The sequence below is a fragment of the Apium graveolens genome, chromosome 9 (assembly GCF_009905375.1).
Source record: "Apium graveolens cultivar Ventura chromosome 9, ASM990537v1, whole genome shotgun sequence".
NCBI classification, from domain to species: domain Eukaryota; kingdom Viridiplantae; phylum Streptophyta; class Magnoliopsida; order Apiales; family Apiaceae; genus Apium; species Apium graveolens.
Window position 1 is genome coordinate 70,956,518 of NC_133655.1, and position 71,729 is coordinate 71,028,246.

Here is a 71,729-nt window from a genome sequence, read left to right on the forward strand (position 1 = left end):
AAAAGCATGGAACATAAAACATTACGATTGAACCCTCTGGAAACCACGAGACTCGCCTTCAACTACATGAATGTGACGTCTCCAATGAACCTTGCCTAACGTCATATCACCAATAAAATTTAAAATTAACATATCCAAACTCAACTGAGCTCACCACGTTCTACGCGCTCTACCTCTATTTTTATTCCCTCTGACCAAAATATGTTCGACCCTTCGGACCGAGACTGATGCACGTCTTCGTCAGACATGTCCATACCAACTTAAACGGCCCTCCCATATTTTCTTGGAAATCGGCTCAACACTTAAAACTCTTTTGTAAGCATCACTCGGAATGTAATTTGACAATGTACCGCCACAAATTCAGCGCAGCATACGCATTTCCGCCGTCTCCAATCTACACGCTTGAGCCTTTTTCAATGGTCAACACTCTTACAATCTATAAAATACACTTTTATCGCATAATAAGCCAGAAGCATCCCACCATATAACACAACATGCCTTAATACGATGTGTAATTTCACTAATTATAACACCGTTACTATGAATAACATACCTAAGATACTCAAAATTATCAGTTTGTGGAACACGATCGTCAGCAATACAAATAGCAACATCATCTCCATGATTCTTCTCACTAAAATTAGTTCAAAGATACTTAGTCTTGGAACGACTTAACCGCAAACCCTCAGCTTCCAATGATGCACGCCACTAAGTGTGTATTAACCTGGCTTGCTATACTCGACTATTAACACAGTATCATTAACAAAAAGTATACAACAAGGTACAAGAGCTTGAATATCACGAGTAAGTACATCCAAAACAACAACGAAAAGTAATGGGATTAACACTGACCCTTGATGGAGTCTTACCTCAACTGGAAAACTGAGTATCTCCTTACGTTGCTCGCAATATATTTTCATGAGACGATGAACAAGATAAATCTCCTCTATCTTTGACCGGCCATGCACGAAACCAAATTGATTTGTTGATATGTCAACAAGTCTTCTATCCATGCACCCAATAACTCATTTTCAGAGTTTCATTGTGTAACTAAGCAACTTAATATCACGATAGTTACTATAACTTTGGACATCACTTTTATTTTTATAGATATGTACAACAACACTCAACTGCCACTAACTCGGCATATTCGATTACCGAAGTTTAACATTAAGAGGTCTTTCAACCAGCTAACACCAGGGCTCAGGGCTCAGTAAAAAATCGAATTAAAACTGAAACCAAAACGAAACGAAAAAACCCGGTAAAAATCGATCTGAATTGAACCTGTCGGAAACTTTGTGAATGAAATATTGAACCCGTATAATTGTTTGATTTCATACAAAAATATTTCATGTTTTATAAATTTAAATCATACTATTTGTCATAAAAAATCATCAAATTATATTTATATCAAAGATGTAGAAAGTTTAGGTAATTGAATATGTTTAAAATTACTTTAATATTTAAAATTAAGATATTTGAATAAAACTTGTAAATTCACTCAATTATATGTTTTTATTTATTCTTTTTTAAATAATTTAAAGAAAAATGATTAAATTATTCACATAGATTATTGTATGAGTTCTTTCATGGAAATATAAAATGATTATAATGTTAAACTAATATTTATGACACTTTAAACAAATTAACAAATTTTTATTTGGAAAAAACTTATATTATTATTATAAAGTTAGTATATGAAAAAAGTTGAAATCGTTCACGAACAAGACTAAACAACGATGTATGACAAAAAAAAGGCTAAACAACGATGTAAATGATGATACATTAGTGCTCATACTAGAACACAATGTATACATACATCACACATAAACGATAAATATACATATATTGTCATCGTGTACTTAACAACATAGTATTGACATTCTAACATGAGAACGTCGAAGTTAAAATGAAATTTTACCGATTCGTATGCTACAGGTTTCAATCACTTTACACCCATATATATCGAAATTACATAAATTACGATTAATATCAACAATCTTTAGCTCAAGATCACATACAACCAAAAAAATTGTCATATTCGGAATCATCAAAGCCTAGAAAAAGAAAAGCGTAAATATTGCATGATATATTATCACTCAACGGGTTAGACAATGATTGAGAATAAGTTGTTCTCACATACATATTTCGTATATTTTATTTAAATTATTAGGCACTATACAATTTACTTTTTAATAACACTGCAAGAAAAAGGTGAAGAGACAACGGCTCGAAATTGATATCTAAAATGTTCAAAACCAATTTCCTCGTGGGTATAGTAAAAATTTCATATTTCTCACATTGGTTTTGATTGATGTGAAAGACAATATAATACATCATTTCTAGAAAAATAGTTGATGTACTATACATACTTAGAAATCTTTTGGTAACCGATGTGAAAAACAAGTAAAGATGTCAATTGACCACATAACAACGCTTTTGTAAATATAAAAAAATGTATTATACATACACAAATACATCAGTCATTGTCTGATATAAAAAACTTATATTACCACCGAAGAATGCGATATAATATTATAAACATATATATGGACTATATGGGCGTGTTTGTGTTTTGGGAGAGTCGAGAGAAAGAAAAAAAAGACGATAAAAGAGATTTGAGAGAGAGAGATAGATAGGGAATAATCGGGAAAATATCGGGAAGGAAATAAAAGAAATTTTTAATGGAAATATTTGTATTATAATGGGGTGAAACTGTCCGCATCGTTTTTTATTTTTTATTTTTTAAATAAAAAAAACCTAATTCCTATATTGTTCCTTACCCAACAATGCCACACCTCAAAATCTCATCAAAACCTAATTCCTCACCTTTGCCTATCATACACATGACCATGCGCACTTCTCATGTAAGATCAACAACAATCCTAATAGGGCATGTTTGGCAGTCACCAAATAAGTAGCTTATTGACTTATAAGCCCTTAAGTACTTATGGACGAGTGTTTGTCGACCTAACTTTTAAGTCGAATTTATAAGGTATAAGCTTATAAGTTGAATGTTAGTAACGACGTATTTTTTCTCAACTTATTTTGTTTTTTCACCTTTTTATTAATTTTTATTTTAAAATATATGTTTGTAAATATTATTTAAATTTTAAATTCACGAATTCAGAAAATTGTATTTAAAAATTATTTATTTTAGTTCATTTAAGTAAAAAAATTATGACTTATAAGTAAATTATCCAAACACTTACATAACTTATAAGTTTTTATTTACTTATCGCTTATAAGTCACTTATGCATTGTAAGTCATAAGTTACTTATTTTAAGATTTCCCAAACGGGCACTGGTCAAATACAAATTCCCTACATCTAGTTGCGTTAAATAACTTATAGAAAGTATATGTACCATCTCGATTTATGAAAATATATGTACCATCATGATTTAATATCAACTAGTATTGGTGCCCGCTCCGCGTGGCATTATGCGAGAAGAAGGTGTTTCGTGAGTAAAGGCAAAAGATTATTTCCTGTCATTATGGTGAAGAAAGATATTCTAATATTTCATTTTTTTCATCATAATTTTTTACTATTACTGGCCTCCACGCTGAGCCTCATGAAGTGAAAATGTAACAGATATATACAACTGAAAATATGAGTTACATCACAGTACAACATAACAAAAGATAAGTTAAGGTACACTTCACAATATAGTGCAAAAGAAAAGGATAATTAGGTCAACACATAGTCTATCAGCAAAAGGTGGTACATATATTGGTATCCAGTCCCTGATTTTTAGAGTTGTCCCGATGTGGATGTGTTAGGGGATTTGAAGTTGAGCTGTGACAGACCATCCAAGTGATATGATGTTATTGAACCCTGCGAGAGGCATATTAATAATTTAAGTTGTGTGTTTTTCTAGAATATTGTACAAACAACACAACAATGTTGTACCCTCTTACCTGAGCAGCTCCTTCATCCGCATTGGATGGCTCTGCATCATCTGGAACATAAAATCCATTGCATATGTTAGTGGCCCAGTAGATTTGTATCTTATTTACGACATTCACTTCTTTGATTGTTAGTTTCAAAGTGTACTTCTTCTTTGATATTGTTTGTTGACTACTTATCAATAGACCTTAATTTGTATAAATATCTTTAAATCTGCCTTCAGTTATAGTAAAAACTGAAATGCTCATTTTCTCTTCTGGTTGGCTATGAAGAAGAAAATGATTATTAAAGATAAATCAGTTATTTATAGAATGAATGCAGACCAAATATGTCCCAGAGCCATAATTCTCACATCTCTTGCATCACAGATCATGATACCAAGAGCTTTCTCTTTCAGCTCGCTCATCTACAACTTGATACTCAAAAAAAGATAGAATTGCTCCACAGCTAAAATGTATGGCTACCCTGTAATTAGGTTTGAGAAATTTTCCGAAACTGCATTTACGATCTCTACTAATAAAAGTAAAAAAAACTGACATTACACAAACTCAACTCACTAACTCTACCAGGACAAATTTTAAATGCTTAAACTTTATCAGCCCTGGAAAACAGGAAAGTTGGTCATACTGCAGTTCTGCAACAAACAATGGACTGCTGTTATTCTCCCATGGGGTAGAAAATATAGATTTGTCTTGTGGATGGAACAAATTTACCTGCAAAAACAAATTTGAGGAAGGAAAAAAACTACAATTTCTTTATGAGGGAAATTTTGTGCTCAAAATTAAAAGGGTCAAATAGCTACAGAAACTTGCCCCTGTGCCTGGACTTTTTAGCAATTACACCTGATTATCATTCATATTTTTAATATCAGTCACTTTGCAGTTTACAATAATGTGAACAAAAAGTTGTCGGATCTGGGGAGGTAAACCACCTTTTACACACTGAGACAATACTTCATGCCACTCATTGTGTCCTCTAGCAAACCACATTCTTCGCAAGTTTTCCGAAAAGTATCAAAATGAACACCATTAACAGTCCTAATGCTTTTAAAAGAAGTTGCACCACGTACTTTAGTAAGTAACAATCTCAAGAACCAAGACTCACCCCTACTATGTCGTGCGTAGCAAATCCTCTCAATTTGAAATCCTTGTTTTCTTCTATTCCACTGCCTTGCACTATCATTCCACACGTAATATTGTGGTATCTCATCACACGTGTATTGATGTGCATTTTCATCAACACCATTAAGCTGGAAAAATGCTTCAAGTTTACTTTGCCTGTACTTCACCTGGGCAGCAACCTTGGCCAGCGACTAGTTGGCACGAAAAGTGCAATTCCTCTGATTTGGAAGGTGAAATGGAAAACGCTTTACAGAAATACTCCTGTGATGAATTGCAAAACCAAATATCTTGTATACAGCTTTAGCCCCACACAAATATCTACCATCAAAATTGTTAGGGATTCGAGCATAAAAACGTAACGGAAAAATAAATTTTTCGAATCCCTACCGCAGGATCTATGTATAATGAACGGATAATTACGGAGAATAGATGTTTTACCTTAAGAAACTTTACGTTAATGGAAAGATTGAGGTCTTTAATAGCGATCCAAGAATGATGAACGGAGATCCCTAGCAGCTGCTCCTCAAGTGTGAAACACTCCACCGGTATCCACCAAGAGTACAATGTGATGGAGGAGGAAGAGGTTGAGAGAATTAGTTGCCTCCCTCTTGTTCTACTTTAGAATTAAGGTTAATTATTTGGGTTGAGGCAAATAGGGTTTATAATAGTATATTTATAGGCAAAATTTTCAGCTGAAAATTTTCCATAAAATATTATTATTATTAAACCTTTGATTGATTATTCTTATTAACCAATTAACTAATAATTATAACACCTTTTAATCATTATTCCCTTTTCTAAACACTTTAGAAAAATAATTCTCTCACTTGATTTAATTTCCAAAATTAAATTCTTAATTAATAATATTAAGAATTAATTAAATCCCATTTAATCAATTATTAAATCTGCTAATTATTTATTTATTTCACAAATAAATAATTACCAGCCATTATTAATTAATTCCTTTGTCATTAAATCATTCTCTTTTATGGTGTGACCCTGTAGGTTCAATATTAAGTAACCGCAGGCACGTAAAAACAGTTATCTAGTTCTAAAACAAGCCCAGTGGGTAATGATAAACGATAAGTCCCTACAGCTAAAGCAGCAACCTTTGCTCCATTGCCAACTCATAGGTCGACTTCTCCCTTCGTCAATGTCCTACTTCCCTGCAAATCCTGCACATTTATATAAATGTGAGAACCACATCCAATATCTAATACCCAAGATGTAGAATTATACAAATTGAATTTTATAACATAAATACCTGAATCAGAAGCAGCAACCTTCTTCTTCTTCAGATCCTCCAAATAAGCATGACAGTTCCTCTTCCAATGACCTGGTTTCTTGCAATAGTGATAATCACCAACCTTTGGAACACCACCTTTAGGCTTCAAAGCCTTGGTCGGATCAGGTTTCAAATTGGCATTCAATTTAGATCCCATCTTCCTCTTGCCTTTCCATATACCCTTTCTTTTGGCATTCCCCTTATTCACCATCAACATGGGAGCAGGGGATGCCTTCTAAACACTGGTCTCAATAGTTTTCAACATAGCCAACAGTTCGGTGGGGTTCTTATCTATCTCATTCATATTATAATTCATCACAAATTGAGAATAGCTGTTGTTTAAAAATTGCCAAATTAGGTCAAGTTGGTGCTCCAAAGTAATCGGGGCACCCAACTTGGCAAGGTACTCAATATACCAAGTCATCCTTAAAACATGCGGTCCAACCGGATCACATTTTCCCTGCTTACATGCATGCAACAATTTGAAAGTATCAAGCCTCTCCTGATGAGCCTGTCCTTCATACATACGTTTAAGGTGCTCAATCATATCATAAGAATCCATAGTCTCATGTTGTTTCTGAAGTTCAGCACGCATGGTCGCTAACATGAGACATTGAACATCCGTGTCATCATCGATATATTTCTGATAAACATTATGTTGAGCACGGGATGATCCTTCAGGGAGAGATGCAGGGTGAGGGATATCTATGACATAGAGTTTGCGCTCTTGTTTGGGGACAATCCTCAAGTTCCTCTGCCAGTCAAGGAAGTTTGTTCCTGTCAGCTTGTCATTGTCAAGGACTTATCGCACAGTGAATTGTTTGAATTGATTGTCATTTGATATCTACAATATTTAAAATGCATAAGATAAATTAGTCTACATATGATTATTAAATTATGTTCAAGTGCTTTTCTAGTGAGCCAATATCCAATTTTTCACAACGTTTTAGTTCAACTTTGGCATTACTCCTAAAATATGATTCAATAAGGTAGACAACATTTGTTAATTATATCAACTATATAACTCTTGGATAGTTTAGTGGAACAATATTTATTCTTATTTATCCAATAAATCTCACCAAACTCTATGCCTCTAAGTTCACAATCCTATTGTGGTAACTTAGTTAAGTCAAAACCCAAAGGTCTAAAAAGTATCATATACTTTAACACGCCGTCCCACGATAGATGAGAGTACTTCGCTCTGGCGAACCCACTCCTTATCGATCTAGGGGTTAACGCGTTGGACATATTGGAAGGCATCTAAATAACTTAAAATAAACATTAAGGTTTTGTTAGTATTATAACGATCATGATCCCACCATAAATAGATTCCCAATTTTTTCTTGAATAAAATACTTCAAATCAATACTCGTCAATGGTTTGATTTCCAGGTAGTGGAAGAGTCACACCGGTCTCGCTTAAAACCCACAGCCTTACAAGTTTTATGAACCCGTTGTTGATAAAATCGCTCCATGTCGGAAATAAAGAAGACTCATATTTCATTTCGTGTTTCATAAACACGAGAATCTCATAATCGTTTATAAATTTTAAAATCTTGAGTCGTTATAAATTTTATCTTGTTTAGGTATGGCATGGGTGACGTATCTAATACATACATTCATGCATGATTAATCTAATTAAAGCATGCATCATTAACTATTCTATACATATATTCATACATCAATATGTAAAGTGCGGTATGTAAACGTGCTTGGTTATGGCCTTTATCCTATGTGATCTTTTCAAGCTAATGAAAGGATCAAGGTCAATTTATGGTGAATAATATAAATACAATTACAATTACATGTCTTCATTCTTCTTGTCTCGATTGTTGCTTCTCCTCTGGGATCATTCCTTCTTGATGTACATTACATAAAAACAACCTATACTAATGTACTTACATAAGAAAACTCGAGTTACATTCGAGGTAATATAGTTACAAGAATAATGAAAACGACATGCAAGTCGTATTTATAAAACCAAAACCATAAACTTTAATCTAAAGGTCTGAAGGCCATAACCAGCACCATGCTCAAGTAAACAAATAAAGTACTTTGAGAAAAAAAGTAATAAAACAAAGCGGGGGTCCGGGGCGGCAGCCCCCGGGCGGGGTTCGGGGGTGGCAACCCCCGGGAGAGGTTCGGAAAACCAGTCTTGTACAGACATCTCAATTTCGGAATAACAGATGATATCTGAACCAGTCTCTGCCTCTACTGCATCATATGCAGTTCCAGAAGCATGTATCATATACATAATGAACATACCCCGTTTCACAGATCATGTCAACACACCATATGTCCAACAGATTAGATCACTATCTATAAACCTGACATCATACATAACATACAAATCACATACTGATCAGTCATGACAAATTTATTACGTGCTCATATCATTATATGCATAAAAATTACGTGAATATCCAGAAAGCTCTACATAATTAACTCGATCATAAATTAACATAACAACATGCATATTAAATCTCACATATAAATCGTATCACATACATACATGGTAGATCTGATTCATGCTTAATATATTGAAAAACTGTAAAACACGTAACCAAATTATCTCATTATACACATAGCTCTGATGCCAATGTTAGGGATTCGAGCATAAAAACGCAACGGAAAAATAAAATTTTTGAATCCCTACCGTAGGATCTATGTATAATGAATGGATAATTAAGAAGCTTTACCTTAATGGAAAGATGGAGGTCTTGAATGATCACCACGTAGCCCGTCGCTGGAACGATCTATGCCTTGAAGGTATCCGCACGAATGATCGCCCGAAGGATGGGTGTGTACTAGCACGTTCTTGAGGCCGCCTTCTTACTCTGTCTATCTCTCTTCAAGCTGCTAGGGTTTATGTTTTATCAAATAAAACGTGTAACCCTAATTCTATTAGAAAGAGATATTATATAGGTAAGAGTTAATTGGCCTCCAACCCTAAACTGAATTTTAGAGTTATTATTATTATTAAATTCGAAATTCTAATTATTGTATTATTAAGTCTCACTTAATCATCCAATAACTTAATTTTGGATTTAATATTTAATTCAAATTTCCTATTTATTTAATTAATTAAGTCACATCGATTATGTGGCACGACCCATCGATTGTCCAATTCACTCTTACGAACATGAACTGAAATATCTTGTTGGCGACGCCGGTATATAGGAAACCCACTATCACCAAAAGTGGTATTATCACAATACCTAGATAAAATTATTTATAAATCAATACGATTTTCTAAAGCAACGAATTTATGAAAAATCAAGAATGAATACCTCTTGGGAAAATGCCTAATACAGCGCATATCTTTCATACATGCACATTTTGGATTTTGCAATCCACACGGACCATGAATCATGAATTCTTTCACAGCTGCATAACCAACCGGATCTAAATCAGGGTCCAGAATCTATGTACTTACAAACCTGTCAACATTCTGCCTTCGATTTTTTTTCTGAAGCACTGTCAAGCCAAATCAACATGTGCACATGCGGAAGACCTCGCTTTTGAAACTCAACAACGTACATAACTGGTACAAATCACAGAAATATGAATAGTATGTACTACATAAGAAGTAATATTTAATCCACAAATATAAAGTAAATTTCACACGCACCTCCGCTACAAACACCAAAGTAGCCATTTTTCTCTATATCTTCCAAAAGTTGATCAAGCTTTAACCTAAACACACGAGTAATAATGTCCGGACAATTTGCTGAATCGCAGCCTGGAAGATACTCCATCATCTGCAAAATTTTATCCCATAGCGGATTGCACGTCATCGTAAAAAAGATGTCAAGATGACCCACATAACGACACACATCCAACGCATCCTGAAAATTATGTTGCATGTAGCGCTTTGAACCAACAAACCCAGCAGGAAGAATGATGCCTTTCAATGTTGGACGAATCAGAGTCACATTTGCGCTGAGAGTCACAAATATGGCTATACAACTCATTGTGTAGTATAGTCTGATGTTCCCGGAACCACCACAGTCGAGTTTGTTCTATTGACGAAAATGCATCAACTAAATATTGCTGAAATAGTCAGCCACCGAGGCGCGGTGTCATACCTGTAAATTGAAATATGGACATTGGTCAGAATATAAATTTAATGCTACAAACCAGGAAAATAATTAGCTAAATAAAATTACCAATATCAACCTCAACTACAAACTTTCATTGCTCATAACATGCAACGTATATTGATAATAATCCTTCATTGAAAAATAACCTCGAGACCGAGTTACATTTCCAGCACCCTTAATGAACTTAATTCTGGGGTGAACGTCGTCTTCTCCTCTCGGGAAAAGTAAAGGATATTGCAGAGCCATCAATTTTGGGTGAACGTATGATGCACACACCAACCTTTTAATTTTATCATCAATAATTATATCCCGAAAACCACAGGTATCCTCCGTATCACCAACAATTATACCTGCTACCTCGTCATTTGGGCCAACATGATTCTCACGGCCGCTTTCTGCCCTAGAAACTTTAAGTGTAATCTCAAGATCAACAATTTCACCACTCTCAAATCTATCACGCTACTGCCGGAACTTGTGAACCAGTTCATTGGTTTCATCCAACATGGTGATAAGCCCCTGAACAACATCACTATCAACAGATGTCTGATCACCAAGATTAACCCACCGTAACCGATTACTCACCTCATTCGCAGTATTGTAAATGTAAAGCTGATAGAATTTTGGCGTTTCACTATCATCTGGAATCAAAGAACCAAAAATATGATGATCTTGACCATTCAATCTATAAATATAAGGAACCATTCCCTTATTTATCGAATGATCTATGTTACCACCAGTAGAGGTAAAGCTAAACATCAATTGTAAGGCCTTATCATACATCGAAAGATTGGACCTCGGACCGAGTCATTATACAATTCCAAAAGGTACTGCGGAGTAAGATACACCTCCGACAATTTAACGGTCCCATTCATACAAAAAAGTGAAAATATAGAAGGACCCTTAGTCACATTTTTATTCACCCTTTCTTGTTTCCACGTTCGAGCACTGCACTTTGAGCATATTTCAGAAGGAGCCCCCAAGCTGGAATACTCTTCCGGAATAAAGCGCTTGGAACGTCTCTTATTCCTGCATGGGTTCAACTGAATCACATCTTCTTCTGCAATTGACATGCATAACAAAAACTGATTAAACGGAAACTCGGTGATACATGCATTAGTAAAATATATTGTGTCTTCGGGCAATAAATACCAAGGCCTTTGTTAATTTCATCAGACTCTTCACGTGAAGAATAATCTTCGCTGTCACTGAAATCCTCTGCATTACCATTGAAGTACCCAGAATCTTCAAAGTCAGAACTAAAGAGAGGAGGCACCTCAACATTTGAACCTGCAAAGTGAAGAGGAATTTATTTTATAACACCCGGCTCCCAATTGATAGCTGATGTGGTGTAAACATAGAATGTTACCTTCCAGGAAGTCATCAGCAGGCTCATTGTTTTCTGTTATACGAGATCCAAATAAAGTTCGACCAAAGTCACCGGGAAATTTACTTTTTTCCCTCTTCACAGATGAAGAATGCATATCAGACGGTAGTTGACATTCCTCTGTAATATTTGAACTCCAATATGCACCTGCTTGATTGCAACAACATTTCAACAATGCAAAATTTAATAAACTGAAATAGAGCCTGCAACACATTGAGGCAGGTAAACTCACCACTACCAGGAGTGTGCAAGGGCGCCTCTCCACCAAACAAAGCTCTAGACGATTTTGATGAAGGAGTTCCCAATATATTTCGATCAAATGTGACTGGCAAAGAAGCTTTAGTCATCCTCTCTTTGCCCTTGGATTGTACACTGCTACTGGTAATACGAGAGAGACGATCACGTACATAACTTGCGGGCAAATTTTTGTAATATTTCTTCTTCGGTTTTACCTCTTTCTTCCGAGCATAACCCCAATCATATCCTTCGACGAAAACAGATGCCATGATTTTGGTTTAGTACCTGCCTATTACATTCAGAAAGAGTTATAAGACAACGGATGATAATGAATTTACGAAGCACAGGACTCGAACATACCATTTTAGGAGGAATCGCTACGAAATATAGGACATACGGGATGATCAGTTCTCCTCCTCAAGAAATTCCTCTCCAATAGATAGCCTGTATATCTGTATTTGACTAAATTGTTTGGCCCGAACAATCAATAAAATTATTTTAACACTTCACTAATTGGGAAAGGTTACAGAAAAAGCTTTATCAAGATTTACCGTTTAAAAGAGGCAGTATAAACTATTATTTAAGGAGATATCCTGTAGTAAAAGACCATAATCCCCATCCTTAATATATTGAACCGAATTAATATATTGTTTCATTCCTATTACGGGTTTTGCTAGTTTAAAAATATCAGTCATCCCTTAATCTTAAGACACCTAAGACACCGTACATTTATTCATAGACCTGAATTTACATTTCTTTCTTGTAAAACAACATATAATTAGTATATCATTTTTCCATTTTATAGCTCAAAATATACATATTTCAAAAAAAATTTAACAAGAGCCACGTAATATTATCAACATTATTGATTACATACATTTTCAAAATTAAACTCAATATTTTATTTTATGAAATGGTAAAAATAAAATAAAAATTATAAAAAAACAATTCCTGTACTTGAAAAGAAATAGCCAAATAGGTGGGGTCAAAATCCAAAGAAAAAGGAAACAAATCTCCAACCAAATATACGCAAGTGTGAAAGAAAGAAAAGATAAAAGAAAAACAAACGTATGGGTCCCATATAAGTCAAAGGGATTACTCTGCATAATCAAGGTAAAACACGAATCAGCAATGACAAGTGATGATCACAGAACAAGGTAAAAACTTGATAAGAACAAGATTCTCCTTTGATATTATATTTGACTTTATTTTTACTAGGTGTTACAAATTTCAGAAATCAAAATTATTCGGTTGAGCTACCGATTTGTGATTTATCGGACAAATTTTTAAAATCGAATAATTTATCAACGATTTATCAAAAATCGGTCAAATCAGACAAATAATTTTAACTTATTTTTAAGCGATTTATCATTCATTTTTAAAAAACCAGTCATTTCTTATAAAGGAGCTTATTATCACTACTCCCTTGATAATAATAACCAATCAATCACTACTTACTAGTTACCTGTTACCCTCTTCATATATATACTTACATTTGTTTCCTGTATGTATATATATATATCTTTTTTTCACGAGATCTCCGTTTTCTTTTACATCTTCCCCCTCCTTATACTTTTTCATATTTTATACATACACTATACACACAGCTTTGTTTTGAGTTATTACATGAAAAATGGACAGACAAGATGTGTTTGATTCAGAACACAACAAGCCTGATTTCAGACAACTTGATCTCAACTCAAATAGTAGTGCATCTAAGAAGAGTGGAACTGTTTGTCCGAAAATTCCAGTTGGTAATGTGGGTCCGAGGAATCTTTCCGGGGAGCTTGGCAAGACCCGATCCGGAGTAATGGGTCATCGGAGATCCAGTTCTACTGGTGCCCCGTTGATTTATTCGGGTCGGAGTCCGAGTTCGAGTAACACGAGTAATAGTACTAGTAGTAGTAGTATTAGTACTAATGGTAGTGGCGGTGGTGGTGGTGGTAATGGTGGGAATTTTGTGAGTAGTGTGAGCTGTGTGAGTAGCGGATGTAGTAATTTGTATCCGAGTGGGAATATTTGTCCGTCTGGGAAGATATCGAAATCGAATATGGTTTCGAGAGGGACTAAGAGTGATAAGTTGGGGTCTGGCAGTGTAAACTACGGGCATGGGAATATAGTGAAAGGAGGAGGAGGAGGGAAAGTGGAGAATGTGCGGGGGAATGTGCAATGTGATTCGGAGGAGGTGAAGAATCAGGGGAATGAGTTGTATAAGAGAGGGAAGTTTTTCGAGGCTTTGGGATTGTATGATAAGGCTATTGGGATGGCACCGGAGAATGCTGCGTATAGGAGTAATAAGGCGGCTGCATTGACTATGTTGGGGAGGTTAGGAGAGGCTGTGAGGGAGTGTGAGGAGGCTGTGAGGTTAGATTCGGGGTATGGGAGGGCGCATCAGCGCTTGGCATCCCTTTTTCTCAGGTATACTTTTGTGCATAATTCTTGATTTTGCTATATTGGAGATGATTTAATTTTATCTTTTTTTCGGTTGTTATGTAGCTAGTTTGTATTAATGTAATTTGCAATAGGTGATCTTCCTTTTTTTTAGAATTGCCAACGATTTCTTGATTTGGTTTAATCGGATTGTGAATTGCTCAAGGCTTCCTTGTGTTGACTGGGATTGGAGTTCTGATCGATATCATAGTTGTTCCTAACTTTATTAATTAATTATTTTGCTCTTTCTATGAACTCTGAATGTTGAATCTGTTTAAGAGTAATAATTGTTTGTGGGGTCTCTTTTATTTTATTTCTGCGTGTTGAGTGTTATATTGTATGAGCTTGCTGTAGTTTTGGCTTGTTGCTGTCCGTAGCTGTTACATATAACATTTCTAATTGTTGGTTGATTGCCTGATTGGTTTTGCCATCAGCATTGAGCTTGAGGATGGACTCCTCACCTACCAGTGCTGATGATGACACCACAATTTGATCATAACTTATATTTTGGAATATGCTAGTCATTTCAATGATTTTTATACAACTCAGAGAAACCCTATGTTTTATTATTTGGTTCTTTCCATTTCTGGTATCTAATATTGACTTAAAGATTAAAAGAAAATACTGGATTTCTCACAGTGAAAGTAAGTTTTTTACTTTTGACCTTTATATGGCTTTTGGAGATCCAAGAGGAAATTCCTTTGGTTGCTGTAAAATTCAAGATATGAAGAATGTCTGTTTATTTAAGACCATTTACATTATTACTATATAAATGCCAGGTTACGAGCTTTAGGTTCATGGGTTTTGCTTTAGTCGTGTTTTACAATTCAGTAAGTATGTGCAGTATTACAAATGATTTTCCATTGACCCTGTGTCATTTACAGGTTAGGACAAGTCGAAAATGCCAGGCATCACCTTTGTTTGCAAGGGCAACCTCCTGATACAACTGAATTGCAGAAACTGCAGCTGTTGGAAAAGCATATGAGTCGATGCACAGATGCTCGAAAGGCAAGTGACTGGAAGGGAGTACTACAGGAATGTGACGCAATAATGGTAGCTGGAGCTGTGTCTTCACCCCAGGTAAAGATTAGCACGAAGTGTACTTTTTCTACGTCTTGTTAGAAAGATTGGATTGCTAAACAGGTAATTCTATAGATAATTGCTTGCAAAGCGGAGGCGTACTTGAAGCTTCAGCAATATGAAGATGCCGACTCTAGCTTATCCAACCTTCCAAAGTTAGAACCTTATCCTGCTTCATGTTCCCAAAATAAAATTTTCGGAATTCTCTTGGAAGCCTATGTTTTGTATGTCCGGGCGAAGGTGGACATTGCATTTGGAAGGTTAGTTTTCAATATCGCCCTATATTGTTTAGGTTGATTCTGGAGTCTGGTGTGACCGGAAATATTAATTTCTTTGCAGGTTTGAAAATGCAGCTGCTGCAGCAGAGAAGTCTGTTAAAATTGATTTCAGTAACATGGAAGTTGCAATGCTGTTGAACAATGTGAATCTGGTAACTAGGGCTCGTTCGCAGGGTAGAGATCTTTTCGGTGCTGGAAAATTCACCGAAGCATGTGCAGCCTACGGGGAAGGCCTGAAATACAATCTTTGCAATTCCATACTCTACTGCAATAGGGCTGTTTGTTGGTCTAGACTTGGTCTGTGGCAGCAATCTGTGGAGGACTGCAATTACGCCCTCAAGATCCAGCCAAATTACACAAAAGCTCTTCTCAGGAGAGCTGTATCAAATGCAAAGGTAAATAGAATATGCTTATGTATGTGTACATGTCTTATATGCAGTAATAGTAACACAGTATTTAACTTTTCATATTCTGGGATAAAATATGTATTGAATCTTTTAGCTCATATGGGAATATATTTTTTGGCAACTCCTTTTGTGGTTTTCACAGCTCGAAGAATGGGCAGAAGCAGTAAGAGATTATGAGATCTTGAGGAAAGAGCTCCCAGGGGACAGCGAAATTGCTGAATCTCTATCTCGGGCACAGGATGCACTTATGAAATTACGCCGGGGTGATGCTTATGTGAAACCAGGTGAATCAAGTGGATTTTCCGGTTCTGACCACTTCAAAGCTGTGATGCATTCACCTGGTAAACTTTTCGTCCTTAATAGATGTTTTTTTTCAATAATAAATGTTTCCACTGTCTTGGATTTTTGCAATTAGTATTTTGACTGTTTTGTAACCTTGGCGCCAGTTGCTTAATTTGGAATGCAATTTATTCAGTGTAGCATAGCAGTTCTTGTAATTGACCTAAATCTTTTAACTTTCACCTTAGCCTTTCCCGAGACTAAATTACGATACCTTATGTATATTCTTTTTCATGAAGGTGGATCAGGACCAGATGCCAGCAGAAACCATAAGAAATACCCGGAGCTATAACATATACTGGTCAGTGTCAGATTGAAGAAAATGATCTGCCCTTGCCGCCACATTACTATTACCAAGCTCAATGGTGCTTCAAAGCTCCCGTGCTATATATTCTTACCTCAATTTTGGCAGGAAATAGCAGATTGAGTAGCTACATATAAATTATTTTATAGTACTTCCATTCTTTAATAGGACAACATTATATAAATAAGTTCACCACTTCTCATTTTTTTTCATTGTATAACATACAAATTGTTTTCGTGTATACTGCCATTTGTTATTATTTCATCCCCCTTATTCAAATTCATTGTCACCTCCATTCGTAGCTCTAAAATGTAAAGCAACGAGACAAAATGTGCACTTTGTTGATTATATTGAATCACATGAAAGCCATTATATGCAGCACTGTTTTATTATATTTCTGATTTTTGTTGGGACATGAGAATAATTTTTGATCTAACACATTATTTGTAATATTGTTCGTATCGAGCTATTCTCGTATAGTCGTATATGTAGAACTAATCTCGTCCCCCGTATTGTATTGTTAGAACTTATCTCGTATCGTCGTATGTGTACGAAAGCACAATCAGAAGCAGTAAAATACAAATGTGATGAACAAAAAACATTAAACATAAAAATGTGAGTGCGTGTACATATGCAAATAAGGGGAAACAGAAGGAATAATATTAGGACAGTATAGCAAGTGAGGTGGGAACACAGCTAATGAATGCATGTCTATGCCAGTACTAGTATTGAATTCACATGTGAAAAGTTCCATTCTATTATATATTTTAAAAAGTTTTTCAAAATTATAATTATTAATACAAGGTCCATTAAAAATATCTGTTTAGGAAAATATGAGTAATTCATAGACCAAGTTGGAAGATTCCTTATCTTAATCATGGAGTAGATAATTCTATTCAGACATGCTTGTTTAGTTGGAACATCCGGCCTTTTAGCCTAAATTTAGAACTATTTCGGTTCAAATTTATTCAACAGTAGTCTATTTTACTGTTACAATTTAGGCCAGTGAATAGTCAGGGGCCTAAATTTTTTTAATAATAAAATATTAACTTTTACTAGCTTAAAACCCGTGCGATGTACGAATGCCCAAATCTTTTTTAATATTATATAATATTTTAAACAAAAATATCTTGAATTGAATTTTTTAAATTTGTTCATTAATTTTTTTATTTCTACATTTTTAAATGATATGACTACGTGATGATTATATTAATACACATATATGTTCATAGTTTTTTAAAAATATTATTATAGCGATTTTATAGTTTTTTGAGAATAAAAATATAATGTTTCTCATGTTGGAACTTTAACAAAAATATTATTTTATAGAGGTTATTACTTAATCGATAAATTATAATAGCTATCTGAAAAAGATAATAGTACTGATTGAATGATATAGTTTTATTGATCATTTTATGTGTGTTTTAAAAATAATAATTATTATGTTTAGTTAAAAGTTAATTTTTGGTTAATATCAATAGGATACGAATTATGTTTAATATGATATTAATTTGATTTATTCTGTATTAGTGGTTTACTTAATTTTATTTTAGCACGGGGCCCCTTAATATGACCAATTCAACTAATTAAATTAAATTTAGTTTAATTTTAATTTTTTATATCCGGATCAATAAAATAGTTTTGTTTTAACCCGAATAATTAATATATGTGATTTTATTTTAGTTGGTTGAATTATATTTTAATTATTTTTGGATGACTAATATATATTATTTCGTTTATCCTAGTTCAATAGTATAATTTTTTAGACAGATCGGTAGTATTTGTCATTTTTTCTTAACCCGATGCACATTATATCAACTAAATTCAACAAGGGCATGTTTGTGTGCGGACTTATAAGTTACTTATAGCTTATAAGCGCGTAAGTACTTATTTCACACTCTTTGTCGACCCAACTTATAAGTCGAATTTACAACTTATAAGCTGATAAGTTGAATGTTGGTAACCACGTATTTTTTCTAAACTTATTTTGATTTTTCACTTTTTTATTAATTTTAGTTTTTAAATATATTTTTTTAAATGCTAAGTTAATTTAAAAGTCATGAATTAAGATAATCATATTTAAAAATTATTTATTTTAGTTCATTTAAGTTAAAAAAAATTGACTTATACGTAAAATTAACCAAACACTTACATAACTCAAAAATATTCATTTACTTATCATTTTTAAGTCACTTATTAATTTTAAGTCATAAGTAACTTATTTTAAGATTTCCCAAACGGGCACTAATTATATTTATTTTGCTTAAATCTATTTTAGTCTAAATTATCAATTAGAATAATATAGAAGTAAATATGAATTAGAAATTAAAATTGGTAGAAGAAGTTGATTTTTAATATTAATTAATAATAATATAAAGTTGAATATGAAATAGAATTTAAATTAATAGAGGAAGTTGACTCCAATATCAATAAGAATAGGAATTGACCGATTAACTAACTGACCAATTAGATATAGAATAAATAATTAAGGGTAATTAAGTAATTTCAGCAAGTACCGATCGACCAACTACCAAACTTTTAATGTTTCGTCTATTATAATATAGTATAGATGTTTTATATATTTGTTAATTTGTTGATTGAATGTTATTATATATATATATATATATGTAATAAGTAGTTTTTAATTATATTTTGTAATTTTCACTTATTTATATAATAGTTATTTAACAAAAATATATTAAACACCATGATTTTTTTCTTTTTGAAAATAATAGTACATTAAATATAAAATAAAGATTACACTTGATAAAAATTAATTGAAAATACAACTTATACAAAAGTATAATATGAACTTAAACATCGATTTAATCAAATAAATTATTTCTTAATCCTCCAAGATAATCATAATATTGATTATAATTATGATTATTTTGTGATCCTTACCTTCATCTTCCGAGCCAAATAAAATATTTCAGGTCTAATTGAATTAATAGGTTTGTGAATTAGTATCAACTCATTAAAATAATAATATATTAATAATTGAAAAAATAAAATATTAATATTTGAATTTGGGCCAAATTTGAGACCGAACGGTTAGAATAGAGAGTTGTATAGTCCAAATTGCCGGTCTTGGACTTGCCCTAGAGAATTTTTGTCCAGCTTAATTAAATAGCGTGTGTAAGAATTAATGGGCCTTAGAGTAAGCCCAAGTTGCGCCAACGTGTCTGGAATCATTTTTCGTACACTGTTTTTTTATTTAAACACCTGGCGCCAAATAGCAATCACAAATTTCACAATTCAAAATTCAAACAAGAGAGAGAGAGATGGAGTTGCAGTGCTGTGGAGAATTTGAAGCAGGAGGAAGCAGTAAGTTCAAGAACAAAAATCTGACGGTACACAAGTACCTCGAATTTTGTGAGAGCCACAATCATTCCGATCTCACCGTCCATCAACTCAAAAAGGTAGATTCATATTCACCTCTCTCAATATGTGTGTTTATGTTGCGTGTTTGTGTGTGTGTTTGTGTCTGTGAGAGAGAGAGAGGAAGGGAGAGAGAGAGAGCTTAATGATCTGTTTTGTGATATATGTTGTGTGTTTGTCTCTGTGTGTGTGTGTGTGTGTGAGAGAGAGAGAGAGAGAGAGCTTAATGATTTTATGTGTTTGATTCCGGATTTTAGGTTTTGTTGATTTAGATACTCGAATTCTATATTTGTTACTTGTAGGTTATTGCTAGTCAAAATTATGTATATACTCTGGCGATGCTACAAAAAAATGCTCTGATTATTTATATTTGTTAGTGTATACATTGGTACAACGCTTGCGTTTCGAAGTTTTGAATCATTGTAGTGTTGATTTGATAATTTTGACAGGTTATCTCCATCCATGGATTCAAAACAACTCCGCCGAAAGGTCGAAAGGCAAGACGTTTGTTGATTATACACAAAACTTATCAGTTCCTTGTTTTTATGTTGATAGTTTATCTGTAATCTATATATTAGATCTGTGCAAGCTTAAGATTAGTAAGTAGCAGTACTGTACTGAATTTGTTCACAGGAGGTACTGATTGATGCGATAGACTCGATTGAACTGATGGATCTGACTCGATCCACTATCAATGATGATGATGTATCTTCATATGCATTTATCACATCTGGGGAGGCTGTTAAGGACCTAATGTGCCTTAACTGGATTAACTGTTCCGTCACTTCCTTCAAAACGTTCAATTCAGTGAACTATGACTTGATCAGTCCTCAAAATGCTAATGAAGTTGCTATGAAATCAAAGACAATGAAAAAGAAGAAGCCAAAAGTGAGCAGATTAAAGGATGCAGTTGAACCGGCTTGCTCTTTAGCTTCTGGTGACCAATGTTCTGCTAAGGGGAATACAGGTGCTTGTGCAGCTGCTGAATTTTTCAGTTCATCTTCTCTATTGGTAATTACTTGCATCTTGACCTATTATCAGACTTTGAATTTTTGTTTTAGAAGAATTTGCATGTAATATTGATGATCTATGTGACTTGATTTCATTAGTGTCTTGTTACTCCATAAGCCTACAATAGTTTTAGCATGAATCAGTTTCCGCTTTTAGTTTTAGTTGGTGAATAATAGTAACAGAACTTTTTTTAATATCGAATAGCAGTAAGCATACAATAATATGTAAATTTGCTCCATAGTAGAGATTGAGCGGATGCTTTATATATAATGAGACAAAATGCTCTACTACTGTTTCCTTCTATTGACATTCACCCGTGATTGAAATTTTGGCTAATTTATACTGTGATGTAACTCTGGAATCAAAGACTTTGAAAGATAAGCTGCTAAAGTTGAGGAGATTCCAGGATATAGTTGAACACACTTGCTCTTTAGCCTCTGGTGACCAATGTTCAGCCAAGGGGAATATCAGCGATTCTGTAGCTGCTGAAGACAACAGTTCATCTTCTTTATTGGTAATTACTTGCACCTTTACCAATTTTGTCAGTCTTTAATTTTTTGCTTTAAAGATTTATATTTGATACTGATGATCTACGTCACTTGATTTCGTTAGTCCTTTAACCCCATAGGCTTGCTATAGTTCAGCATGAATCGGTTTCTGCTTTTAGCCTTTTGTTGGTGGATAATGGTGATAGAATACTGAATATGCATAGTAGAGATTGAGTGGATGTTTTATTTTCCCGGAAACTTTATTATTGTTTCCTTTCATGGACATTCACTTGTTATTCAAATTTTGGCTAATTTATACCATGATTTTGCTTTGAAATCAAAGACCATGAAAACGAAGCCACCAAAGTTGAGGAGATTAGAAGATAGTTGAACTGACTTGCTCTTTAGCCTCTGGTGACCAATGTTCTGCTAGAGGAATATCAGCGAGCTGCAGCTTCTAATTACCTTAGTTCATCTTCTTCTTTTGGAAATTACTCGCATGTTAGCTGATTCAGTAGAATTTTAGTTTTTTTTTTGTTTGGAGAATTTATATTGGATTTTGATGATGCATGTCACTTGATTTCCTTAGTCTAGTGTTAGTCCATTGATTAGCTACCATTCTGGCATGAAGTAGATTTCCTCTATCATAGAGAATTAGAGATTGACTGGATTGATGTTTTAATTTCATGAATCAAATCCCCTGCTATACTATTTTGTTGCATTGACATAATGAAATTCACCCTTTTTTCTCTTTTTTGCCTAATTTAAATGCCCCCCCCCCCCAAAAAAAAACCCTTTTGTGTTTCACAGTTGGATGGTTTCTAAATGTCTTTAATTGTGATATGACAACAGCCAGAGGCAGGTGAAGAACAACCCAGACACAAAAGACAGGCATCGACGCATTTGGAAGATTATATTAGACTTTGATGCTTTGGATTTTGAAAGAAAAAGAAAAACAACTGTCAGCCAAGTAGTAAAGATTTTAGATGCTCTCCATACGCTTTTTTTGCAGTATTATGTTTCTCAATGTTGAGAACATGGACGTTAATAGAACTCCAGTCAACTTTCATACCTATCAAATGAAGTTATTTTCTTTCCTATTATTCCACCCAATTTCCAGGGAGATTTCTCAAACAAGTCTTCCCTATAGTTTCTATATCTTCTTACAATAAGTCATCAATACTACTAACTGCTGTCTAACTTTCTTTAAAATATTTTCACATATTGCCTTGTACAAGCCCCAATGTTCTTTAAGTTGAGAATTAAATTAGATTGGAAGGACTTCATGAAAACACACAAACTCAAGTTAGAAGCTAGAGCATCAAGGACACGAGTTTACGCGATTATGAACACGCGGACAACCTTGCTCTTTTTCTAGTTTTCACAGCTTCACCTTTTAGCACATTTTCTGCATGACTTTCCTGAGATGGATAAGGCTTAAAGGAATACTGCTAGAAGGAAGAAGGCAGAAGGAACTGCATTTTCTGTTGTAGAAGCTGCAGAGAGAGTCGGCATACCTTCTGGGATGTTTACCTTGTCATTTCAGAAAAACTGGGCTTTCTATGCAGTGCCAATGCAAAATAACCATTTGGTATCGCCAACATTAATACCAAAATTCTTGATTTCTATTAGTTTCGGGATCATAAGAATCTGGCTCGATATTATGCAATGGCATTTTAACTTGACCATCCTTTCTAAAACCTAATGTCCTCAAATTCTGTGAAATTTTAACAGTACATAACTTAGTCCATGACTCTGTAATTCCATACTCTTTCATAACCCATTGGATTGATAAACAGGTCCTCCAAAAATTTTATGGCATACAGCAAAAAAATCGTAGAGCTGGGTAATGGACAGCCTAAGCTTACGCATATTAGCTAATGAATTCAGAAACAGCATAATGGAATGTTTCAGGACAGAGAAATTGGGACGGAGGGAGTATTACACAGGTATTTCATATAGCTCCTCTACTGGTGCTTCCAGATCTGTTAAGTGATTGTCGACTCGTATTCTGCTCTAGCTTAAATGCGCTTAATCCTCTTTCCAAGAGAGTGAACCAAAGATAAACACCGTGTGCTTACAATTAGTAAATAAGAAACAATAGTAATTGCATAAAATTGCCAAAGCTAACAACGAGCTACAAATGTTTTCAATTAAAGAAGAGATTGTCCACAAAAACACTCAATAAGAAAACTTGAGTTGTGCAAACACATAAACACAATCTTGAACAATAAGATGGTAAACTCATCAACTCGAATACATTAACTATAAGCAAATTCAATATTTTATGTTCTTGAAATTTACCTAACAAGTTCACACAACAGCTGTTGCTTTGCATACGGGACAATTGTTCATCTGCTGCAACCATTTCTTTATGCATTGCACATGATACTTATGTCCACAGTGAAGACCTCCGATGGATTCACCATCTTCAAACTCACCCTGGCATATAACACATATATCACGTTCTTCAGTCATGCTTAACGTAGTAGTAGTAGGAGTATAATTTTTTATTTGAACGTGTCTCATTATTGTTTCCTCTGACAATCTGCTATCAACTTGTTCCGTTTGTTCTTCAAGCTGAAGACCTCCCTGCATTATATAAAGATAATTAAGCATTAAACAGCATGAAATCTATATAAGCATTTAATCAAACATATATATTTAAATATTACCTCAAAAAGAGTAAAATCATCATCGTAATCTAAATTGAAGATACTGTTTGGCATGGATTCAAGTGTTCCCATATTCATATCCACTTCCTCCTACAATAATTCCCATGCAGATCGAACCTTATTAGATACAATGACAGCGGATCAATAAATCAAATAAAGCTAATTACTTTGGGCACAATACATTTCTTAGAACTGTATTGCAGTATTGACACATTATAAATAACAAAGGGAAGAAGGACCGACAGAGAAGAACTCACTTCAGGGTAGTGAACAACGGAAGGATGGTTATTTTCCGGTACCTGCATCACATTATGATCCGTTTGTTGCTCATCATCTTCTTCGTCCATAGGTGGCACCCTTACAGTGACTCCAAAAAGAGTAATGGACGTCGCTCTAGAGACACCAGGAGATTCATCATCATCTTCTTCCTCCATAAGTGACTCACTGATATCAATTCCAAAAACCATACAGGGGGTTGTAGAGATATCACGAGATTCATCACCTACCTCATAAGGATTAGGTATCTCATTATAAACATGCTCCAAAAGAACCTCTCTATCTTCACAATAAGAATTCTCCATATCTGATATTCTGTTGTCATCTCTTCTCGCTTGTTCAACTTCGAGATTTACCTACATTACAATAAATTTTAGCTAATTAACCAACTATGTTAAAACAAAAGTCGTAAAAGCAGTTCAATCTTGTTAAATTGTATAACCCGCATTAGAAGAATAATAATATGATTTTGTATTGTTCAAAAGCTGACCATTCGTCCTTAGATCATAAAAAGTCTCAAACTAAATTGTAAGAAGGTATTAAAATTAACAATTCGAAACATAAATAACAAAGGGAAGACGGAGCATTAAAATATCTTAGAATTGTATTGCAGTATTGACACATTATCAATTACAAAGGGAAGGGGGATCGAAGGAGATGAACTTACTTCATGGTACTGAACAACGGAAGGATGGTTATTTTCTGGTACTTGCATTACTTTGTAATCCACTTGTCGCTCATCATATTCTTCCTCCATCGGTGACACGCTTATTTCAACTTCAAAAACTCTACGGGATGTTGTAGAGATATCACCAGATTCATCACCTACCTCGTAAGGGTTAAAATTCTCATTATAAACATGCTCCAAAAGAACCTCTGTATCTTCACTATAAGAATTCTCCCTGTCTGAAATTATATTATCATCTTTTTCCACTTCAACTTCAGGATTATCATGCATTACGATAAAATTGAGCTAATTAAGCAAACGTGTTAAAACAAAACACGTAAATCATCATAATATGAATGTTTATAATTTGGCGGCTGATCATGTCTTCTTTGAGTCATAGAAATTACCTTCTTTTTTTCTATTTAAACACACCTACACGTCCACCTTATCTTTCACAAGTTTCGAAATCTGAACATACTGTAAATAAACTCACACCCACACTTATCTTTTGACAAGTTTCGAACTCTCACTAAAAAATAGCGAGAGAGATACCAATTTAGCAAAGGGTATGGATAATCTAAAAGGAAAAGTACCATCTAAATTAATTATAATGTCGAATTTTATGTATTCCGGATACACAAATTAAAGAATATAATTTGTCGGAACTTAATTGTTAAAGGGTACTAGAAATAACAATTCGAGACATAATAAAAGAGAAGAGAGGAAGACATATATTAACTTACTGGAGAGCTGTGATCAGAGGAATCCGCCATATATGTGTTTTCGCTGAAAATTGCAGGGTTTTATGGTTTCATATACGGGGGTCTGAGTTCTTTCCTACTTCCGAGCGGAGTATGAGTCTGCTAAAATCATTCGAGCTATCAAGATTCCTACGTTAAATCTCGTGCCATGCATTTCACTATATTTAAATAAATTTTAAATTTTATTTATCCAATCACATATTAATTTTAATATATTTATATAAATATATAATAATTTTAAATTTATTATAAACATAATAAAATAATTAGGAAGGGGCTATGATCGTACTTTAATAGAATAAGTTTTGATCGTAGTTTAGCGAGACAAGGAGACTATATCTAATAATTCAGAAATTTAATAGTTTAGCATGTATATAACACTATTTATTTTTATTTTTAATAACCAAAATAAGAGGATAATTGTTGAACCAAAATATACTCATTCCGGTAATTATATTATATACTAGCTTAAATCACGTGACATGCACGGGGTCTTGTTAATATTTAAAATTTTTATTTATCTCATGATATTATAATTTTAAAATATTTATATAAATAATTATAAATTTATAATAAAAATAATAAGATAACATGTGGTCGTACCTTAGTAGGATAAATAGACTAAATTTAGCAGTTTAATAATTTAGTACTTTAGGAGCACTATTTATTATTTTTTTATTAATATGATAAATTGTGCTCGTAGTTTAGTAGAATAAGTAGACTATGAGCTTGTTTGGGGTACTACTAATAGGTAGTTTATTAACTTATAAGCCCGTAAGTACTTATCGACGAGTGTTTGTCGACCCAGTTTATAAGCCGGATTTATAACTTATAAGCTGATAAGTTAAATGTTAGTAACGACGTACTTTTTCTCAACTTATTTTGATTTTTCGCTTTTTCATTAACTTAAGTTTTAAAATGAATGTTTTTAAATGTTAATACAATTTAAAAATCATAAATTAAGATAATTATATTTAAAAATAATTTATTTTAGTTCATTTAATTTTTAAAAAAAATCTGACTTATAAGTAAAATTATCCAAAAACTTATGTAACTTATAAGAATTCATCTACTTATCACTTATAAGTCACTTATTGATTTTAAGTTATAAGTTATTTATTTTAAAATTTTCCAAACACTATGTGTACTAGTTTAACAATTTAGGGCTCGTTTGTTAAATCTGAACACCATTTTCTAAACCAGTCAAATTCTGAACGAATACAAAATCTGAATACTAATGAACGATGTCATTTGACAAACAAAATGTAAAATTATCTGAATGGTAAAATTTGAAGTAATTTAATATTTATTATTGAGAAAATTGTATTTAGGAGAATTATAAGAGTACATGATGTATATTTAACGATAAAGTTCTAATTTTTTAATCATATTCTATAATTACAAAAATTATCCCTGCATTCACATTAAAAAATTTCTTACTCACCGAGTTCGTACTTAGGAGTATATAGCACTAATTCGATTATAAGAAGAAAAAATTGTATTTAATCTATATGCATCGCAAGTCCTGTTTAATCATCGTAAAGAGAGGGCTGGTATTTATAAAATTCAAAATAAAAATCCAAGTTCCCAGCTTCAAAGCCTTATTTATTTTCAATTTCTTATAATTATTCTTTTATGATTTCAGTTTTTTGCTAATTTTATTTATGATTCTACTTTACTTCATTGTTCAAAAATAAAATTTAGTTCAACCAATATAGTGAACCTTCCCTTTGCATATACTAATAATATTTTTATGCAAAAATGATATTATTTACTTGTGAATTGACATTAGTAGTATTTTTGTCGACAGAAGACATTTATAGAATTTTAAATTATAATAAAATATAATATTATATAAAATATGAATAAGTTACGTGGAGGAATTAATTTTTAAAGAAATTGTGTGCTAATATCAGAGAATACCAACTAGTTTCTGAACGACACAACATAAATATTTGGAAGGACTCGTCCTACTACTTTTTGTGTCGTCCATATTAAAAGAGTAGTGACAAATGATCTTAACCAATAAACAACGCGCTTAACCTGGTTCATTTTCCCGTTAACAAGTGGACCTTTAGTAGTTTAATGAATATATAATACTATTTATTTATTTTTTAATAATCAAAATTAACGAATAACCGTTAAACCAAATTATACCTCATTCCGGTTATTATATTATATTACTGATTATAAATATAAATTAAAACTTTATATATTTTGTATGTATACAATGAAATCTTAGTTTTGGGCCAAACATATAATCCGGACTGCAACAAATTTGTGATTTGGTGAGTGGGCTGATCGCTAGGGATTTTAGGTATTTACTATTTAGTCCTGTACGCCTATTTTTCTTTTATTTTTTGCTTTTCTAATTTTCGGTATTGAATTTTTTACTAATTAAGCGGTTGATCTCTTATCCCCATAATTTATTATTATAAATTTAATTACAATATCAACAAATTATAAATACAAAACTATATAATATATACACGTGATTTAGATAAAAAAAAGGGGGAAGCGTTTTCTCAGTTGAAATGCATGAAAAGATGAAAATATCTTTACATTATTTTTTTGTTCTTTGATGTTATTTGTATGGATAGGTCACATTTGTCATTTTATACTTTATTTGCTCTGTAAAAAAAATTGTCTCGAAAATATTAAGCGGGTCATAAATCAAAATTGATCGTGATTCGGATTAAAATTGATAGGTTTGTGTGTGAATAAAAAGGATCCGGATCCAATTCCTACTTGTTTTGAATTGAATGTACTGTCCGTGATTACTCTAGTTTTGATAAGATCACAAACTTAAATATATATTTTTCATATACATGATTATATCGTATATTCTTTGAAAAAAATTGTATTAAAAAATTTAATTATTATAAATTTAAAAGGTTCTAATAGAAGAATTTTCTATAATGATCTTAAGATACTTTAAAAATTTTCCTATTATAATAATAAATTCATATAATCTATAAATTATAAATGATAAATGAAAAAGAGTACAAGTGGTCAAAGGTGAGGCCATCACTAATAAAAAAACACAGTCCAATAGCTTTCAAATACAACCATCACTATAAACGCCAACTAAGAGCCTCGTGCGGTGATGGAAAAGTAGAAAGCATTAGTACATAATAATTTGTAACCAACACATTCTCTCTTCTTTGTAATCTTTACATATCTCTGTCCTTTTGCATTTGGAGTGTCCTTGTCAACTCTCTGAATAATTGCAGCCGAAACTCTGTGGAGAAGAATATTTTCAGTCCCACTGTATTATAATCCCAAGGATTCATCAATTAATACTAAACATATTATATCAATGGCCAGGTTTAGATTGAAACTAATAGCCTTGTATGTTACATTGTTACTCACTCCCTAAATACTTTTTCAGTTTTATTGGACATACATATTTTTTATTATTAATATCTTTAATTTTGTAATAGTATTAAATATAAAAACTTGATTGTATTAAATATTCATAAATCCAATAAAATCACTTATAATTATATTTGATCTTATAGATTAGACGTAAATTAGTATTAATCATTTATCATAAATAGTGTAAAAAGTTAAAATGAGAAATATTTTTTGAGACGGAGGGCTTAACATATATAAGGTTACAGTATATGTCAGGACTTCTTTCATATGATCAAATCTCAGCTAGACCATTTTGTATATGCTGCATATTTTCTAATGACTATATCATATTTCATGGACGTGATTGTGTAGAGTAAAATTCATATATGAGAATAGTGAAAACAATTGTTGTGAACTATTCTGAAAAGTGCATAATAATTTTTATATTTTCAATGTTGCATTGATCAGTAGTAAAACAATACTATTATCATGCTAAAATATATTATTTATAAAGAGTGAACCATTCTATAATAAACCTCTATTTAACCACTAGTTTTTGTTTGCAATTAATAATTTTTAGTGAGCCCTTCTAATTATTTGTAGTCTTAATTTCTTGTACAAGGTAGACTGTTGATAGTACGTGCACTTGATTTATTAGGAAAGGGAGCTTCATGTGCAAGTACCTATTCCAACTTCTTTTTAAAAACCATTTACTCATAATCTTAAAAGGGTGATCAGGATGACAATGGATTGTTGGCGTTTACTTTCCCGCAATTGTTATCCGCTGAAAGAATAACACATGTTTTATCTGTGCGGTAGCTAAACAAGTTTCTCTTTTTTACTGATAATAAGCGCGATAAAATATGTTACAACATATGTCTTTCGTTACGTGACTCTCCATCTAAGTTAATCACACGATATATATACCGATTCTATGATTATGAGTGACATAAATTTGGATACTTACATAATCTATAATATATCGAGACTCGAACCTCATTGTGGACTTTAGGGGTATACAAGAGAAACTTCCACGGGGCGTTGTTGGCTTGAAGCAACTTTAGGCTCCTGCATTTGCCCCCACTTCAAAGTCTCCATGCGTGTGTATGTACTATTCCATATGTCTCTATACATATCTATCAAATGCTCACCAAGCTGAAATATAAGCATGCTCACATTCCTATTTACAAACCCGCTAATATAAGCCTCTCAAATCTGTTCCATTCCAATTGCAAATGGCTTGCTTAAGAACACCATTCATCTTTATCTATCTCATTTTATTTTGTTTTATCACATCGAGTATCGAATCAAGAAAGACATTAAAATCAACTCTGGAGGATACTATGGTGTCAACTTCACTCCCAAAAATGACTGTTCCACCTTCAGCTCCAAGTTGCAAGACTCACTCTACAAACCTTATTAGTCGAAAACTAATAGCTAGTATCGATCGGATCTTGCAGTCAGCTGTTCCTAGTCCCGGAGTTGGCCATTGATCAGATTTGTTAGTGCAGACTGCAGTTTTCATCTCCATAGCCGGCCGGGCCCTGTGCGAGATGTACCTGATCATGATATTCTCCGTAAAAATTGAGCTGATTACGTAAATCTTTATTTTTTGAAGCCTTTAATATTTGTTTCAGTTTTTTTTCATTCATATATAAAAATGTAAATGAGTGAAACATATTGTAAATGAATAGAGCGAGACACTTATTATGTTCGGTCATATGAACATTGGATCTGATGCAATCTATGCGCTGTGGAAAACCCTTGCTTCGTTTGAGATATCTTATAAGTTATAACTAATATATAAATTAAAAAGTATATGTGTTTGTGATTTATAAGGAGCTTATAAGTTCAGGCCAAGTCACCAAAGATTTCATGTTTATAATAAATTGCAGATTCTCAGCTGTGATGGGGTCTTCAGCAGTACTGCTACATTGTGCTACGTCGTGTACTGTAAATAGTTAGCTTGGCTGTCATATTTTGGATATTGTATGGTAGGGTTGCAGTTTGTAACGTGTAAACTATCTTTGTCGCGAATAAAACTCCGTTCATTTAATCTACCATCCTTGTTGAATTATTAGTCTGTCAGTCTTCGAATAAAGATTTGGTGCAGAAACTTTAGTGGGAAAGGAAGATCAGAGCATAGACTCAAATTATCTGTTGGGTGTGACATGACTCTTTATATTAAATCAATCGAATATCCAAGGTTTTGTTTATCTTTTTCTTTTGAGTAAAATGCAGTATGTATACCTGTACTTTGACGTTTTGCAAGGTGTGTAACTGAGGTTCAACAATGCAATTTGTGTACCTAGTGATAGGGTATAAGAGACCCGGCTAGGAATCAACCTGGATCTAAAGGATACCAGACTCGATCGATAGATCAAGACCCCCCTCTCCCAGGACAATCAAATGGAGAGATCAGGCCGGGTTCATTCCATGACCCGGATCCGGATCCACCTGCCTACCCAGGTTCGGATCAGGGCTAAGACCAACATGAGGGAGGTCCCTGCAAACACATGCGCATCCCACAACCCGCCAAGGAAGGGTACGTGGGCACGTGACTATGACAGCTATCAACAACCAATACACCAGACAAGCACGGCGCGTGTCAGAAGGCCGTTAGGACACTCTGAAGGTGGTCCCCCCTGGACACGTGTAAGCAATCCACCCAAGTCAGGCGTCCTCTGCTCCCAAGATCCAACGACCCTGATTTAGAGGTAACTACCCCTAAACCCTACCTCTGGGCTATATATACCCCCAAGGCTGAAGGGTTTAGGGGTTAGAAAATATTCACACTCTTGCCCACACTCTCTCTCTCTGATATCCGTACACACACACAACAACCTCTCAATTACATACATACGTACATACATCTTCATCTTCTCCAAAACCCTGTTCTTATTCTTACACTGGAGGCGTCGTGGGAGCCAAACCCCCCTTCCGGTGTTGTTTTACAGGCGCCCAACCAGCAGCTACACCTCATCCATACCCAGAAGGTCCAGGAATGGCGTCGGACGGAGCCGCCCGCTCACCGGAGTTATCATTTGGCGCTAGAAGGAGGGGCGCTCCATCCTTGGGTCTCGGTGCCCCTGGATTCATCTTCATCAGCAAACTCTTGAGAGAGTCCACTTTTAAGCCTGTAAGAACACAAACAACCATAACCTTTCTTAAATATGAATGTTAGTTTTAGCCACGTTTGTGTGAGCTCGTTACTTTAGGCCACGTTTGTGTGAGCCCGCTCTTGTTTGTTAAATTTTGGTTGTTTAGGGTTTGATAATTTTGATAGTCTTGAAGCCTGGGGCTTAATAGTCTTGATAATTTTATAACCCAGAACTGTTTTAGCTTGCATATTTTCTTTTGTGTCCTAGAGCCTGTTATTCTTGTTTAGTATTATTGTTAGCAAAGCCCAGAAAGTTTGTTTGCTGTTATTCTGGATTTTTTTTTGTAATCTTCAAAAACGCAACCTCAGATCCACATTTATAGCCTCAAATCTTGGTCAGTTGTTTGTACAATTATAGTAATGGCAAGAGCAGGAAAAAGTACGGCTGGTAGGCCCTCCGCCAGTACCCAGGTCCAGGATCAGGATCACTCTCAGGCTCATGAACCCGGGGGAGATCGAGAGACCCTCCAGGAGCAATCATTGACACAACACACCCCGGTCTTGGAAAGACTAGTGACACCCCGGGATGCCAGAAATGTCATAGAGCTCAATCAGTACAAGTACACCAATGTTCCATTTGCAGAGGAGCACATGGCTAACTTAACAAGCCACGAACTTGCTGAAGCAATCAGGCTCTACAGAGATGAACAAGCCCGACTCCAGATAGAGTATGAGCAAGATGAAGAGCAAGAAGAGTACGGGGATTCTTAGCAATCCAGGAGATCTGTCTTCGACCGAATTGGAGCTAAGGCAAAAAGAGTCAGAAAAAGCCTAGTAAGAAGGAGACGGAAGCAGCCAGAAAGAAAAAGTTGGAAAAAATCAGAGAATAGATAAGAAAGGAAGAAGCAAAGCTGGAGCAAAAAATTCAGAAAAGAATGTAGATGGAGGAGGAGAGGCTTCTAGCTAAAACAAAAGGCAAAAGAACTCGGAGGGACAAACATGATTCAAAGAAATTTTCTCAACAAACATTTTCTTATATACACACGTTACACTCTATTTTTTAAAAATATAAAATATTGGAATTATAACAATCGAGACATTAATTTAGCCACAAAGAATATAAATTCATGCAACTCATCTTCAATAAAATATTGTTAACCGAAATAGTTGAGTATTAGATTAAAAACCCATACATTAGTAACCAATTTGAATTATATCAATTAAGATATCATTGTACTTGCAGAGAATCATGCAACTCATCTTTAATACAAATTGATGTAACAAAACTGTTAAATTTAAAAATTGAAAACTTCATTCATACCTTAGTCGTGGTTAGAGGTGGCCAATTGTCGGGACCGACTCGTACAGAAATCCGGAATTAGTCGGTCCGAACCGGTCCGATTCAAGCCCCACAATTCATTGAAAGCTACGAGCCGGTTACAAATACAGAATTAAAAAAACCGGGAATGGTCTGGCCCGCACGAACCCACGAGCCGCACAACACGCCTAGCCCGCAGACTCTCTCTCTCTCTCTCGCACATACAAAAGAGAGAACAAAAGGATTAAAAAAGCAGGAGAAAGTACAAAACCCAATAATGTTCATACAAAATCATGGCCTTGTTGTCTCTTTTTCTCCTAACCTGAATCATCCTGATGCCAATTTTTTACATCTCCTGCTAAAACTCCTCTTAAACTCCTTTTAAATCCGGTTTAATTTCTGCAAGTTTGCAAAGGTCAGTATTATTGCTTGTTGCTCCCTTGTTCTCATTAGTAACCTCTATGGGTTATGTACTATTCATCCAGCATATTCAGCCCGCACGACTCGCACATGCACGCATGCTCGCGAATTTCAGTGCTGGTTCCGAGTCCTATTTTCTTTATTCGAGTCTGGGCCAGCCCGGTTCGTGAATCCTATGTGCCGGTTCAGTGTTCATGGTTCACGGGTTAAACCCGCGTTTAGCCCGAGCCCGCCCGCACGGGCCAGTTGGGCGGTCCAACTGGCCAGTTGGCCCAGCACTAGTCGCGGTGTCCATTCATACCAACTTACCTTTCGTTTTGGATGAAAATAATTAGAGTTCATGTAAACGGACAAACTCTGCAAATCTTTGACTTACGGTTGTTTTTCATTACATGATATTTATTAAAAAAGACCTGCTACACTTGATTGAAAACATCATAAAAAAATTAAGTTTGTAACCGAAACTGATCAAAAAATTAAGTTTGTAACCGAATCTGAATCAATTGGAAAAGGAAATTGGTTCGATGTAAACGAGGCTCAATTTTTTAATTTTAAGGTTATAAGTTATCCTAACATTGCATGGAAACGATTATAGAAACAATTTCGATGTATCAAAAGAGAACTTTGATTTTCCGGTCGGAGAAATTGGAAATCAGATTTTGGGCAATTTGAATATGAATCATTAGATATGATATGGAGAACAAAGATTTTAAAATTATTATGACTAAAAATGCTGTTATTTGACCGAAACTGAAGAATTAAAAGATTAGATCACCTAAGAGGTCAAATATAAGAATAGATACATTAATTTTTTTTGTTTATTTGAATATTAAGTTCGATAAATTAACCTTGGGTAAAATTTGGTTGGAGTGCGTCAGAATTATCATTTCGGTTCGGTTAATTCGTGGCCGTAATTCAAACCCGCTGCAAAACATGGAAGCGGGCCTTGGAGCAAGTCGGAGCCCAGTAACGTTAAGCCCTGTACAGCCGCGTTGTACTCTCCAGTCTCTGCTCTCTGCTCTCTACTCTCTAGTCTCTACCTTTACATTTCGATATTACATAAATTCACATTCGCCTCCCGCTCTTTCCCCAACTTCAATTTTCCACCCCTCTCTCTCTCTCCAACAACACTATTTTTTTCTCTCTCAATCTCTCCCAGTCTCTCTCACTCTCTCCACACATTTAACCGTATCTCTATTCACTCGAATTGAATTTAAAGATGAGAGAAGAAGATATTGAAAAGCTAAGAGGTGTAATTAGGGACTGTATGAGCAAGCATCTCTACTCCTCCGCTATCTTCTTCGCCGATAAAGTCGCCGCCATCACTTCCGATCCCGCCGATATTTATATGCAAGCTCAAGCTCTTTTCCTCGGCCGTCATTATCGCCGTGCTTTTCATCTCCTCAACGCCTCCAAAATCGTCCTCCGTGATCTTCGTTTTCGATACCTCGCCGCCAAGTGTCTCGTCTGTATCTCTCTCTCTCTCGCACACACTCAATTTAAATTCATGATATAACGTGTTTGTATATATGTAATTGAATTGCTAGTGAATTAGGGGTTTACGATTTGAGATGCTTTGTTAAGTGCTATTTTGGTAGACTATTGGCGTTAGTTATTGTTTTATTGCAAAATGTGTTGATTCTCGTGTAATGCTAGCTGATAACTATGATTTAATTTCGTAATTCCTATAGTTGGATGTTATGAGTTTTTGTAATTGTATTAAATGCACAACATTTGCATTGGAATTTAAGAGAAATGAAAAAAGTAAGGATTGAAAATTGGAATAAAGTTATCACGGTGAGGATACTGTGCAAATAATTCTCAAGTAGTATGAAATTTGGTGAATATGGGGAGATTGTAAGCATACTATATTCTCCACCTCGTTGCTAAAGAATTGCTTTCTATATGTATGGCCAGGAAGAACTGAAGGAGTGGGATCAATGTCTTTTAATGCTTGGCGATGCTAAAGTGGATGAATATGGGAATATCAGCCACACAAAGGATTGCAATCTTATGTATTTTGATAAAGATGCTGAAGATCGTGAAATCAATGTGAGTTTCCTTTAAAATTTTGAATGCGAGCAACTCTGCTGGAAGCTAAGCACCCAATTCTATTCCATTTGGACTATTCCTCTTATATCTAATCATAGGCATAGCAATACAAATTTACTTGTCGATGACAATGAAAAGCCCAATTTTTAATTAAGTAGTATTTTCTCTTTTAATCTTAAAACAGATTTCATCAGCAATATGCTTCCTTAGAGGGAAGGCATATGAAGCCCTAGAGAATCGTACGCAGGCGCGGCAGTGGTCAGTTCATAGTTAATCTACCTACATACACAATCTTCTTAGGCTGTCTGGATATACGATATACTCATATATTGAAAGTTATAACAAATTTGATTCTCTGAATTGTATGAGTGTTTTTTATAAGGAGAATGACGTGATGAGTAAACTCCTACTTCTGTATGCATACACAACAAATTATCCAATGTTACAGATCTTGGTTATGTTTCTATTATAAATTCAAAATTTTATGATTTACTCTTTATCTATGGAACTAAGATGAACGTGTATGACTATGCTAATGTTTTCTTTTCAGTAACAATGTATATACTCATATGCATGATTTTTTGTTAAAAGTGCCACTGTAGCCACTATATGTAGGTTGATTGTTTTCCTTTAAATTATATCTATATATTAGCCTAATCTATTAAACTTAATGTTAGTGCAAAGATCAAAACTGAACATAAACAATTCATAAAAATATTTATTCCAAAATACAGTAATTTTAATCGTAAAAGCTTCTGAGGCTTTATTGAATTGTATAGGTAGCATTCACCTTCCTCCCCTCCCCTTCTGTCCACTTGAGCCCTCAAAATCTGTGCCGTTCCACCACTTAATTAATCCATTAAAACCCCTATTTTTTGTTCACTACTATAGAGGAAAGTACATCTTTTCTGATCACGTAGATGTAGAAGATTTAAACAGCAAGGAATACAATGACTTTCCAGATATATCGTTGTTGTGTTTAAGAAATATTTCTGTTTATTTGTAGTTGGTCAATTTTATGTGCTCATCTGCTTGCACATACTTTTATATTTTTAAAATATATTAACGAAACAAAGTATTCTACGCAATAGTGTTGCAAGGTTCGCGGGTCGGCCCATAGATCTGTGAACTGGTTCGTTCGTACGGGAACACGGGTCAACTTCGACCCGGATCGCCACGGTTCACGCACCGGTCCATCTCCAGAGAACCCCGCCTGATCTATTCTGAATTTCTGATCTATTCTGGAGACTGTAAAGAGCCGAAAAGAAGAAAATGATGGGATTTCTCTTATATAAATGGAAAAATGAAGTGAAGATCGATGAGGACCTGCTTTGTGTATAAATATAAATATATCTACATCTATTGAAGTAAAGAGAAGGAAAAGAAATCGTTGTGTTGTTTAGAAGTCAAGGAGGACAACCTCGATATTGAGATGAGATGGATAAATGTAGTTTTTTATATAGATTCTAGAATCTAAGATGGGTAGTTAGTGACTTGGTTTAACATGGATAAATAACAAATCATATTTTTGTTTTATAAAAAAATCTTGTATTTCCAGTTACTAGTCTATAAAAAAATAATTACGTATATAAAAAAGGGATCCTTGTAGCGAACCCGATTCACTACTCATTGTACCCGATTCTTGCAAACTAAAGTTCCACGTCCATGAACTCGTACCATGTGCCGCCGGATTGACAAACAACCCTTGCAACTCTTTATGCTAATATTGGTCATTAAATACTTTTTTTAATTTCTTTCAGTCGGATATAAAGTTGTAGGAAGATAAATTAATTATCCTATTTTTGCTTATGCTAAAATGATTAAATTGTTAGAATAAACTCGGTTAGGACTAAGATCGCCAGCCGTTTAAGATTTTTTTCCTTATATTAATGTTTTGCTAAGTTTGAATATTTGTTTGATGGAGTACGTCGCTTCCGCCCTGTATTACAAATTTGCTTTTGTGCATATTTTTTTTAAGTTTTTTTTTTAATTTCAATGTGTTCCAGTATGTATCAGTGAAGGATAGATACTATTAATTTTTTTGTATCCATTATGCTAGGTACAAAGCTGCTGTCAAAGCTGATCCTCTATGTTACGAGGTTAGTTCCTCATTTTTAGCCTAAACGCTCTGACCATTTGGTTGTGTTTTTTAAGTCGTGTCACTTATTTTGAACTAATTCTTCATATCATCATAAAAAAGAAAAAAATTAGCAACACCAGGTATTTTATGGGGCTCTGTACCATCAGCAAAAACAGGGCATTGACTTTGCTATCTGGTATGAGTTAAACACAAATTGTGAAACTTCCTCTATCTCCATTTTAATTATATAGCTAAGAGAATGAGATCATTTACGTAATTATGTTGAAAATTGAAAAGTATTTATCATGGGCGGATTTGTTGTCAAATTGCTTCTAATTTCTATAATACATATGTGTTTTAGCAATTCATATCATGTCTAAATGCACCAGTGCTACCACTTATTTGCCCATACAATTATTTTCCTGAATCATGTTCTTTTTTCAGCAATTATTTCCTACTTTTCTGCCCGCATCTCATGCTTGTTCAAGTATTTTTTCCCTTAGTAACTCACCGTCCTTCTCTTTTCCAGGCATTAGAATGCCTTATCGAAAACTATATGCTCACAAGTGAAGAAGGTGAGATATTTTGTTTTCCCTTAGTAATTGATTGGACGCCAGCTGCTATTTGATTTTTATTTAAATGTTAATTTGCATTGTTTGTCCTTTCAGATTAATATTCTTTGTAATTGAAGATCTAATATGTTTCCTTGATTTGTCTTTATATTTTCAGAGGCAACTCTACTATCATCACTACAATTTGCTCCTGAAGATGAGTGGCTCTCTTCCTTTTATTCGTGCTTAGTAAGAAAGGTAAATTATTGCAGATGTTTATATACTGTGAAGAATGTACTCCTAATTATATGCACCTCATCATCAGCTAGACTAGTTAATCTTATCATCTTTATTGACAAATTATTCTTCCGTGTATTGAAATAGTGGTTTTTTTTGTCCAGTATGATAAAGAAAATACAGTGGAAGCAAAATTTATAGAAGTAGAACAAGAAGGCTTTGATACTAAATCTTCTAATCAGTCCTTGTGTACACTGAAAAACAACACTGATCTTCTGGCTTGCAAGGCCGAGTACTATCATCAGCGTGGTGAATACCACAAATGCTTTGAACTAACTTCGAAGTAAGTTTGCAACAGCCAAAATATACTTTTTGTTTGTGTTTCCTTTTCACTCCCCTACATTGAGCATGCCCTAAAATGCTGCATTCTGTTTGTAAACTCTACTTCAGTTTGCTCGAAAAGGATCCTTTTCATCTAAAATGTACCTTGGTGCATTTAGCAGCTGCTATGGAATTGGGACATTCAAATGAGCTCTATCTTATGGCGTGCAACTTGACAAAGGACTATCCTCAAAAGTAAGAATGGTTTGTTGTAGTTAGAAAGGGTTTTGACGTTTCAATGTTTTTTAGTTTTGGCCATGTCTATACATTGGCAAGGATAATTTTCAACCCTTTTATTTGTTAAAAGTTTTTACATTGCCAATCATAGGAAAATAGTAGAGTCTGCTATAAGTTGTGACGTTACTCGAACTGGTAATTAGCTAGAACTCCTATTGCATGTTGTTATACATTCATGTCATAAAATTAAGCAATGATCTTTAGCATTGAGATGAATAATCCCGTCAGCTCTTTGTAGTACTAATAAGTATTTTCCAATCCGTTTCGCAATTTCAGCCACATGAGGTAAGTAAGCTTATGAATTTTAGAATCTCTACTTTCCGGCTTTCTGAATATTAAAATGAATGTCAGCTGTTTTATCTCTATCGGAGCTTCAAAATATAACCTTAAACTCAAACAGTTTTGAAGGAAAATTAAAGTACTAATATCCAGCAGTAGTTATGCTTTTATTAATGCCGTGTTTCTATTTCAGTTTACTTTGTCTTGTTCATTTGAATGTTCATACCATCTGTGTTATTCTGTTTTTCGCCATGTTATATCATACTACCACAATGCAGCTTTTTAAATTTCTTCTAATGTGATTTTGGATGCTTCATGTTGAGCTAACAACCGGCTCCTTTTAATCTTTTCTCCCAGGGCTCTATCTTGGTTTGCTGTTGGTTGCTACTATTATTGTATTAAGAAATATGATCAATCAAGGCGCTATTTCTGGTAACACTGCTAGGTTTTGTAAATCATCCATTTCATCTACCAGTTACTACAGAGCTATGTTGACATAGAATAGAGATCACTGTGGGTTTCCCATATTTTAACTCACTGTGGGTTTCCCATAATTTAACTCTTTAGGTGTCTTGTAGTACATCTTTTTTTTTCCAGTTACACACTCACACACCCACCTTTTCTTCGACAAGGTTCGAACCCTCAACATCCTGTAAAGGGAGCGAGGGAGATTTCGCTACACCAAGAGATGTTGGGTAGTTAGTCGGATGGGAGACATCACAATGAGAGTGCTTCTAAGATGATGTCTCCTCCACCTCCAGTTCATTTGATATGTGGATGATTGTGCATTTATAGGGATTATCCTCAAGTCTTAAACTCGCGATTTAACAATGGCACCTCACCTACCAATAACTTAAAAAATATACTTATCCCAAGCTGCATCATCTGAATTTCTTACTCCGTTCAACTTTTTGATCTTAACATGACAGCAAGGCTACAAGTTTGGATAGAACCTTTCCTCCAGCTTGGATAGGTATTGGGAATGCTTACGCAGCTCAAGAAGAAGGAGATCAAGCAATGTCAGCCTATCGAACTGCTGCTCGTTTATTTCCTGGGTAATTTCTCTGATAATATTTTTTACGCTCAAGGTTATCCTATGATTATGTGTGCTGACACGTACATATCCCTTTTTCTAGTTGAGTTTGATCATCTCTTGTATGCTCAAAATTTAGCATGCAATGGGTTGACTAAGAGCAATTCATGGCTCATGCTCCTTTCTTAAGTAATAGGCTTCATTGATATAATAAGATTTTACCATTTAAGATTTTACAAAGGTTGCAACACCTAAGTTCAAGATCTATTATTAAAAGCTAAAAGACTGTACTGCAATTTGATGACAAGATGTTTACCTATGAAGAAGTGTTTCTAGGTACAAATTTTATTAAAGCTAATGTGAGAAAATGTTGTACTGTTTCTTTAGTTCATTATCATTATAATATTGGACAGTGCACCTTGTTCTACAATAAAGCAACCAGGATATGAAGTATAAATACTGCTATATGTTATACCTCTTCCTTCCAAGACAAACCGGCCTGGTTGGCTTTATTGGTATCATTGATTGTCGTAATATCAATAATTTGTATTATATAGCAAGTGTAAGTTAAAAAATGTTAAAGAAAATACATTCGATCTATTATGAGATTTATTTATTTCGAGTTTGTAAAACTGTAAAGGAATGTATCATTAGTCAAAGGTTGGTCAGTTTAACAAATAGGTCAAACTACCTACTAGGAGTATGTATAATTGACAACCTATAAGATGTCAGATTGCAGCAAAGATCCTAAAACAATCTAAAGGCATTTTTTTTAATGTTTTTAATCCTTACCAAGTTTAATATAGTGTTTAGGAAGCACATCTCCAATTATAGGAGAAGTACCTTAAGGGCTCTTGAAAGGAGTAATTGTTCGCTCAATTGTTGTAATACTGCTTAGTGGGTTAGTTGTTACGCCTACCGGTTCCATTCACATTGTTCTTTCTCTAATTTCAATGTGGAAGTACTGCTTGTAAAAGACGAGGATATTAATGTTAGTCAAGTGTGTCAACAATTCGACATTGGAAGAACTTTTACATTATTTAATTATTATATTTAAGTTTAGAACTTACAAATGACCTAAATATAAGCTTCCAAATCAGTGGGATTCTCATAACTCTAGTAATCTAAATCATATTTTTGATAATCGAAATCACATCCCTAAATTTTAGGAAACTAAACAATATTAAATGATTCTAGGAAAGTCTGTGATACTCCCTCCATCTCATATTACGTGTCACATTTCCTTTTATAAAAGTCAAATTTATCAACTTTTGACTAATGATTAAACATTACTCGTATATTATTTCAAAAAATTAAGGGCCTGTTTGGCAGCGCACTTATAAGTCACTTATGGCTTATAAGCCCGTAACAGCTTATCGACGAGTGTTTGTCGACCCAACTTATAAGTTGAATTTACAACTTATAAGCTGATAAGTTGAATGTTAGTAACGACGTACTTTTTCTCAACTTATTTTGATTTTTGGCTGATTTGTTAACCTCAGTTTTAAAATATATATTTTTAAATGTTAATCTAACTTATAATTCAAGAATTTAGATAATTATATTTAATAATTATTTATTTTAGCTCATTTAAGAATTTTTTTATTTTGACTTATAAGTAAAATTATCCAAATACTTATTTAACTTATAAGTAATTCTTTACTTATCACTTATAATTCACTTATTCATTTTAAGTCGTAAGTTACTTATTTTCAGATTTCCCAAACGGGCACGAAAGTAGATTAAATCTACTTTCCGGTGATGTAATTTTTTTATTTTGTTCAATTATAAATTATTAATAAATTTCAGTCAAACTTAAGTCAATTTGACCAACACAAATCCAAAGAAGACACATAATATGAGATGGAGGGAGTATAATATTATTTTCTATCTATGCTAGTTGTAAATTATTTGTGTATATATTACATTTTTCTACATAACACTTATTGCTTGTGTGTTATAAGTTATCTTTTACAACTTGATTCTATTATTCTAGGTGCCATTTACCAACTCTATACATTGGGATGGAACATATGCGGACTCACAGCTTCAAACTTGCTGACCAGGTAATTTTCCGTTGATATTATACATTTTATGTGACTCATTTTTCCCTTGATATGTGAGATTCAATTTCATCATGATCAAACTTTTTTTAAAGGTACCCAACATCAAAAATTGTACAAGTTTATTTTCCAAAAACATATTTGGGGGGTGGGGGGTTCACACGAGCTACGCACATAGATAACGTATGATCAGTCACTAATTAGGTTATACATGAACTATACGATTAGTCATCAACATATAATTCTTCCTCGCCATGTCTACAATTAGCCCTTATCTAATCTTTGTGAATAAATATGTGATCAGTCACATAATTTTTAAACTAGTGATTCGGTGTTATCACTGTGCCCGACAATAAGGAGGCATTTCTAAATCGAAGTTTGCACTGTGAGAGTTTTGCTGCATTGTAGGTTATACCACATATGAACAAACCACTATACCTATCCACTATGGTACTCTCACTCTTTAATTTTGGTCGCGACACCCATGTTGGACACACTTAAGATACTTATTCCATGCCAGATCCCTTGACCCAAATGTGGACACTTGGACTAACTAAAAGAAAATATATGAAAAGAATTAACGATACAAGAAAATAGATTAGATGAAAGGTCAAAGGAAAATTGATCTTATATTAAAATACAAAAAAATATGTTAAAGTTAACTCAGTGGTCCGATCCGGTCCGAGTTTTACAAGTACAGTCTGGGCCGAGCCGGTCCTAAGACCAAGTAGAACAAGCATGGTCTATAGTGCCCTTATTTAAACAATTTGGGTCTTGACCTTTGTGTAACCTCATATGTGGGTGCTCATTTGAGAAACAACCCTATGGGTGGGTGCTCATTTGAAAAACAACCCTATGGGTGGGTGCTCATTTGAGAATCAACCCTATGGGAATGAGAATTGAGAACTGAGCTTAGCCCCATTTGTTTATTATATTTCTATGAAATTAAATTTGAACCACACATGTCATATGTGAAATCTCTTCCACCTCTCCTCGCCTTTGCCAACATGCCTTACAAGCCTTTGCCAACATGCCTTACACCACCGAGGCATATGCCTCAGGTTGCCTTGCCCTTTGTGGCATGTTGCTTTTACACACCTCATTCATTTTTTTGGCCCTTGATGGATTCGCCTTGTTAAACATTGTCTATGGCCTCGTCTTCTCATGTACGTGTTCTAAACCTAACTTTCTCAACTTTTGAGGCATCTACATTTTGTGTTTGGTGATTGTTATGTTATTTTTTTGTTAATGCTTCTACCTTTGGCGTTTACCATTTTTTTTACAACTAAATACAAATTTACCTATGGTTACCTCGTATCTTATTAGAATACCTCCTTAAACCTTTCCATTGGATCGTATCAATCTTATTGTATGATGTAATCAAGTGTTTACCAGGTTGAAAGTTTTGTGATAATGACTATTAATTAGTAATAGTTATAGTGTAAGTGCATATATCTGTTCTTTTGTTTCCCCTTCTTTTATGTTGTGAAGCAAACAAGTTTTTTTTGATGTTCTAATGTAATTTTTCAATCAGTTTTTGGCACAGGCAAAAACAATCTGTCCATCTGATCCACTTGTACAGAATGAACTTGGAGTTAGTGCATATCATGTAAAGGAGTAAGGATTTGGCTCTTTTATGTTACCTGCATTTTATGATATTTGTATTGAGCTATTTATATTGGAGAGGCTTGATCTGATGTTTATATTTGAAATATCTTAAGTATTTTTAAACTTCTGCTTTCCCGACCCTAGAAGTTGAACATGGTATAATATCTGAAAGCAGTGCACAACTTACATAAGCAAAAAAGAAAAAGGCAGATTTAAATTTTATGGTAGACTACAGACCTGAAAAGAAATACTTCCCTTCTGATAGGACAAGAAATCTTGATAAAGGTGGAATCTGAAATGAAAATAGGGAACTCTCGATTCTTCACTCACCCTCCGCACCGTGCACCCAATTCTTGGGGATTATTGGGGGTGCGGGAATCCTCCAAGTGGTTCATTTAATTGAGTAATTATTTGATCACTGAACCATTCAACTACTTTTAATGATTATTGAGTGATTATTATATAAATGATGAAGGATAATGAAGTTGTTTATGTGACCATTTGGTTTAATATAAATGCTTGCTATTGAAGTTTAAATTATATATAATTATAATATTCTAATATTTTTTGAATCCTTACGCACCCAAATCCCCATATTTTTGAATTTGCCGAATTCCCGTGTTCCCGTATTTCGCACCCCGGCACCCGTATGCACTCTCATGCTTCCTAGGTTCCATACCTTATAATATGCTGGAATATTGCCCTCCTTGCTGCCTAAGCTAATTCGCCAAATATTTTAATAGTCTGGATAATGTGAACCAATTTAGGTAGTTTTTTTTTAAAAGAGAAAACCGAAAGCTACAGTGTTTAACTTTTTCTTAAGTAATCTAAATTGAGTGTATCGAAATAATATGTGGGGTGTAATCGAGCCGAGCCGAGCCGAACACTGTCAGGCTCGGCTTGAGCTCGATTCAAATAGTTCGGGCTTGAGCTCGACCGAGCCTTTAATTTCAAGTTTGAAGCTCGGCTCGTAAAAAGTTCGGTAGGCTCGAGTTCGGCTCGAAAGCTTGAATTAATTTCACTAAATATTAATAAAAACTCGAAATATGATCGGTTCGACTCGAGTTCAGCTCGAGTTCGGCTCGAGTTCGATTCGATAAAAAATATATAATATATAAAAAATATTAAATATTTGTATAAAAATATATTTATAATAAAAAATTAAATATAATAGAGGCTCGATAAGGCTTGCGAACCTTACGAGCCGAGTAAATTGAAGCTCGAGCTCGGCTCGGTTAAAAATTCGAAAAATTCGAGTTCGGCTCGATTATTTCCGAGCCGAATTCGAATTTTTTACGAGCCGAGCTCTAGTAGCTCACGAACAGTTTGGCTCGTGCACACCCCGGTGTTAAAATGTGATCCTCTTCGAGGTCAAAGCAGCATCGTCAAAAGCCTCATGTTTAGTAATTTGGTATAAAATCTTTTAAATACCATATGAATCCACCGGGGACGCTCATTTTTGTCTTGCGACTTGCGTGGTAATGCATTTAGATAGTCCGAGCAACAAAGATTCAAACATGTCATGTGTGGAATTTAAGTGTCCAGCAGCTACATCAAGCTCACTGAAGGGTCATAGTTGTTTAAATGCAAATGACTTCGAAATCCCAGCAAGGATGTATGGGCTTACCTAGTTGGGACATTGTCATATTGGTACATTGTAATTGTTATTAAGGTGCCGGGTCTCTCCTCGATACCTGGATTATGTGCCATTGCTGCAACTTATTACCTTTTATCATTCACTCCCTGCTAACATCTATGTGTAGAAGTTTTTAGTCTACTTTTAGCTTGTAGAAACTGCATGGAGGGATTTTTGAGCCACGTTTTCAAAGACCAAGTTGTTAGCCTGTTTGTTTTAAAGCAAAGATTGCATATCATTCAAAATGGAACATTTTCCCCTTGAACAGATCTTCATTGATTTTGATACCCCTAAAATAAGTTGTAAAATGGAATTGTACTTATGTTATGTTGCTATTGATACTTTCTGCACTGTGATTTGTTATTGATTTATAATCACTTTCTCTATCTCTCTCTGACACACACACACACTCGAAAGCATGACATATTAATATGATATGTATGTGTAACAAAAGGAGCACTTCTTCAGCAATTAGGTCATCTATTTAACCAATATTCCTGATTTGTATTTTAATCAGAATCAGTGGAATTGTGCAGTCACTAAAATCTGTGTGCTGAATGATCTGAATAAGCACCGAAAAGCCAGTAAAATCCATTAGGAAGATCATGAGAACCCTTAAATCACAGATTGAGAAACTTAACAGCAACACAGATTTGAGTTTCTTACGAAAAATTATATCACGTGTAGTGTTAGCTAAGCACACTCTGTTTTGCAATTCTAGATATTGAGCAGTGCATGAGATACTTGCGTTTAAATACTTTTACATTCATATTTCATTAAGTTGTCCTTGTCTGCACGAAACTTATATTTTGCAAAATACTTTCAGGTATGTAACAGCTGCATATTGGTTTAAGAAAACCTTGGATAACATTGCGTCCTCTTTAAGTGTAATGTGGGAGCCAACAGTAGTTAATCTTGCACATGCATTACGAAAACTAAGGTCCGTGTTCTAAACTTTATCTGCTCACTATTTAAAGGGAGTTGAGTTAAGTTATAGTTAATTCTCCTTGTGTTATATTATGAATCAGACTTTTAAATAAACCTTACAGAGTGTAGAAACAATCTCTTATTCTGTCATGTCTGATCTAGGAAGCACTAGGTCGTTAGGGACGCGTGAATTGCACACTTTATACAGGCTGTAAATTGTTGTAAAAAACGTCAGATACCAAATTGCCTAAATGAATCTGTATAAGCTTAGTATATCTGGAGGATGATCTAAAGTTGTGCTGAATTATATTTCCTTGTTGCTTGTTTGGTGGCCATTTGGAAAGTAAATTTAGTAAATAAAATTTTTCAAATTATTTTATAATTTTAATATATAATTTTAAGGGATTGATATATTATCTATAGGTGTTTACTTTTTTTTTTTATATTTAAAATTATTTGTGTTTTATTTTAAGGTTTCGTGTGCTGTTAGTTGTTAATGCACCCACGTCATTTTTAACAAGAGGAGATTAATAGGTACAAGCAATCCTGCATTGCATAATCAAACTCTTGTTCTCGGCTTCTCGCACTTCAGATTATCAAAATATTGAACTAGATATTTTCTTTTTCTTATTTATTTTTCTTTCAAAACAAAATAAAAATACTAAATTAAAAATTTCTGCGAAAAATTGCAAAGTATTAAAAAGATATTGTGAGGTTAGCGAAATACTACTTTTTCCGGACTTTTTTGCAACTGTACAACCTCCCTAATATTTTGCAAAAAAACATCCGCAACCAATAATCAACATTTTTTGCGTTATTTTAAAAATATTGTTGCAGTTGCATTTGGTTGCAATAGTTTATGTTTTTGCTGCATTGGGTTGTAAATTCTTAACTTTTCAAACACTTTCCAAAACATTGTATTTTTGCAAAGCTCCTTTTTTTGTATTTTTACAAAATTGTTTTAAGCTGTGTAAAAGTGAAAAAGCCTCAAAGATACATGTATCGCATCTAGTATTAAACATGCACATTGTTGATATAGTTGAATATCATAATTCATCTTCATGCAGTTACTTGGTATTAGAAAACCCCTCTTATTTTGGGAGAACCATTTACAGAACTGAACAGTTAATATGTTCAAATATGGCAAGTGGGACTCCTTTTGTAGAAGAGAGCAAATGTATTTACTTCTCTCTTTTTATCTAAATGTATAGTTGTATATTCTTTAGAGTCTGTATGCTACCACAATGAAAGTTTACAAACCAATCTTCTACCAGGAGTTACAAGGAGGCAATTTCTTACTACGAAAAAGCACTGACTTTATCAACCAGAAGTTTAAGCACTTATGCAGGTCTTGCGTACACTTATCACTTGCAGGTATTCTGTTTCTCTCGTAAAAATTGTTCAATTTGTATTTGTTTGTTTAACATATGGTGGAGGTATCTATATACTTGTTTCAGCATAAAGAAGGATGTTTTGTAATTTAAAGTTATAGCAATTATATATCGGTTCAGTTCATATACTTGTACGTACTTGAAGTTTTGTGTATCATTCTGGCTCTGGACCATTAACTATCAAAAATTCAAAATCCCAACCTTAATAAACAAAGTATGCAATACAGCAATAGTAAGAGACTTGAGACTAGTAATAATATCAGGGAAAGTGTTCTCTACAAAATTAATTAATTTATTCTCGTCCCCTTTTGAGTAAAAGTTGCGCATTTGATCCACCGATATACATTCTGTTATTAGCACTAGTTTTAGCTTACTGATTATCTATTGTTGATGCTAATGCAGGATAATTACAGCGAGGCAATTACGTATTATCATAAGGTAAGTTGCTCTATCAATTCAATGCTCTCTAGCTAATATGATACCGACAATGCTGCTCAGGACATTGAAGACTTTAATGGAAGACTTGATAATTTTAAAGGCAGTATATGTATACAGACACACACAAGTGTGTGTGTTTATTAACTGTCTGTTAGAAAATCAGATCTGTAGCTTTGTGTTGGTCATTTTGCATTATTTAGTTCTTCACTTACTTCCATTTGCAATTAGGCATTGTGGCTGAAGCCTGATGACCAGTTCTGCACGGAAATGTTAACACTAGCCCTTGCAGATGAAAGCCGCAGTGGCATTGATTCCATAACTAAATCTCGATAAGGTGAACTATTTTTGTAGTAAAAGTAGAACTCAATGTTGTATTTATGTTGTATCATATCTTGGTTATCAACTTTTGTTATGCCATGAGAGTCAAATTAAAATTATGATATGAGTTGGGAATCCATATAGTGGGTACTGGCTTACTGGGAACTTGGGAATAGAGCTTTTAGTGTTACATTTGTATTTAGCGGCAAGGAACATATTGAACTTTCTTTAATGATCCTCAGTTTTCTGTAAATGTGTTTGCTGATTATTGCTGGGAACCTGATGCATATTTTGATTCTAGAAAACCTGGGTAAACCAGAGACTTTTGCAAGATGTTCTTACTCCTTGGATCATCTGATAACCAGCCTCAGTAAATACATACAGTACACAAATATGAGGATACCAGATGGAGTTATATACTTGCGACAAGAACGAACGCGTTGGAATATTTCACTTTAGATGAAGGTTTTGGTCAATAAAATTATTTATTCGATCGTAACTTCATATTTTTTTAAAAAAATAAACAATTTTTTTTGTTAAGGAAAATAGTCAAATATTTTTACTGTTTAAATCTTAAAATAGTTGATATTTAATACATTGCATTTGTGTGTAATGAAGATTTTTTCCTAAACGAGGGTAAGGTATTGTATGTCTGGAAAAAGGCCATTGATTTGCCTATGTATTTTTACAAGATAAATGTTTCTCGAAAATGCTCTCGAATACTAAATGCTGATTTATCAGCATTTAATTGACTGTTTTCTTACAAATGAAGTTGTACTTGGCAAAAAAAAAGGTTAGACCCTTAAATTGGACCGTAACGGATGGGCACGAGGCACTTTGGGGTAGGTGTATATTTCCGTCCCCGATTTTCGAATTTAATATTGATTCCCGTACCGGTCCCAAATCCTTAATGAGGTTTCTTTTCCTCTCCAATTCTCATGAGAATTCAGGGAATTTATTTTTTAATAAAAAAATAATAATGTAAAAATACATATTATTTTTTAATTAAACAATAACCTACTAATTTGTAATATACAATTTATTGATATTATCTCATATTTTTAATATCAAATAATAATAAAATTGATTTATAATACAAATAATTGACATATTTTAAATTATAAAAATATATTATATTCTAATGTAAAAATTGATCAATAAATTATTGATAATTTTTAAATTTTAATAATATTATCGATGCTATCTATTTTTAATAATTAATTTAATAAATTATATATAAATATTTTATTATTTATATATATACACAATCGGGGTTGGGAATCAGGGTGGAGAGCCACTAATTTCCGATTCCTGAAATATTTATAAAAAAATTTCGGTTATCAATCCCGCCTCCGAAAAATTCTCCAAATCCTGAATTTGAATAAAGTCAGGATCGGATCATAATCGGGCCGGGCAAGGTGGATGCCTGGATCCGCAAGTCATTCTACACATAAAGCAGCATTTTCTTACGGTACGTCCTTACCCCGTATCTATAATATTAAAGACGAAATATTTGAAAATTTGATTGTTAGTTTTTAATTATTCAATTTTGAGTCGTTAGATCAAATTGATGAGAATCATTAAATATAGTTTTAAAAATTATTATTCAAGTGATATCAGATCGAATCTTACCGGCAACATATTATTAAAATATAATGAAAAAATGACAAAATACCTCTTTTTTTAGAGTTTGTGACAAAAATACCTCTTTTTAAAATTTTGACCAAAAATATCCGTCTAATACTCATTTTTCAGTTGGGGTATTACTAATACACATTTTAAAAATGGGGTAATTTGTATAAAAAAAAGTTGAAAAAAATTAAAAAAAAATTAAAAGTGAGATACGCATTCACATAATGCGTATCACCCATTTGATTATGGTGATACGCATTTGTGACATGCGTATCACTTGTTTTGCTTATTTTTTCATTATTATTTTTATAATTTTTTATGTAATACCCATTTTCCAGATGCGTAATAGATTTACCCATTTCTAAAATGCGTATTAGAAGGACATTTTTGGCCATAAACTCCAAAAAATGGTATTCTTGTTACAACTTCCAAAAAAAGAGTTATTTTTTGTTATCACCTAAATATAATTTATACTCACTCCGTCCCTAAAAACGTTTCCTATTTGTGTTGAATATATTTGCCAATGCACACTTTTAATTGTTAATATATTTAATTTTGTATTAGTATTAAATATAAAAACTTCATTGTATTAAAATACTTATAAATACGAATCCAACAAAATCACTCATGACTATATTTGATATTATAGATTATACGTAAATTAGTAGTCAATCGCTTACCGTGAACAGTACAAAAAGTAAAAAGGGAAAACATTTAACGGGTCGGAGGGAGTAATATATAATTATAAAAACGACGGTCCATCGCACTGGCATATACAAGTATATAATAAAATACAATGCAAAAAACCTTACAATAGACAATTTATATAACCCTAACAATAAGCCTCTTTTGATCCCTGCACAGCAGTCAGCCCTCCTCTCCTCCCACTTGTTTGATAATCTCAGATCAATGTCCATGGCTTCGACATTTAATGACATACCAGCAGACCTGTTGCTCAAGATTTTCAAACTACAACCCATGAATTCTCTTGTACTTTTGAGAAATGTCTGTAAACTTTGGGATCAAATCATTAGCAGTGAGGATTTCAATGAATTCCATCTTGCACGAGAACGAACCTCCTCCAACACAAACAAATATCTTCTGCTTGAAGGTGCCCATGATTCCAAATCAACAATTCTTGTAGATAGCCAAAAACATATATACCATGATATTCCTATGAAAAATTACGAATGTCATGGAATTTGTGACGGGTTATTGTGCTTGTCATTTGCTAAAGGGTTTTCAAAACAACATTCTACCATTATTTTGTGGAATCCCATTTTCCGGAAAATTCTCCCTCCACTAAAAATCAAGTATTCAGAGCTTACTTACGTGTGTTTCGGGCGCCACGATGATGATTACAAGGTAATCAAGGTTGTTGTTTTTCCACGTATGTACAATGTTTGTACCTATAGTTTGAGCACGAATAGTTGGAAAATTCGGGAATTTAATGGAGCTATTTATCGTAACTATAATTATAACTATAAGTTAGGTTCCTGGTCGTCTCTGCATTGTTCAAAGAGCAGGCTTGTTAATGGCATTGCTTATTTTTTAGACTATTCAGGGAAACATGGTCGTGCAATTATATCTTTCGATATAAATCGTGAGGTATTTCGAGAAATACCTGTACATCGTTGGACCGGTTCTTAGTTTATTATGGAAGAATACAAAGAATCACTGGCTCTTATAGGAATTGATACTCGTTGGTATGGGGAGATTCAAAGTGTTGTGATGCTGGTATTGAGAGGGCGCAATAACTCCTTTTCATGGGAGTTAATGGAACTTTACGAAGAAGAAATCGATGTTCTACTGAAACTAGAGGGTTTTATTAATAAAGATGAACTTCTTATAAGGATTACCCACCCCAATGCCATACCTGCGTATTCATTTTGCTTAATGAGGAATGTAGAAAATCCATTAACACGCCAATTTGAAGCTCCATGGAGATGTGTGCAGTCCCTTATTGATCTTGAATCTTTAATTAGTTCGGGAGTTAATGCTAGAACCAGTAGTTTTGTTGAATTAGGGAAGTATATTAAGCCTATCTCTCCACCTACTCAGCGTCGTCCTAGGCAACCTATTCGGCAATCTGCGATGAAGGAGGTGGCTTCGACTTCAAATAGCTATGCTGCATTAGCTGATTCTGATTCTGGTTAGTATTTGTAGTCTGAATGTTGATGCTTTTAAGAGCCCTAAAATGGTCTTCGTTTCAGATGTTATTTGATTATATTTGGTGATTCTTAGTTTGTGTTCACTTGGATGCAATGCAATGGTGGAATTGAAATTTGTATTCTTTTTCGGAAAAAATTGAGTAAAGTGTTTATAATTTTTATTCCTACATTCCTTTTCGAATAAATTAAACTAAATTTCTAACCATGTGAAGTTATTTTCCGACGAACAAATTAAGAGTGCATTATGATCCTCAGTTTTCTGTAAACCATTTTGCTGATTATTTCTTGGAAGTTGGAACCTAATGCATGTTTTGATTTTCGAAAATCAGGGGTAAATCGGAGATTTTTGTAAGTAAAATATTCTTACTCGATAATCCATCATATATCAGTAAATACGTACAGTACACAAATATGAAAATACCATATGGAGTTGTATACTTGCCACAAGAAAGAATGCCTCGGAGTAATTACTTCAGAGGAAACTTTTGGTCAATGAAACAATGGATTTCATCATTCTTCGTAACTTCGTATTGAAAAAAAACAGGCGGCCTTCACTTAGTGCAGTTGTGCGGGTGCACTAAGCCCACCGGAATCAAGTGATTCAAAACTGAAAAAATACCTAAAATACACAACTTGAATCAAGTGACTCAAAATTGGGCTGCCAAAAAAATTCGAAAAATATGATATATTTTCGAAAAATCCGTATTCGTATCCGAAATAAAACGGATATTATCCGTATTCGGAACAAAATGGATATTATCTGTATTCGAATCCGACTATTGTGGATACAGATACAGATATAGGTATATTCGTATCCAATAATATCTGTATTCGAATAAATATATTTTATATTTAAATATTTAAATAATTTAAAAATATATTATATTAAATTTATAGTGTGTTTATGTGTATATATATACGGATATATTATGTTTGTAAAATTTTATAGATATATAGAAAAAAAATCATTTGAGTTTAACAATTTAAAGATGACGATTATATTGAAAAGATAAATAAAATTAATTTTTTGAAAATTTAAAATATTATTAAATCACTTTATCTCTTATTTTAATTTTTAAAAATGATTTTTTAATTTTTACTATATTTTTTGTTGGAATTGCAGTATCTACAGAAGATATGAATTGATTCAGCATATTAGTATGATTTATTCATATCCCCGAATTACAGGGATCAGATTTGTAGATTTTAGAATAGTCTTATGTATGATTATATATATGTACATTATGTAACCCTCAAGAATAACAATATAGTAATTGTAATTCACTTGTTCTCATGGTATCAGAGCAATCAAATCCCTTAAATAAGTTGGGAAATAATTTTTTAAGATATTAAAAGCTAGGGTGTCCTAGTCGGTAATGCCAAAGCATAATCTGATCTTTATTAGGGATAGAACTGATACTACTGAAACCTCGAGCTTCTTTATTCTTGAAGGCATCTTCAAAATAGTAGAGACCATCTATCAACTTAGCACTGCCAATCATCTTCCTCGAACTCTTCCATATATGTCAACCATATATGTCATAATTGCTAGGAAACCTCTTCCATCTATGGGCGAAGTGTTTTCAGAGGTCCGTCGCGAGGAAAGTCGTCGCCTAGTAATGCTTGGAAAAAGGAATCTCATGAGTACAGTTGAGAAAGTTGAGAATTCTGCTCTTGCAGTTGGTACTAATATTGGACGAGTTGCTTCTAAAAGGTCCGATGAGATTCCTTTTTCCAAGCATTACAAGCATTACTAGGCGACACAATTTTTTAAGATATAAAAAGCTAGGGTATCCTAGTCGGTAATGCCAAAGCATAATCTGATCTTTATAAGGGATATAACTGATACTACTGAAACCTCGAGCTTCTTTATTCTTGAAGGCATCTTCAAAATAGTAGAGACCATCTATCAACTCAGCACTGCCAATCATCTTCCCCGAACTCTGCTCCTGAAATATACAGTGAGTTTCACAAAATATAACACGGCAATTAGAATCTCTGGATAACTTACTAACTGACAAGAGATTACATGCAAGTTTTGGGACATGAAGAACAGATTTAAGGGAAATGGTTTTAGATAGATTAATCAAACCTTTACCAGCTATTGCAGAATATGAGCCATCTGCGATACAAATTTTTTCATGACCAGAACAAGGATTATAAGTATGAAATAAGTAAGAAAAACTGGTCATGTGATCTGAAGCCCCCGAGTCAATGATCCAAGGGGTAGAATGATGAGGAAAATAAGAAGATAAGGCTTTTATTTCATTACCTGTGTGCGCAACAGAAGCATTGGGAGCAGTTAACAAGCCTGGATTAGAGTTTAACAGCTTTAAAAGATTAGTGAAATGCTCTTCTTCATTAAGTGTAACAAATTTTGCCTCGTGTGCAGCGGGAGAACGGTTGAATCGGCCTTCATGAGAACCCTTCCAATTTGTTGGTTTTCCATGAACCTTCCAACAAGTTTCACGTGTATGATGTGGTTTGTTGCAATGATCACACCAAATACGAGGCTTCTCATCAGTCCTTTTGGAAGCAACTCGTCCAAAATTAGTACCAACTACAAGAGCAGAATTCTCAACTTTCTCAACTATACTCATGAGATTCCTTTTTCCAAGCATTACTAGGCGACGACTTTCCTCGCGACGGAACTCTGAAAACACTTCGCCCATAGATGGAAGAGGTTTCCTAGCAATTATCCTGCCTCTAACTTCATCAAACTCAACATTAAGACCAATGAGAAATTTAAAAATACGATTATCCTCCACCGTTTTCTTATAGTGATTACAATCCTCTGGAGATTTCCACTCATAATTACTGTATAGATCTAAATCTTGCCAGAGACATTTTAAGGAATTAAAATACTTGGTAACATTATCCTCACCGTGGCAGATTTCTCCAAGCTTCAAAGTCAGCTCATACACTTGAGACTGATTTTCTAAATCAGAGTACATTTGATTGACGTTATCCCAAAGCTCCTTTGCTGTGTGGTAGCACATAAAGTTAGAACTTATATCCTCCTTCATTGAATTCACCAGCCAAGTCATAACCATAGAATTCTCTACATCCCACGTTGAATATGTGGCATCTTTTGCATCAGGCTCTTTCTTATCCCCTGTCAAGTAACCAATTTTACCCCTGCCACGGATGTACATGCGAACAGACTGAGACCAGCGTTGGAAGTTTTCTCCATTCAGTCGTATAGTAGTGATCTGAATGGAGTGAGATTCTGTTGTAGGGTTTTGAGTCGTAGGGGTCCTTATGGACTGGTCAATGATACTTGCAGAATCAGAAATATTATCGGACATGGTGGCTATATTTAGGTAGAGAGGAGTTAAATAAATATTAGGGTTTAAATAAATATGATACCCACTCCTTTACCTAAAATTGTGGATAATGACATATTATCATATGAAAGGAATATGTCCTAAGTCCAATCATGTATAAGGATTTAAGAATAACTTTTATGTAATCTGTTTTGATTTTATTGATATTAATAAAAGACTTGTTTTATTTTTATTACGGGCTTTATCTATTTAAGTGTTTAAATAAAATATACCATAGTTTAGAGTAAAGCTTTTTATGGATTATGATGAGATCATAATAGTGAGACCTAAAAAGATGATAACTCTAAACTTAAATAGTTCCTGGTCATAGGATTACTAACTGGTAATTAATAATCCGCAAAGATCGGTACATACTATGCTTGCTTCATTATGAAGGATGTCTGTTCTCATAGACATTTGTGTGGTGACACTATAGCTAGTATGTAGGTGCTTATTATAGAATAAGTTCACTGAACATGACTCGCACAGCTGAACAACTGATGGAGTTCACTCACGTGTCAGCAGTTGTTCACATAGTGATAGTTGTACAAGTATCCTTAGACTTGAGGTCATCATAGTCATCTTGTGTACACTGAACTATGCTTTGGTTTAGTTCTTAGTCTCCAGGGACAATTATTAGGGCTCTTCTGGGTATAGGAATTTGTACACGAAGATAGTGTATGATCAATAAAGGATCTACCCCTTCCAGTGAAGGAAGCGAATGTTCAAGGCTGATCCACTTATGCTAGTTCAGGAATCTCTGGCCAGAGTGAATGAAATTAGAAAGGAGTTTCTAATTTGCATAGAACTACGCATAGTAAATGGTAAGCAAGTGATTGAATTAGATAGGCTTGACACGAGATCCATGCCTTGTATTTAATCGGGACATTATAGGGTAGAAGGAGATTATTGTACGGTAACTATTCACTGAATAGGTTCTTGGTATTCTAAGCAGTGAATTCATATTATCCGGATAGTCGCGATATGCTGAGAAGTATCCCTCACGATGTAGAATAAATGTGATTAATTAATTAATCATATTTAATAAATTAGAGAATTTATATAAATAATGATAAAATAGTTTTATTATTATTTATTTCTACTACCGGCTTAATATTGAACCTACAGGGTCACACCATAAAAAGAGAATGATTTAATGGTGGAGGAATTAATTAATAATGGCTAATAATTATTTATTTGTGAAATAGATAATTAATTGGCAAATTTAATAATTGATTAAATGAGATTTAATTGATTATAAATTAATTAAGAAAAGTTCTTAATATTATTAATTAAGAATTTAATTTTTTGGAAATTAAATCAAGAAAGAGAATTATTTCTAAAGTGTTTAGAAAAAGGATTAGTAATTAAAAGGTGTTTTAATTATTAGTGAGAATAATAAATGGGATAATAATAATAATATTTATGGGAAAATTTTGCCTATAAATACACTATTATAGACCCTAATTTTATTCTAACCCCATCGAACCCAAAAACCCAAAAAGTTTGGAAAACCCAATTCTCTCCACCTCCTTCCTTCTCCTTAACATCGTTTTCTTGGTGGATACCGGTGGAGTGCTTCACACTTGAGGAGCAACTGCTAAGGATCTCTGATCGTTGTCTCCTAATTATTTTAAAAGGTTAGATTCGATCCCTCGAATTTTTATTCACGATTTATATGCTTTTATTTGGATTTTGTATGTGTAAAAGTGTTTTGCCATGGCCCCGCTGCGTTAAAAATCCAACATCATATAAAGAGGATGTTGTTATGCCTCTCACTACTGGTAAAACTGGAAATCCTAGCAGTGATATTCCAAGTATAACTGATTCTTTAACAGGGGGAGAAATACTATCTAAGGTTCCTAAGGAACAGAGTACAGAGCTTTTGGTTTATACAAGGAGGAAAAATTATCAAAAAAGTAGAGAACTAGATATCCCTTCTGTACAAGTCCAATCAACAATCCCGGACATTGAATCTGAAAATACAGGTACTTCACATATGCCTTTACCTAGTGTTGTTAACAGTCCAGCTAACCTTTCTCCAACCTCTAATAATTTGTCTGATCCAAATATTGCTTCTGATGATCATAATATTGCTATAACAATTAGGAAAGGAAAGCGTTCATGTACTAATCATCCTTTGTCCAAATATATGTCCTACGGTAAACTCTAAAAAAACATAGTTCTTTTATATCAAAAATTTCTAATCTGTTTGTGCCCAGAAACATTCAGGAAGCACTTAATGATCCAAATTGGAGACTGGCAGTGATGGAAGAAATGAATGCTCTAAGAAAAAGTGGGACTTGGGAAATTGTTGATCCACCTAAAGATCATAAAATAGTTGGATGTAAATGGGTGTTTACGGTAAAATGTAAAGCAGACGGAAGTATAGAGAGATACAAGGCAAGATTGGTTGCAAAAGGGTTTACTCAAACATATGGAGTAGACTATCAAGAGACTTTTGCTCCGGTCGCTAAAATAAACTCTATCCGAATACTATTATCTCTAGCAGCTAATTTCAATTGGCCTTTACATCAGTTAGACGTCAAGAACGCCTTTCTTAACGGAGAATTAGAAGAAAAGGTGTTCATGCGGTTACCTCCTGGATTTGAATATGTATTGGGTCATGATAATGTATTAAGATTAAAAAAGTCCTTGTATGGCCTTAAACAATCTCCGCGTACATGGTTTAAACGCTTTACTAAGGTCATAAAGGGCTATGGTTACTTTCAAAGTCAAGATGACCATACACTATTCTATAAACGGTCTAGGGATGGTAAAATTTCTATTTTAATTGTTTATATGGATGACATAATTATAACAAGTGATGATCTTGAAGGAATAACAAGTTTAAAGAAACGATTATCACAAGATTTTAAGATAAAGGACCTAGGAGAGCTAAAATATTTCCTTAGCATGGAGTTTGCAAGGTCGAGGGAAGGCATCTTTGTCAATCAAAGAAAATACATTCTTGATTTACTCAAGGAGACATGACTACTAGGTTGCAAAGCTGCTGAGACTCCAGTTGAAACTAATATAAAACTTACACCTGCTAAGCCTGAAGATGTAATCAACAGAGAACAATATCAGCGTCTTGTAGGCAGGCTTATCTATCTATCATATACTCGTCCTGATATAACTTTTGTTGTGAGTATGGTGAGTCAATTTATGCACTCACCTGGACAAGAACACTTCACCGCAACCTACTAAATATTAAGATACTCGAAGGGAACGCCTGGAAAAGGTCTTATGTTTAAAAGGCGTGGTAATTTACAGATTGAGGTATACACTGATGCTGATTGGGAAGGAAGTGCCGATGCACGGTCAACATCAGGGTACTGCACCTTTATTGGAGGAAATCTTGTTACCTGGAGAAGCAAAAAACAAAGTGTTGTAGCTCGAAGTAGTGCCGAGGCTGAATTAAGATCTCTTGCAAATGGAATTTGTGAAGCAATATGGATAAAAAGGATACTGGAAGAGTTGAGAATTTCCATTTCAATTCCTATAAAATTCTATTGTGATAATAAAGCTGCCATTTCAATTGCTCATAATCCAGTTCTACATGATAGAACAAAGCATATCGAAGTTGACAAGCATTTCATTAACGAGAAGATTGAAAGTGGCCTGATATGTATTTCATATATTCCAACGACTCAGAATACAACCGACATACTCACCAAGGATTATTAAAAAGACAGTTCGAACTACTTGTTAGCAAGCTAGCTATGGAAGATATCTACAAGCCAGCTTGAGGGGGAGTGTTGGAATTGCAGTAATTACAAAAGATATGAATTGATTCAGCATATCAGTATGATTTATTCATATCCCAGAATTACAGGGATCAAATTTGTAGATTTGTACAGATGCCACCATTCTAGAATAGTCTTATGTATGATTATATATATGTACATTATGTAACCCTCAAGAATAACAATATAGTTTATTGTAATTCACTTGTTCTCATTTTTTTAATATTTTTTCAATTTTTTTAATTTTTAATATAAAATAAAAAATCTGATTGAAAATCGGATTCGGATCCGGATATTATCCGTATCCGGATAGTATCCGTCGGATCCAGATTTAGATATTATTTTTTAAATATTTTCGGATTCGGATACGGATACAGATTTGGATTTTCTGATTCGGATACGGATATAGGCAGATCCGTATCCGAATTATCCGTTTGACAGCCCTAATTCAAAATGAAAAAATGCCCAAAATACACAATTTTTCGCCTTCAACTGATCAAAATGCCCATATACGCGTGAACCGTCCAAAATATTCACGGAATACGCATTTAAGGGATACGTATTCAAACTTCTAAAATTTAATAAAGAATACGCATGTTGAACATGCATCACTTTTGCTTTTACAAAGATTCAAAAGAAAAAACAAAATCCGAACATGCGTATCCTTCGTTAAATTTTAAAAACTGAATCCGCATCCCCCACATGCGTATTCAGTGGGTATTTTGGGCGGAACATCCCGCAAATAGGCATTTTGGGCAAATCTCCCCAAATGGTGGGTATTTTTGCTTTTCACCCTTCCAAAATTTAATAGTTCACTGTGTATATATTATCTACATTCTGATTTGTAATACAGTATGTAAGGCTTTTTTGAAAAATACCCAACTCTAATTTTTTTTTTTGCAAAAATACTGTCATTTTTTTTAATTTTTTTTGCTAAAATACCTTTTAATTTGTGAAAATACTATTTTTCAATTTTTTTTTTGCAAAAATATGATTTTTTGGCAACTGGATACAACTTTAACGAGTTTCTGCAACTACAAATAACCTCATATGCAACCAAAATAACTCCATTCAACTAGTTACATATATGCTTGATTTTGGTGATTCCGTATTTTTGCAAAAAAATTCAAAAGATAGTAACATTGCAAAAAAATTTAGAAAAATTAGTAATTTTAATAATTTCTTTAGTATATACTTAACAATCCAAGACGAAGTTCATAAATCCAAAACATACCCAAGACGTCCCGATGACTTTGATTTTATTTAATCTATTTTTAATATTGATTCAATGATTCTGTTCTTTTTTTTTGTTCTCGTTTAAGTGGAGGCTAACTTATTTTAGGTTATGCTTTATTTAATTTATTTATTAATATTGATTCAATGATTCCGTTCTTGTTTTGTTCTCGTTTAAGTGGATGCTAACTTATTTTAGGTTATGTTGTTAATATTTATTATTCACGGGTTATTTCCCCAACCCATGTTAACTATCATTAAATATATTAGGACATTTATGTCCGCGTTTGCGTGTTCCTATTTATATTTTTCCATATATTAATACTTAATTTTCTTATGAACAAAGAATAAAATTTTAAAATCTTGTTTCAATAATTTTTTTTCGTTACACGTGATGTAACACATAAAACTTTGGAAATAGCGTACCTAAATAAATATACTCAACCATACACAAAATATAACACTTAAAAGACGAAACAAATAAAATTTTTCACATAATTGTATTGTTAAAGATTACTCGACGTCAGCTTACAACGTGTATAACATTTTATTATTAGAAATATTATTGATATTGGAAAAAATTTGAATTAGTTTCCATTAATTTGACTCAATACGCCCGCAAGAGTTGACTCAGTTGGTTAAAGGGGGAATAACTATCCTCTTGGTCACATGTTCGAATCTCACGGGAGCAGAATTTATGATTATGCCTCCTGAGTCAGAGTCTGTCACTTAATTGCGGTTTACCTTGGTTCACATGGTTTGCAGGCTATTGCGCGAGCCCGTAGGGTTTACCTAGTGCTCACCCGAAGGGTAGCGGCTGCAAGTTACCTACGATTAAAAAAAACTGACTTAATACAATTATATAAGATAACGTTTTTCGATGTCGCCTCCCGATTTCGTCTCGCATTTTGCATAAGATATATATTATATTGACCAATAGATGAACGTTATGTTAATAACGTTTCGTTAGTGAGAATTGTGATACGAAGAAATTTGAAAACATGGTAATTTAATTATTTGTGAATAAATTTTTTGACTTTTTTAATAAAATATGTGATTTGATCATATTTATATCAATTATAAATATTAAATTGCACAATAAATTGACATCTTTTTAATAATCATCATAATATTTATTAAATATTAAAATTTGTGTTAATTTTATTAAATTAACTCTATTGTGATTGAAATGAGATCTACAAATTTATCATCAAATAAAATATTCATAAATAAAAAATGATAAAATGAGATTATAGGTTATACTAAAAGATGAATTTTGGAAATTTGTAATTTATTTACCTCTTAATCTAACTCGATAAAAAAATCTAATTATATCATACAACTTTACTCGACGTCGCCTACCGGCGGCGTCTTGAATTTAATGTAATATAAAAAATTATGATAAACGGAATTTTATTAGTGAAGATTTTAATGTGGAGATTTTGGTAACGACACATTTTAAATCTAAATTATTTTTTCATGAATTTGACTTAAAAATTATATGAGGTAACGTTCCTCGATGTCGTCTCACAACATCATCTAGCATTTTTACATTAAATATATTATACTGATCAGTAAGCACCGTTATTTTTGTAGCGCTCGCTTATTGAGGATATGAAGAAATTTTGTATCGGGGCAATTAATTATTTGTGAATTAGATTATTGTATTTATTTGATGGAATTTATGATATTATCATATTTTTCAATTAAAAATATTAAACCGTGCAATAATTTGATATTTTTAATAATCCTCATACTATTTATTAAATATTAAAATTTGTATTAATTTGTTGTAATTAACTATATTATACATGAAATGAGTTCTAAAAATTTATCTTATAATCTAATATTCATCATAAAAAAGATAAAATGAGATTTAAAAGTTATTTAAAGAATGATTTTTGCGAACTTGTAATAATTATATCATATAAATTTACTCAACGTTGCCTCCCGACGTCGTCTCACATTTAATATAAGATATACTTTTTTGATAGAGTGGATTATATTAGTGAAGATTATGATTTGAATGATTTTGGGAACCAGGAAATTTAAATTATCTATGTAATCAAACTATTGATTTTTTGTAAAAAAATAATATTTTATGATCATATTTTATCAAATACAAATTTAAAATCGTATAAGAGTTTTCTTTTTATATTTTTAGCATAATTCTCATAATGTTTAATAATTAGAAAATTCTTCTTTGATGTAAATAACTACATTATGAATGAAATAATGGCATGTTGGGATGGAAGTAATTCATTTGAAATGACGGATTTGGATTAAATATCATGTTTGGATTGATTAGGAATTTGGATTTGTCTCAAATCCTCACTATTTAAATCAATATTGAAATCTGAGAATTTGAAATAATTTTTTTTTTGTGTCATTTGAAGTTACAATCATCCCAAATATCATAACATGTTCTCGATCTACTTCATTATTCTCACCACTCTAAATTTTGAACTACTCCATCATGACGGGGTGGAGATGTCACCATAAACTTCGGCAATAAAACTCCGACGAATATAAGGATAGCAGCTGTATGTATAATGTATGTGTTCTGGCATTTATGCATGTAAAAATGTATATGCGAGCGTCATTGTGTTCATGTGAGAAAGAGAGGCCGAGGTAGAGAAATTGATAGATAGAGAGGAAGAGATTTTTTTATGAAGATGGTTGTGAGACTGTGACAACTTTCAGTTGGTGTCACGGCCTAAGGCCATCTCCAAGAGTGGTCTATTGGCCTAAATTTGGACCGATTTTGATCCAAATCTACCCAATAGTGGTCTATTGCCCTGTTCCAATTTAGGCTAGTGAATAGTGCCGACCTAAATTTAGACCGACACTATTCATCGACCTAAATCTTTTTAATAATAAAATATTATCTTTTTATGTTTTATATATTCATTAATTTGTTGATTGAATGTTATTTTATACATATTAAGTAGTTTTTAATTATATTTTTTAATTTTCACTTATATATAATAGTTTTTTAACAAAAATATATTAAACACCATGAATTATTTTAATATAAATTAATAATACATTAAAAATAAAATAAAGATTATATTTGATAAAAACTAATTGCAAATACAACTTATACAAAAGCATAATATGAACTTAAACATTGATTTAATCAAATAAATTATTTCTTGATCTTTCAAGATAATCATAATATTGATTATAATTATGATCATTTTGTGATCCTTGATCTTCATCTTCCGAGTCTCGACCTTGAGAAGTTGATCTTTGTTGTTGAGCCTTTTTTTCCATAATTCGGGTATGTTCCGTACGAATAAATTCACGTAAATTAGGATCAAATATCTAGTTCAAACCCTTCAACAAAATTTTATTTTCCCCTTTGTATTCCGCGAGAGATAGTTTTCGTTCTGAATCTTGATTCTTTTTTTTTTAAATTAATTTGACAAGAACATTATTTTGTTCGATAATTTTAGAAATGCCTTCATCATGTTTTCGTTTTCCTTTTGCTTTTTTGACTCCCATTGAACGAACGCTCGATATAGCACCATTTTCCTCGTCAGTTGAATTAATATCAAATGCAGATAAATTTGGACGAATATCATCGGTTGAACTTGGACATTGAACATGTGGTGTTGTGTTTGGGGTGGAGAATTTTTCACAATCTTTAAGAATATGCCATACATGATCGAATTTGAACCCTTTTTGATATTTTGGGTCATCTTTCAAAAATAATTTAGCTTTCTTCATCTGCAAAATACAAGTTACTTAGATGAGAAATAAAATATAAGTAACATAGATGAGTACTAAAATTCAAATTTTAATAGTTTACTTACGATATCTTCATTTGAAGCACCACTTGGATGTTGGTTTTCAACTTGGCATACACAACCTTTCAATTTGGATATTGCAGCATTGATGACTTGCATGCGATTGCATAATGATTCTTTGGTTCGATTAAGATGTTAAAATCTTGGATCCGAGTGAAAAGCAGTTGCAACTCGAGACCAAAACTGATCTCCAGATTGGTTGATTCCTATAATAGGATTTTGAGAAATGTCAAGCCAAATTTGGCTTAAGTGTATATCTTGCTCAACTGTGTATGATACACTACGATTTCCTGAACTCATTTTTCTTAATTGTATGAAAGTAGATAAGAGGATGGTGAGATGAGTTGTGTAACAAAACAATTTATAGAAAAAAAGTAAGTCATCCAACGGTAGTGAAATCCATCTAATGGTGAATATGAGATAAAGTAAAATTTTCTTATCTTGTATACATAAGATAAGATTTAGTGTCCCAATATTTTTGTCACTTGTGAAACATGATAAGATTTGATTAGCTTTTTGCAGAAGATAAGTTTTTAGCATCCTACGGTTTTGATAAGAAGCAATCATCCAATGGACTATAGAGAATGAGATAGATTTACCTTATCTTTTACTACCTCCGCCCCCCTCATTTTTTTACAGTTTTTTTCACATGTTTGACACGCATTTTAAGGCAACTATAAAGTATACTTCCGTAATTTATTTTTTAAATTTTCTTTTTTTGTATAAAAGTTTGAACATTATATTTTTATTTAGAAGAAAAAAAATTAAAAAAATAATTTATACAACTACATTTAATAAGAGCATTAAAGTGCATGTCGAGCCCCCGTCCCCCAATGTAAAGAATTGAGGGGGACGGAGGGAGTATCTTATTTTCATTTTATACCTTATCTTTTGTGCTATAAATATTAACTACAATTTGTATAATTTCTAGACACTTATACTACTTATTCAATATATCAAATTGGCTTCTTCTAGTTCTTCGTCAAGTTTTGCTGATGAACAACTTCTCAATAATGCAATGATGCAGATCATTAACAATAACAATTTTATTATCGAGCATTATGAAGATAATGAAAATATAAGATAATTTCAAGGCTCTGTTATTGGGCATCGAGTGCTTAATCATCCACGAGAACTTGCTCATACTACTCTTTTTAATGATTATTTTGCAGAAAATCCTCGTTTACTGATAAAATATTTTGACATCGATTTCGAATGAGTAGTGATTTATTTCTACGTATTATGAATGAAGTAACTACTCATGATGATTATTTTTTGCAGAAAAGAAATACGGCAGGCCAACTTGGATTATCAACTTTGCAAAATATCACAGCGGCATTCCGAATGTATTAAAATCGGTGAATCTACAGCTATTGACTCTCTTAAGCGATTTTGTCGTGTAATTATTGAAGTGTTTGGACAACAATATCTTCGTTCACCAAATGCTAATGATGTTGCAAGGCTTCTTTACATCGGTCAGTGTCGAGGCTTCCTTGAAATGTTGGGTAGCTTAGATTGCATGGATTGGAAATGAAAAAATTGTCCAACGGCTTGGGCAGGACAATATACCGGCCGTAGTGGATCTCCTACTATTATTCTAGAAATCGTGGCTGATTATGATCTATGGATATGGCACGCACACTTTGGCTTGCCAAAATCAAATAATGACATTAACGTGTTGGAGTCATAACATCTTTTTGCAGATCTTACTCAAGGTATTGCTCCTCCGACTCACTACATCATTCAAGGAAAAGTTTATAACACCGGATATTACCTAGCTGATGGTATATATCCAAAATGGTCGACAATGGTACAAACTATTCATGAGTCGCGTGGTCCGAAAAAAATTATTTGCAATAAAACAAGAAACATGCAGAAAAGATGTTGAACATGCATTTGGAGTACTAAAATCACGTTTTACAATTGTTGCAGGGCCAACAAGATTTTGGAATAAAAATGTACTACAAGATATAATGACGATGTGCATTATTATGCATGATATGATAATTGAAGATAAACGTGATTTGAGTGCTCCAATTCAAGAGCCGATCGGAATTCCAGATCCAGAAGTTGAGACGGTTGAAAATGATGAAAATGCTCGATTTCAATAATTTTTTGGACGATATCGTAAAATAAAATATAAAGAAGCTCATATTGCTCTCCGAGATGCATTAATCGAGCATTTGTGGGAACAATATACTAATTTAGAGTAGTTTAATATTTGTTATTTTTATTTTAGTTAATTAAATATAATATTAATTTTTCTTCATTTTTCTTATTTAAGTGTAATGTTTTTCTAATTTAATAAATTTATTAAGTTTGAAATTAAGATGATCTTATTCATTTCGCTTCCAATTGAATTAATAGGTATGCAAATTAATATCAATACATTAAAATAACAATATATTAATAGTTGAAAGAATAAAATATTGATTTATGAATTTGGACCAATATTTAGACCGAACTGTTGGAATAGAGAGTTGTCTCGGTCCAAATTTAGTCCAAAAACAATGGTCACTCTTGGAGTTGCCCTAAGGGTGAGTCTCGGGAGTCGTGACTGTGTGTTACTCCTTTTGTTTTGTTTGAATTTTGAACAATTTTGTTAAAAATTTAAAATATAAAAACGGATCTATTAAAATAAATAGGAATTGGTAAAGTAAATCTTGAAAGTTGGATTTTAACTTTTAAATAAGGCGAGACAAATATTGATAATTAGAAATGATTTAGAAAATAATAAAAAATGTATTTTATCAAAATTAATATTTGAATTCAATTTTCAGATGAAATTGTATTAGTTAACAAACATTGTTGGAATTTAAAATTCTACATTTATAATTCTGATGACTACCAAACAATATCAAGAAATTTAAAATCCTGAATTTCAATTTTTGGAATTGAATTCACGAATTTGAAATGAATTATGCTATTCAAACGCTATGCAAGATATAAATATCAAAATTTATTGTTCAAGATTAGCAAGAACTTGCAAAGTATTTTTTATACAATTGTATAGTTAAATATTAATTGACGTCACCTCACAACGCGTCTAATATTTATTATTAGAATTGTTATTGATATTGGAAAAACTTTGAATTTTTTCAATGAATTTGACTTAATACAATTATATGAGATAACGTTTTTTCATGTCGCCTCCCGGTGTCGTCTCATATTTTGTATAAGATATATATTATACTGACCAGTGGAGGAGCGTTATGTTAGTAGTTTTTCGTTGATGAGAACCCGACCTCAGACTCTTTCTTCTAAAAAAGAAATTTATATATATATATATATCTTTCTTTTTCTTTTTTAAAAAAGCTGCAAGACCAAAACGGGGTGCAAAGAACCGAAAGCCCTTCTTTTAAGTTCCTCCCAGATACATGGCTTACATACCCGACCCAACATTCTTGGAAAACAATCGAATCGAGGGTTCGGAGGAGAATTGGCCATTCAATCTTGTGAACTAATTGAGACCGAAATTGGAGAAAGAGATACAAACAGAGAGGAATAACCAATCGATGGAAGAACATGAAACCATTCTGTTTCAATAGAGGTACAAGAAAGGGTTGGGGGCAATGAAGTAGGTGAAGTGGTTGGATTTTGCGAGTTGTTCCAACCACTGCTGGATGTGATTCCAAGAGCCGAACGAGAATGAATACCACACAGAAGAGTCAAGACCAGGCTCCCTAATGGAATGTTTAACCGATCCATTCCGGATCGACTATGATCCGAAGAAATTTGAAAATAGAGAAATTGAATTAAGAGTCGAAAACCTAAATAACCATTTTTAAATAACAATCGCCCAAAATACCCACCAGAATTTTAAACTATCCAAAATACCCACCAGATACTATAATTTTAGTGGAGTATCGACCCATATACTCCTTTGTCAGTGTAGTATCGACCCATATACTCCTTTGTCAGTGGAGTAACATGTGAGATACTCCTTTGTTAGTGGAGTACCATCTAAAATTTTAAAATTTTATTTTTATTTTTTTTAAAATATTTTTTTTAAAAAAAAGTAAAAGTGATACTCCACTGGGAAAGGAGTATCATGACTGATACTCCACTGACAGAGGAGTATCTGCCATGATAATCTGCTGACAAAGGAGTATCATCCTGATACTCCATTGAAAGTGGCGTATCATCCTGATACTCCAGTATCAGTGGAGTATCTGGTGGGTATTTTGGTCACCTTTTTTCAGAATGGGTATTTTGGGCAAAAAGACATCTAAAAAGAGGTATTTTGGTCATTTTTTCTTGAATTAATTTTGAATGAAATTATTGACTTTTCATTAATAAAATATGTGATATGATCAAATGTTTATCAAATACAAATATTAAATTGTACAACAATTTGATATCTTTTTTAATAATCCTTATACTATTTATTAAATATTAAAATTTGTGTTGATTCAATGTAATTAACTCATGAATGAAATGAGATCTAAAAATTTATCATCAAATATAATATTTATAAATGAAAATGATAAAATGAGATTTATAGGCAACACTAAAATATGGTTTTGCAAATTTGCAATTTAATTTTCTCTCAATCTGACTCGATTTAATAATATATTGATATCATACAATTTTACTCGACGTCACCTACCGCAGCCGTCTTGCATTTAATATAATAATTATTTTTCTGATAAAGGAGATTTGAATAATGAAAAATGTGACGGGGAGGACTTTGGGAATGGAGCATTTTAAATTTAAACTTTTTTCCAATTAATTTAGCTAAATTCAACAATTATAAGAGATAACGTTTCTCGGCGGTGTTTAGCATTTTACATAAAATATATTATACTGACCAGTAGAGGAGCGTTATGTTAGTAGCGTTCAGTTATTGAGGATACGAAGAAATTTGGAAACCGGGCAATTGGATTATTTGTGAATTAAATTATTGACTTTGTTTAATAAAATATGTGATATGATCATATTTCTCAAGTATAAATTTTAAATTGTATAACAATTTATTTTTTATAGTCCCTATGTTATTTATTAAATATTAAAGTTTGTGTCAATTCGATATAATTAACTATATAGTACATGAAATGAGATGTAAAAATTTATCTTTAAATCTAATATTCATCGTAAAAATGATAAAATGAAATTTAAAAGTTTTTCTAAAGGATAATTTTTTCAAATTTGTAATTATTATCCCCCTCAATCTAATTTCGATATAACAAATTAATCATATCATATAATTTTACTTGACGTCACCTCCCGGTGTCGTCTAACATTTAATTTAAGATAATTTTTTGATAGAGAGAATTGTATTAGTGAAGATTATGATCTTAATGGCTTTGGGAACGGAGAAATTTAAATTACTTATATAATCAAGCTATCGAAATTTTTGTAAACAATAATGTTTTATGATCATATTTTTATCAAATATAAATTTCAAATCGTACAACAATATTTTATATTTTCAACGTAATTCTCATAACGGTAAATAATTAATAAATTCGCTGTTATATGAATAATTACACTATGAATGAAATAAGAATAAAAAATAAAATTTATTGTTCAAGATTAGTAAGAACTTACAAAGTATTATTTATTTGTATAAGAAAATATTACTTGGCGTCACCTCATAATGCGGTCTAACATTTTATTATTAGAAATATTATTGATATTGAAAAAAAATTGAATTATTTTTCATGAATTTAACTCAATAGAATTATATGAGATAACGGTCCTCGACGTTGCCTCCCGACGTCGTCTCGTGTTTTGCATAAGATATATGTTATATTGACCAGTGAAGTAGCTTTATGTTAGTAGCTTTATGTTAGTAGCGTTTGGTTAGAGATAATTGTGATGCGAAGAAATTTGAAAACGGGGCAATTGATTTTTTTGTGAATTAAATTATTCACTTTTTTCTAATAAAATATGTGATATGATCACATTTTTATCAAATATAAATATTAAACCATACGACAATTTTATATTTTTAAAATCTTCATACTATTTATTAAATATTAAAATTTATGTTGATTCGAGGTAATTATCTATATTTTAAATGAAATGAGATTTAAAAATTTATCATAAAATCTAATATTCATTTTAAAATAACAAAATGCGATTTAAAATTTATAATAAAATATGATTTTTACGAATTTGTAATTTATTTTCCCCTAAATCTCACACGTTCTAAAAATATAGTTATATCATTCAGTTTTACTCGACGTCGCCTCAGAATGCCGTCTCGTATTTAATATAAGATATATGTTTCTGAACAGACTG

The 71,729-nt window shown here is 33.1% G+C and overlaps 8 protein-coding genes across 10 annotated transcripts; 5 read left to right on the forward strand and 3 right to left on the reverse strand.

Moving 5' to 3' along the window:
- Positions 1-13,542: 13,542 nt before the first annotated feature.
- On the forward strand, positions 13,543-17,269 carry LOC141686929 (inactive TPR repeat-containing thioredoxin TTL3-like). The gene is made up of 6 exons (XM_074492041.1): positions 13,543-14,455; positions 15,352-15,547; positions 15,623-15,807; positions 15,887-16,220; positions 16,375-16,573; positions 16,811-17,269. Exons 1-6 carry the CDS (start codon positions 13,671-13,673, stop codon positions 16,861-16,863), a joined length of 1,752 nt encoding a protein of 583 aa, XP_074348142.1. The 5' UTR covers positions 13,543-13,670; the 3' UTR covers positions 16,864-17,269.
- A 2,870-nt stretch (positions 17,270-20,139) lies between these two features.
- On the forward strand, positions 20,140-22,863 carry LOC141685127 (uncharacterized). 2 transcript variants are annotated; one of them, XM_074490249.1, is made up of 5 exons: positions 20,140-20,297; positions 20,706-20,753; positions 20,890-21,267; positions 21,635-21,781; positions 22,608-22,863. In XM_074490249.1, exons 1-5 carry the CDS (start codon positions 20,160-20,162, stop codon positions 22,680-22,682), a joined length of 786 nt encoding a protein of 261 aa, XP_074346350.1. In that variant the 5' UTR covers positions 20,140-20,159; the 3' UTR covers positions 22,683-22,863. The 2 variants fall into 2 exon arrangements, with proteins under 2 accessions (XP_074346350.1, XP_074346351.1); XM_074490250.1 differs by having other exon boundaries at positions 21,674-21,781.
- Positions 22,864-23,935: 1,072 nt separating this feature from the next.
- On the reverse strand, positions 23,936-25,825 carry LOC141687471 (uncharacterized). The gene is made up of 4 exons (XM_074492764.1): positions 25,374-25,825; positions 24,688-25,062; positions 24,431-24,520; positions 23,936-24,347 (listed from the first exon to the last, which is right to left on the reverse strand). The coding sequence occupies exons 1-4, from the start codon at positions 25,662-25,664 to the stop codon at positions 24,069-24,071; spliced, it is 1,035 nt and encodes a 344-aa protein (XP_074348865.1). The 5' UTR covers positions 25,665-25,825; the 3' UTR covers positions 23,936-24,068.
- Positions 25,826-35,215: 9,390 nt separating this feature from the next.
- Positions 35,216-50,198, forward strand: LOC141684539 (anaphase-promoting complex subunit 6). Of its 2 annotated transcripts, XM_074489564.1 has the most exons (17): positions 35,216-35,794; positions 36,247-36,381; positions 36,566-36,639; positions 38,441-38,480; positions 38,991-39,036; positions 39,191-39,270; positions 39,414-39,592; positions 39,700-39,825; positions 40,504-40,578; positions 41,076-41,201; positions 43,176-43,245; positions 44,777-44,859; positions 47,313-47,426; positions 48,688-48,787; positions 49,207-49,242; positions 49,471-49,576; positions 49,862-50,198. In XM_074489564.1, the coding sequence occupies exons 1-16, from the start codon at positions 35,549-35,551 to the stop codon at positions 49,573-49,575; spliced, it is 1,635 nt and encodes a 544-aa protein (XP_074345665.1). In that variant the 5' UTR covers positions 35,216-35,548; the 3' UTR covers position 49,576; positions 49,862-50,198. The 2 variants fall into 2 exon arrangements, with proteins under 2 accessions (XP_074345665.1, XP_074345664.1); XM_074489563.1 differs by lacking the exon at positions 49,862-50,198 and having other exon boundaries at positions 35,219-35,794; positions 49,471-49,813.
- A 1,903-nt stretch (positions 50,199-52,101) lies between these two features.
- On the forward strand, positions 52,102-52,842 carry LOC141685314 (putative F-box only protein 15). The gene has a single exon (XM_074490424.1). It carries the CDS (start codon positions 52,102-52,104, stop codon positions 52,840-52,842), a length of 741 nt encoding a protein of 246 aa, XP_074346525.1.
- A 2,435-nt stretch (positions 52,843-55,277) lies between these two features.
- Positions 55,278-56,671, reverse strand: LOC141685315 (uncharacterized). The gene is made up of 3 exons (XM_074490425.1): positions 55,636-56,671; positions 55,456-55,485; positions 55,278-55,312 (listed from the first exon to the last, which is right to left on the reverse strand). The coding sequence occupies exons 1-3, from the start codon at positions 56,669-56,671 to the stop codon at positions 55,278-55,280; spliced, it is 1,101 nt and encodes a 366-aa protein (XP_074346526.1).
- Positions 56,672-65,085: 8,414 nt separating this feature from the next.
- LOC141685316 (uncharacterized) lies at positions 65,086-65,582 on the reverse strand. Its single transcript, XM_074490426.1, has 2 exons — positions 65,490-65,582; positions 65,086-65,403 (listed from the first exon to the last, which is right to left on the reverse strand). The coding sequence occupies exons 1-2, from the start codon at positions 65,580-65,582 to the stop codon at positions 65,086-65,088; spliced, it is 411 nt and encodes a 136-aa protein (XP_074346527.1).
- Positions 65,583-65,822: 240 nt separating this feature from the next.
- Positions 65,823-67,594, forward strand: LOC141685317 (uncharacterized). Its single transcript, XM_074490427.1, has 4 exons — positions 65,823-65,857; positions 66,765-66,958; positions 67,187-67,267; positions 67,416-67,594. Exons 1-4 carry the CDS (start codon positions 65,823-65,825, stop codon positions 67,592-67,594), a joined length of 489 nt encoding a protein of 162 aa, XP_074346528.1.
- The last annotated feature ends 4,135 nt before the right edge of the window (positions 67,595-71,729 follow it).

Excerpts from the sequence above, each read along its gene's own strand:
- LOC141685316 (XM_074490426.1), bottom strand. The coding sequence starts at position 65,582 with ATGCAAGTCATCAATGCTGCAATATCCAAATTGAAAGGTTGTGTATGC. Across the intron at positions 65,404-65,489 it reads GTGCTTCAAATGAAGATATC|ATGAAGAAAGCTAAATTATT; the intron begins GTAAGTAAACTA and ends TGTATTTTGCAG.
- LOC141685315 (XM_074490425.1), bottom strand. The coding sequence starts at position 56,671 with ATGTCCGATAATATTTCTGATTCTGCAAGTATCATTGACCAGTCCATA. Across the intron at positions 55,486-55,635 it reads TGCTTCTGTTGCGCACACAG|ATGGCTCATATTCTGCAATA; the intron begins GTAATGAAATAA and ends TTTGTATCGCAG. Across the intron at positions 55,313-55,455 it reads TTCTGCAATAGCTGGTAAAG|GAGCAGAGTTCGGGGAAGAT; the intron begins GTTTGATTAATC and ends TGTATATTTCAG.
- LOC141685314 (XM_074490424.1), top strand. The coding sequence starts at position 52,102 with ATGTCCATGGCTTCGACATTTAATGACATACCAGCAGACCTGTTGCTC.
- LOC141685317 (XM_074490427.1), top strand. The coding sequence starts at position 65,823 with ATGAGTTGTGTAACAAAACAATTTATAGAAAAAAA. Across the intron at positions 65,858-66,764 it reads AAACAATTTATAGAAAAAAA|AAAAGAAATACGGCAGGCCA; the intron begins GTAAGTCATCCA and ends TATTTTTTGCAG. Across the intron at positions 67,268-67,415 it reads CGGATATTACCTAGCTGATG|GGCCAACAAGATTTTGGAAT; the intron begins GTATATATCCAA and ends CAATTGTTGCAG.
- LOC141686929 (XM_074492041.1), top strand. The coding sequence starts at position 13,671 with ATGGACAGACAAGATGTGTTTGATTCAGAACACAACAAGCCTGATTTC. Across the intron at positions 14,456-15,351 it reads TTGGCATCCCTTTTTCTCAG|GTTAGGACAAGTCGAAAATG; the intron begins GTATACTTTTGT and ends TGTCATTTACAG. Across the intron at positions 15,548-15,622 it reads GAGCTGTGTCTTCACCCCAG|ATAATTGCTTGCAAAGCGGA; the intron begins GTAAAGATTAGC and ends GTAATTCTATAG.
- LOC141685127 (XM_074490249.1), top strand. The coding sequence starts at position 20,160 with ATGGAGTTGCAGTGCTGTGGAGAATTTGAAGCAGGAGGAAGCAGTAAG. Across the intron at positions 20,298-20,705 it reads CCGTCCATCAACTCAAAAAG|GTTATCTCCATCCATGGATT; the intron begins GTAGATTCATAT and ends TAATTTTGACAG. Across the intron at positions 21,782-22,607 it reads ACAGTTCATCTTCTTTATTG|CCAGAGGCAGGTGAAGAACA; the intron begins GTAATTACTTGC and ends ATATGACAACAG.
- LOC141687471 (XM_074492764.1), bottom strand. The coding sequence starts at position 25,664 with ATGCATGATAATCCTGAAGTTGAAGTGGAAAAAGATGATAATATAATT. Across the intron at positions 24,521-24,687 it reads CCGTTGTTCACTACCCTGAA|GAGGAAGTGGATATGAATAT; the intron begins GTGAGTTCTTCT and ends GAATTATTGTAG. Across the intron at positions 24,348-24,430 it reads ATGATTTTACTCTTTTTGAG|GGAGGTCTTCAGCTTGAAGA; the intron begins GTAATATTTAAA and ends TATATAATGCAG.
- LOC141684539 (XM_074489564.1), top strand. The coding sequence starts at position 35,549 with ATGAGAGAAGAAGATATTGAAAAGCTAAGAGGTGTAATTAGGGACTGT. Across the intron at positions 36,382-36,565 it reads CTGAAGATCGTGAAATCAAT|ATTTCATCAGCAATATGCTT; the intron begins GTGAGTTTCCTT and ends ATCTTAAAACAG. Across the intron at positions 44,860-47,312 it reads AGTGCATATCATGTAAAGGA|GTATGTAACAGCTGCATATT; the intron begins GTAAGGATTTGG and ends AAATACTTTCAG.